This window comes from Cornus florida, unplaced genomic scaffold, assembly GCF_030987335.1.
Source record: "Cornus florida cultivar Cherokee Brave unplaced genomic scaffold, ASM3098733v1 CherokeeBrave_3.0.0_Hap2_Chr02, whole genome shotgun sequence".
NCBI classification, from domain to species: domain Eukaryota; kingdom Viridiplantae; phylum Streptophyta; class Magnoliopsida; order Cornales; family Cornaceae; genus Cornus; species Cornus florida.
Window position 1 is genome coordinate 100,056,547 of NW_026775572.1, and position 72,089 is coordinate 100,128,635.

The 72,089-nt window shown below is 37.7% G+C and overlaps 2 protein-coding genes and 1 pseudogene across 4 annotated transcripts; all 3 read right to left on the reverse strand.

The window, feature by feature from the left end:
* Positions 1–8,213: 8,213 nt before the first annotated feature.
* On the reverse strand, positions 8,214–32,416 carry LOC132295499 (protein NRT1/ PTR FAMILY 8.3-like). Of its 3 annotated transcripts, none has more exons than XM_059793787.1 (5): positions 32,223–32,416; positions 24,540–24,645; positions 24,232–24,449; positions 22,410–22,966; positions 8,214–9,265 (listed from the first exon to the last, which is right to left on the reverse strand). In XM_059793787.1, the coding sequence occupies exons 1-5, from the start codon at positions 32,271–32,273 to the stop codon at positions 8,443–8,445; spliced, it is 1,755 nt and encodes a 584-aa protein (XP_059649770.1). In that variant the 5' UTR covers positions 32,274–32,416; the 3' UTR covers positions 8,214–8,442. The 3 variants fall into 3 exon arrangements, with proteins under 3 accessions (XP_059649770.1, XP_059649771.1, XP_059649772.1); XM_059793788.1 differs by lacking the exon at positions 32,223–32,416 and adding an exon at positions 32,025–32,051; XM_059793789.1 differs by lacking the exon at positions 32,223–32,416 and adding an exon at positions 24,880–24,980.
* LOC132295500 (uncharacterized) lies at positions 28,224–32,018 on the reverse strand. The gene is made up of 2 exons (XM_059793790.1): positions 28,634–32,018; positions 28,224–28,365 (listed from the first exon to the last, which is right to left on the reverse strand). Exon 1 carries the CDS (start codon positions 29,724–29,726, stop codon positions 28,731–28,733), a length of 996 nt encoding a protein of 331 aa, XP_059649773.1. The 5' UTR covers positions 29,727–32,018; the 3' UTR covers positions 28,224–28,365; positions 28,634–28,730.
* A 26,324-nt stretch (positions 32,417–58,740) lies between the features above and the next one.
* Positions 58,741–58,839, reverse strand: LOC132297787 (small nucleolar RNA R71; annotated as a pseudogene).
* Between the last annotated feature and the right edge of the window lie 13,250 nt (positions 58,840–72,089).

A 72,089-nucleotide genomic window follows, 5' to 3' on the forward strand; every position in this document is an offset into this window, starting at 1 on the left:
TAGTGGGCCTGACCCACTTATTATTTTTCAGGTATTGGATGTTTGGGGTCTTAGAGCTTGTTCAAGCTGAGCAGAGACGATCTTTCATTCTACCGACGACGTAGGACTTCTTTCTAGATATTCGATTTGGGCTTTTGTCTTTAGTTATTTATTGTTCGTTCGGTTCGGATTTTTATTAGGGGTCCATTGGAGATGGATTCCCGAGTTGTAAACTTATGAAGTTTGGATTGTCAGAGTTTAAATATTTATATTTAAGGATTTTTAATTTAGTATTCCTTCAGCTTATTATTATTTCTTAAATTCATTTTGTATTATGTGTTCGATTAAACATTAATTGTCTGATATCCCTCAGATCTGTGCTCGACTTGATCACTCGTGGCTCTAGAATCGAGGGGTATCACAGGTTTTGAGATTAGGTTTTACTAGGGCTTTGTTTGGTTAAGTGAAAACAACTAGAAAAGAAAGAAAGAGAAATTTTTTTTTTTTTTTTTTTTTTTTTTTTTTTTTTTTTTTTTTTGAGTTTGGATAGATAGAAAGAGAAATCTAATGGAAAATTTAGTTCCCGAATTGAGTATTTTTCTTCAAAAAAAATTCGTCAAAAATTTTTTATTTTCATGGGAAAGAAGCGCCTATTTATTTGCGGTTCCTATTTTACCTAGTAACTTAATTGCGCAAAGTTCTCTCCAAAACAAATTCATTTATGAGCTAAGTTCTCTCCGAAACAACTTTTATTCTAAGGTAAGTTCGCAACGCAAATTATACAATTATATATACAGAATATCAATGATAATTTGTGTAAAATTGCTCAAAATAGATCTATTATTATTAACTTTTATTCTATTATTATGTGTTCGATTAAATATTAATTGTCTGATATCCCTTGGATCTGTGCTCGACTTGATCACTCGTGGCTCTAGAATCGAGGAGTATCACAGGTTTTGAGATTAGGTTTTACTGGGGCTTTGTTTGGTTAAGTGAAAACAACTAGAAAAGAAAGAAAGAGAAAATTTTTATTTTTATTTTTATTTTTTTTTTGAGTTTGGATAGATAGAAAAAGAAATCTAATGGAAAATTTAGTTTCCCGAATTGAGTATTTTTCTTCAAAAAAATTTCGTCAAAAATTTTTTATTTTCATGGGAAAGAAGCGCCTATTTATTTGCGGTTCCTATTTTACCTAGTAACTTAATTACGCAGAGTTCTCTCCAAAACAAATTCATTTATGAGTTAAGTTCTCTCCGAAACAACTTTTATTCTAAGGTAAGTTCGCAACGCAAATTATACAATTATATATACAGAATATCAATGATAATTTGTGTAAAATTGCTCAAAATAGATCTGGCTTCTAAATAGAATTTTTTAATTTTTTAAATTGTCTGTTCAATGTTGCAATTCTAGCCACTCATAATCCGTACATATATATATATATATATATATATATATATATATATATATATATATCTCCTAAACAGTAGTATTGCTTCTTCATCTCTAATTTTTTATTTTTTTAATTTGTTTATCTTAAACTAATAATTAGTTTTACTTAATAAAATATTATGAAGCCTTATTCTAAATATAAATAATAGAAATGAATATAAATAATTATATATTTGAATCAAATAATCCATCATTTTACTACATAAGGGTAGTTTTGGTATACATAATCACTTTCTTTTCACTTTCATGTTATCCAAATTAACAAACTAATATTTTTCTATAATTTTCTTGGATAAATTTTCATGCTAACCAAATGAATGTTAGAAAATCTCTTTTCTTTTCATTTACTTCACTTTTTCTTTCACTTTTCTTTTCTTTTCTTTTCTTGCTTATTTTCATCTAACCAAACAATGCCTTAAGTCCCATAATTTTGTATCGATTTTGAGATTAGTCCCTTTTTAAAAAAAAATATTAGAGATCGGCACTATTTTAGATATTTCTGTTAGTCTAATATATGTTAACATTAAAAGTTTTTTAAAAATAAAATTCCAAAACTAACCCTAATTTTTTTCACCAAACTACCCTAGAGGGGATGATCCAAACCCCTAAACCTCTCTCTCTTAAAGAAATTGCCCACCTCGTGAAGAAATTGCCCCTCTTAAAGATGAAAGTGTCAATTCTTTACTTCATATACTCGTGATATGTTTGGTGATTGTTTTTTCAATTAATTCTATGACTTTAGGGAAGACAAAATAAATTTGAATTTTTTCTTCGTTTTTTTTTTTGGGACCATGAGATCTTAATTGTGCTAATTTCTTTCCCTTTCTTTTTTTGGGATATAAAATACATGTACCAAAATTAAGGATTGAGAAGGGAAAACAAAGACATTGTCAGTATTTTGTTGAATAAGATTGTGTGTGGAACAAAGATTTAGACTTCAAAAAAAAAAAAATTCGAGAAAATCTACTCCATTGATTCATTGAAATCTAAGAACAATATTTTTTTTTTCGAAAATTAAATCTAAGAACGATATTCATAAAATTAACTTTACATGTTGGGGTGGAAGGGCAAGAGTTCTTCATATTTTTCTCACAACTAAATCAAGTAGCGGTGGGAATAAGAAGAGAAGGGAGAGATGCTATTTTACTGAAAAATAAAAGCACTAAAGAAATAGGAAGAAAAAAAATAGACAGACTCTTAAATATGTGACTAGGTTAATTTAGCAAAACGGTAAATAGAAAATTGGTTGCTCCTCTTGCATCCAAATGACCTGAAGGACTCCCCCAACAAATAACCGAAGGACTCCCCCAACAAATAATGGCTCCAAATGCGTAAAGCAAAAACCACAAATGCCAACTCCAAATCGTGTGTCGGATAATTAAGCTCATGAGGCTTAAGCTTACAAGATCCATACGAAATTAGTCGCTCCTCTTATATCAAAACACACCCAAGACCTTCCAAAGAAGTATATGTACAAACAAGATACTCTATCCCGCTCTGTGGAGTAGATAGAACTGGTGCAGAAGTCAACTTGCTATTTGACTCTTGCGTCCATGATTATTTTCTTAAATTTTATATTTTTGATCAACTCTGATTTATCGATCAACTATGATCAATTGTGTTTTGTGGTCCAAAGGGAAAAACGGAAAGCTTAGGCTTAAGGGGGGTAAAAAAAGAATAGGAGAACCATTTGTAACTGTTTTAAACCCTCCTTAGATGATGCACTTTGTAAACCAAACAAATATATATATTGATGATGCACAATTCGAATGATGTAGTCTATTGTGACAACAATAGTGCCCAGCTTGGAGCCATAAATTCAATTAGGCACCTGAATGTTTAAGGAAGTCGTAGAACAGTCCCCTAATAATTCTTATTGATTCATACCCCGAAAAATGGAAAAAGTGAAAGGAAAAAAATAATGTCACAGAGCATACCAAGTAAAAATAAAAATAAAAATAGGTTTGGGTCACAAGTATTTGTTGAGATGATAAATCATTGACTTCCGATCAATTGTGATTTTCTTAAATCTTATATTTTCCATCAACCGTGAGAAGGTCAAGTTATTTAGATTTTATTTCTTTTAATAAAGTTATACATTTTTGTATTTTTACTCTAATTATATTTAATAATAATTACAAGATTTAATAGTTTCCTAAATTATTATAAATAAAAGATATTCGTTACTATTGATAATAGAATCAGTCTTAGAGTTATACTATATGTTTGTTTATAAAGTTGGAAATTGTTTAGAATTGTTTTTTTTTTAATTTAATATTGTAGGAGGACTAATACAATATAATCGGGTAATTACCGGAGTCGTGTACCTGTTTCGAGTCCCACTATCTTAATTTGTCAATAAATAAATAAATATGCATATTGTTCATTACATAATTACGATAATAATCATGCTACCAGAACCTAAAAAGCATTAACAATACTAAATTAAGCCATCATGGCTCTGATACCAAATAATAGAATGATCAATGATCGATGTATGATTAATAGTAATTACAATAATAAGAACTATGAATAATGTAAACAGACTTAAACAGACTTACAGAAAACCTTCTTTATTGAACTTCCAAGCTAGTACAGAGAAATATTACAAAAGAGAGAAAAGGAAATTGAAAGATACATTGGAGGGAACCTTGCCCTCTATTTATACATAAAATGGACTTGAAATTAATATTTTGAAGTCCGCATAGTGCATGGGATCGTGTGCTGGAATAATGCAGTCGGTCGGCCCACCACTAAGTGTTGTCTCCTTATCTGATGGAAAGTAGACATCTGATGAAGGACATACTGCAGAACCAAAGACTTTTGGGAAAAGTTCTTTGTCTTCTTCTGTCGGCAGGATAAGAGGAATCTTTACTTTTTGGGTGGATTCATCTTGTCCATCAAGTGACTGGTGAGAGAGTCCCAATAGTCTGCTACTGTAGGCTCATCTTCAGAAATAAGATCTTCATTGGGATCTTGTGCATAACCGGCTAGACAGGAAAACTGATTACCGTCTTGACTGGTCTGGCTAGAGACTGACACCATGGATGCATCATCTCGTACTGTAGGAGTGGAGGAATCAAAGGATTTAACAAATTTGGTCCTCATAAAATCCATGCATTTAACCATTAAATCAGCTTCGGTAATTAATGGTTGTTGTTTTCTGATCATATCTTTAACAAGTTCAAATGGGTTAAAGATTTCGGGTTCTGGAATAGTTAACTTTGGAATCTTATCCATGTATTCCATTGTTTTCTTTCTGATCTGATGGAGGAGGGCTTGGATAGGATCTTGAGTCATGCCTGACCACCATCTGTAATAAAAGATCCTCTGGAGGACCGGTAACTTGTCAGTGGTATAACCACATTAGAAATCCCATTTCCAAATCCAAGGGATTCCAAATTCAGTAAAGAACAATAGGGTGGATTTCCCTACAGGAATATTATCCTGTCCCCGTAATTGAGGATGAAATTGTTGCCATGGCAAGTATAATTGTCTGATTGATTCGGGCAACATATCCAGATCAGGGCCAAATATAGCCCACCAGGGTATAACCCAGTTTGGGAAATCAGCCTTAACTGATTGAGGGCATATCTTGAGGAACCAAGAATGCTTATGCTTCGGATTTTGATAAAAGAACGAATATGTCCAAGCTGAGATATAATCCCAATAATTGTAACTGTGACCATAGGATATTTTCCTTGGCAAATTTGGATTTAATCCCCAGTCACTAGGCCGTATAAGCCTCTTAAAGATAGCTTTACTATAAGTAATCTTTGGAATTCGGAAATTGCTTCGTGTGGTTGATCTCCACAGAGGAAGTTTCAGTAAGAATGGCTTCATAGATATATCTATGGCGACCATCCGGTGCAGCATATTGTTGAGTTTGGAAATATCTGGATTTTACTTCCCAAGGATCTGGCATCCATTGCTCATCTTGAGAATCCAGTACCAATACTGTTTGAATATACCTTTGATTAGGTATCCATGGAGTTTCTTGTTCAAGAACCTCTTTTATGGTTGGTTTCTATTGTTTTTGCTGGGTACTGCTGCTTCCTTTAGAAGGTGTGTTGAGCAGATCAGCAACATGCTCCAAATATGGAAATTGATCATCAGTGAGTGGTATAACCACTTTGGCCTTAGCCTTGTTTTTGCCACGAGCCTTTGGAGTATTACCCCGGCCCTGCCCATGGGGGGGCGGATTCATGAACCCTGCAAAAATTCACGAGTTAGAAAATCAGGTAAAGAATTAGAACTGCCTTGCCAACCAGCAAATATCTGTTTGGAGACTAAATTCTTTACATCTTTTTCCAGTACTTGTTTAGCAGCACTACAATCAATGCGTAACAAGAATTTCTGATTGATTAAATCATCTTGGAATTTATAAATGCATTAAATAAATAAATAAATAAAAACTTTTCCTATTTAAATTTGGATACAATGTCCTTCAATTAAGCGAAAAAAATAAATAAATAAATAAATAAATAAATAAATAAATTTCCTAGTTAAATTTGGGTTAGTAGATTTGAGTCTTCAGTTCTCCCTATAATTATAATAATAAATAAATAAAGTGAGTGTTTTGCAGTGCAAGAGACTGATTTCATTCTTCATAGAGTTTCCAGATAAAGAATCGCAAAGCCTATTGACCTTTTGCGGGGTATGTGTCGCAACTCTTTTTCTTTTTGTTTTTTTCCTTAATATATATATATATATATATATATATATAACATTCATATATATGGTGCGATGATATGTAAACACATATTTGCTATATTCGGGAGTAGGTGGTTTGGATTTAAAATTTAAAAAAAAAAAAAAAAAAATTTAATTAATTAAAACTTTAAACTAAATTTTTTTCAATCCTAAATTCAAAATATCAAATTCAATCATGATAAAGAAGCTTTTGGGAATTTCTTTTTTTGAGCAGGCATGGGTGACGATAAAGAAGCTAAGAAGTCGAATTCCTCCAGCATTGGGGAAATATGTTGTGTCTCGTTTGGTTGCTGTGTTTTTTTCACTCTCACTATGTCTTTGCTGCCAGTCGTGGAAGACATCCAACGCTTGAATCACGAAACTAAAGCTCATATCATATGCTTCGCAGTTGTTAGAATGCTGTGCTTCATTTTCGCAGCCTTAACAACCTGTGTTTTACCCATCTTTCGAAAAAAAAACTTGTGCATCAATTGTTTGCGTGTTTCAACTCCTTGTAAACGTGAAGACCAGTTGGGAGCACTCGAAGACCAGTTGGGAGCTCTAATCACGGATGTGGATGGAGATTGATAGCAATGCAAGGAAACAAGAGTTGAACGAGTTTTATCAAGATCACGATAAGGTTAAATTCGTGGCGATCATGGTTTCGACGATTACTGATGTGATGTTAATTGCAGTGGTAGTTGCTGTGAGAGGTATCAAACATTCAAGCAGTACACCGTCAACTTTTGCGGTCATCTGTGCAGTTTCTAAAGTTGTCATCTTCGTTTCCTGGGCACTCTTAACTGTGGTACATTGTTGCAAAATGCTTCTATTGAGAGACTAGAAGCAAGGTCCAGATCCTCCAGAATGTATATAAGTGTTTTGAGCATGATTTATATATACATATACATATACATAGAAGGTTAAAATTATAAAACTCTAGCTACTTTCAAATTTTGATCATAAAATCTCAGCCTGTTTCAGAAAACTCCTATACTTTTAAAAAGTTATCACATTACCCCAATATTCGCATCCGATCCGTTAACCAGGCTATGAAATGTTAAACTAGTTTTACGATCAAAATTTAAAATTAGTGGGGCTTTTATGATTTTAATCCATATATATATATATATATATAGGCACTGCATTGTTGCAAAATGCTTCTATTGAAAGACCATAAGCTAGGTCCAGATCCTCCAGAATGTATCTGAGCTCATTTCTATCATTAATTGTGAATCATTCATTATAAAAGTGTTTTGAGGATGATTTATATATGTAAGCATTATATAAGAGAGTCATTATTGATGATAAGGTGTGGAATGAATGACCCTTAATATCTATAATCTAGTTTGGCATACGTGGTTGTTCAATATAATATAGTGGCCCTTAATATCTATGATTTAGTTTGGCATACATGGTGGTTCAATATAATATGGTGGGGGTATTTTTTTCTAAGTATTTTTTATTTGGGCTTTGCCCCGATTACGTCTTTGCACGCTCCTTCCACAAGTCAGGCAAAGCTCGGGTTTTTACTTGTAGGCATAGCCCCATCGAATCTGATACTTCATGATACATCAAGTGTAACAAAACGCAAGTGGACTTACCACTCAAGTCAACCCTTAGGGTTTAAGTATCTATTCTTTTCTCTAGCACAATTGGACCATCCTGGACTTGAACAAAAGACTTGGCATGGTAAAACTCATCACACAAATTGGGAAAAAATTATTAATTCCTTTTTGACAAAAATTCATCCAATCTCGAAAAAAAAAATTAGTCTACTGAGTATTAGATGATCAATAGATTCCAAACATGTCAGACTAGTTAAATAGAACTAACAAAGTATTATTAAATCAACCAAGCCAAAATGCAAATGCCTTGCAACTCAGCTGGATAAGAGTCTCCCGTGGAACTTAAAGTGCCTAGCTCGAACTTCTGCACCTACTAACATCTAACACTTCTTGCTTTGCCCCAAAAAAAAAACCAGACTTCCAACACCATCACTAGTGCAGTCTATAAACATAGACTGCGGCAACTACAGACCATCTTGCAAATGGCTTCCACTTTCAATTAAATCCTAGATAATCACATTTTTATGAAAAATTTACATTATAAAGAGAATGAAATTCGGTGACGTTCAAATATAAAAGCACAATGGTTTAAAGTGTTTAATTCAATCCACTTATAATACAAACGTTTTCGTGAAACTGAACTAAAACACCGAAATTGCAAAAGCACAAACTGACCGTATTCCCACCATGAATACTGGGACCTTGCCAGAGATGGACACAGACAGTACCGGCATCTTCATATGTAGACTTAAGACGCCTTCTTCTGTTTGTACATTTTGGCAAAGAAGACGTACACCACCATGTTCAAGAAGCTGAGTCCAGCTAAAAGCCAGAAGTAATAATCAAGATGACCCTCATTCAAGTTATCGGTTATCCACCCAGTCTTTCCCCCTGCTGTTGTTATAGCTGTTACTAGAGTCAGAATAAATGAACTCAAATAATTCCCCAAGGAAGTTGTCAGAAGTGACAACGCGCTACACAAGCTACGCATGGCATCTGGTGATTGGTCATAGAAGAACTCAAGCTGTCCAATGAACGTAAAAACTTCTGCTGCCCCCAACAAGAAATATTGGGGTACTTGCCAGAAGATATTAAGTGGCACAGCAACATCTTCATCAACCAAACCAAGGTCATTTGCAATCTGCAGTCGCCAGATCTCCACCAAAGCAGCAGCTGACATGCATAAGATCGAAAGAAAGAGGCCAATTCCCATTCGCTGCAACTCTGAGAAGCCCCTCTCTTTACCAGTAAACTTCCTTGCAAATGGGACAAGGATCCTATCATAGACCGGGACCCAGAAAATAACACTGATGACATCAAAGGTTGAAAGAGAAGCTGCAGGAATGGTGAAGGAACCAATAGTTGTATCCATCATCATCCCTTGCTCCACAAACATTGTAGACATTTGGGCATAAACAGCAGAAAAAATTATTCCAGTAGCCCAGATCGGGAACATGCGGATCAAGATTTTCAGTTCCTCCACTTGCGTTACAGTGCAAAGCCTCCAAGGATTGGAGAAGTCCCCAGTTTTGGTCTCAGTAACTGAGACTATAGCAGCTTTATCAAGGCACCTGCAGCAAAAATAAAATTAAATGGACAAACAATAATAATCTGATTTATATTATTTTACTAAAAGAGACAAGGTCTTTGCAGGTCCTTTTTTTTTTTTTTTTTTTGGTGCGGGGAGGGGACAAGCAGATCAACTATTTGGCAATGAAATATCATCGTTGCATCTGTGACAAAATTCTATGATGATATATATAATTTGTCAAAATTTGCTATGTAGATAAGCAAGAACCTTACATGTACTACTAGTTTTACATGCAAATCAGATCATTCACATCATTAAAAGCATATAATAACATGTAAAATAAAGTAAGACAATCACACGTTGAACACGCAATTTTTAAGCAGAAACCTCTTGGGAAAAATCATGGGGACCTAATCCAAGCAGATCAAATCCACTACAAGAAAGAAGTATAACAATGAGGTTGACCAGTTTTTCAAACCCTAGAAAACACCTACTTACCTCTTGACAGACTCATGCCACAGACTCTGCACTCAAGTCTCCAGGCTGCTACTCCCTCACGAGATCTGCTTCTCCACAAGCAATTGATCTCCATGTCTAGCCGTCCAAGCTTCCATGAATTCCCCGTTAGCAGAACAAAATCAATGACCATCACCTCCTGAATATATTCTCACCATCTAATGCAATGATGAATTGTGGTTGACATACACACCATCTAATGCAATGATGAACTATGAAACAAAGAAAATATAGCAAAGAATTGATAGACTGCACTCATATGCTGTGTTGTCGTCATTGTCTTCATCCTTGTCTTTATCCCATATGGATGGGGTCGGCCACATGAATATTCTTTTTCCATTCTTTCCTATTGTTGAAAGATATAAAAAGTTGAAGAGAGAAATTAAACATGAAGAACACAAGAATATAACGTGATTCAACCACTAGGGCTTACATCCACGACACACAAAGGGCTACATCTCTTTTATTCCATTCTCTCTTAATTTTGTTAACAATAACAACCTCTATTTATAGGTGAATTGGGGAAGACTTGTAATAAGGGAATTACACAGAAAGCCAAATATAAATATGGCAAAAACTTATTGCCCAAGTATAGCAATATTAAAATTCTATCAAGGAGTGATTTAAGCCCTTAAATCACTCCTATAATTATTCTCCAACACCCCTTCCCAAGTTGGTACATTGAGATTTAACTCAAGTGTCCAACTTGAAATTAAATATGAAGTTGTCGAGAGTCTGAGATGCGTAAATCTGAGATGAGTTGATCCGAGATGAGACGAGTTGATCAAAAGAACCACGACGAGTTGATCCGAAGATCCAAGACGAGTATAGAGTAGGGTTTGATAAACCTGCTCTGATACCATGTTGAAATATATAAAAAGTTGAAGAGAGAAATAAAACATGAAGAATACAAGAATATAACGTGGTTCAACCACTAGGGCTTACATCTATGACACACAAAACCCAAAGGGCTACATCTCTTTTATTCCATTCTCTCTTAATTTTGTTTACAATAACCACCTCTATTTATAGGTGAATTGGGGAAGACTTGTAATAAGGGAATTACACAAAAAGTCAAATATAAATATGGCAACAACTTGTTGCCCGAGTATAGCAACATTAACATTCTATCAAGGAGTGATTTAAGCCCTTAAATCACTCCTATAATTATTCTCCCACACCTATTATACACCATGTCGTCTCTTAAATTTAAGTTTTTAAAATCATTTTTAATTACTTCATCCCACGTAAACATTGGTTGGCCTCTTTGTCGCTTATCTTCTAAACAAACAACCATTCTGTAGAACTTAGAAGTTTTTTTTTTTTAAACCTTGACAAGAAACACACACAAACACTTGCCCCTTTTGGGGACTTGAACCTCGGCCTTCTACTTTGAAAGGCGAGGAAGTACTACTAGGCTACAACCTTTTTGTAAAACTTAGAATGTTTTCCAAACACATATGATCTTTATATAGTACTTAGAAGCCTATAGAGATTAGGTTTATAAAAAATAATATAAAAAAAGAAAGATTCAGTTTGATTTGGAAACTGAGTTTTATTTTATAGCTCTCTGTCGATCGATCAACACATGGCTAGTGGCCTTCGATGGATTTGTCAATCATTGAAATATCCTGTCCTTCTAACACTAGGATTTTGATTAAGGAAAATTCAAAAAACATGCTTATGCACTTCAAAAAGGTTGAAAAGTGATACCTGGTTTGTGAGAGGTATCAAACTAAAATTAGAACTCCAAGTTTGACATATAATGTAGTTCATGGATTTAAGTGTCAAAATTGTCCTCCTCTTTTTTTTCAATAAATAAAAGTATATTAGAGAGCATTCAAAAGGAGAACGCATCCCGAAAGCTATACAAGGGCCGAAGTCAAAGAGAGGCTCCTAGGGACCCAAAGAACCCAAAAAAACGACAATTTCATCTAAACATATACAATTTCTCCCCATCACTAAGATAAAAAGAGATCAAACAACAGAAAATTCCAGTACCCCAATGGAGGATTCCTTCCCATCAAAAGATGTTATGTTCCGCTCCTTCCAAATGCACCCCCAAACACAAAGGGGTGTCGCCCTCCAAAAATCATGGGCTTGGCCCCCCACATTATAGCCTCTCCAGACGTCAATCAAATCCCTTAAAGACCGAGGCATAACCCAAAGGACGCCGAACAAACCAAAAATAAGCCTCCAGCAGTCATGAGCCACAGGGCAATGCAAAAGAATGTGATCCACAGACTCTCCATCATTTTTACACAAACAACACCGATCTGTCTTCTCTTTCTCAGATTATCCAAGGTCAGAATCTTGCCCCAAATTGCAATCCAAACAAAAAAAGCCACTCTGAGCGGAGCCTTCGAGGGCCAAACCGTCTTCCACGGAAAATTGGAACCATAAAACCCGGTAAGGCAGCGGAACAAGGAATGAACCTCAAACTTCCCCTAAGGAGAAGGCAGCATGCACCCAAACCAACGAATCAGAACCTCTCCCATCCACCTCATGTCTACCGTCAAAATTGTCCATTTGTAATATGACTATCCCAAGATCCAACAAAAACCTCGATTGCCCTCAAAGACAGTTGTGGGAGAAGGGAGACGAGAACAATTCATGGTGAACGAGGTACATGCAATTCTACAAACTCATAAGATAAATTTTCACGTAGAGGCTATTTTAGGGATTTAAGGGATAACGATTAATTTGTTATACTTGCCTCAAAATCAGATGAGTATCTCGCTTGCCCTTACAAAAATTTGGTAGAAGATCAGAGCCATAAAAAGACTCCAGATTTAAGAGTTGTACAGGAAATTAGAAACTTAAGCTCTAAATTCCATGTGGAGTTTATGATTCAAGGGAAAAAACTGACCACATGATCTAAATTCCTAAGAAAACCTAGTGATGTCCATCTTCTATGTTAAAGATTGCACAAGGGACTAAACGGATCTTAATCATTTCATCTATTCTACTAAAAAGGGCCATCACCAAGTGTGATTTCCACTAATCGAGGTGATGGGAGCAGCAAGATGGGTATAAACCTAACCTTTCACATTATTTGCACAAATTGGTTAACTTCAAGCTCAATCATGTATTCTTAAGCGAGTTAACCCGACTTTCTACCTTTGCACATCGAAGGGACCCTTGTTTCATCTTTTTTACACACATCCTTTCGTCCTTCATCACCAGGATGCCCCTTGTTGAGGTGACCAGTTCATTCAAAAAATTCAATCAACATATCTACATCTCCATGCAACTCTTACCACTTCCTTATAAACCTGTTCCATTTTCATCTTTCAGTAGCATACACATCCGATTAACAGGATACCCCAAGGAAAGAGCTCAACTTTTTGATTTGCACATTACCTAAGCTAAGGCTTGCTATCTAAAATGGTATGGAGGTCTTCCTGTCTCTAATGACGCTCACAAGTGTCAGGGTTTCAACTGTATAAGGCCCTCCCCTACTGGTCTTATCTCCAGCCAATTTATCATTGGACCCATCTCTTTAGCAGCCTATCTTAGTTGAAGCTTCATTGGACCCTATCTCCAGCTGGCCAAAACTACAGAACTTCCCTCATTCACTTCAGCTTCACTCTCTTTGTACATTTACAGAATTACAGGACACGACCCACTCAGACCCATTCTAAGCCCTGTTTGAACCTTCCATCCGAGCCCAGTTAGAGCCTTTTCCAAACTTCATAATCAATAGCCCAGCTCTCCCATTCATTTTGTGGGGCCCATAACTCACCTAACACTATACTACTAAAACTCGCATGTGACCTAACCCCAAAATTCTTTAAATTTCAAATCCGGCTAAAATATCGGTTGTTCCTGCCTCTCCTCCTTGATCTACGTGGATCCTCCCAGCTCTTCACACACTTGTTAGGTGTATCAACGTTACATATGAAATGTCCTCCTTTGAGAATTTTGTAACAGTTCCTGCTTGTGGCTGTTGGTTTGCCGCTACATTGCTATTTCTAATATCTCAACTTATGTTACATGGACTCTTCAAAAGGGGTGAGATGCCTATATTGAACACTATGTTACATAATGACATTATTTTAATCTAGAAAGTATATATATATATATATATATATAGTATGAATATTTAACAATACCGTCCTTTTGTTTGGAGAATTGATATGTGATACGTACCTGCACCTAGGGCTGCAAATGAACCGAGCTGTTCATGCTTCATTTAAAATTTACCCATCATCTCATACATGTCTTCTTATCAGCCGTTAGATTTGCCTGATCAAGTTCTATTTATGATGAAAGCTGATCATATGCAGAGCCACAAACAAATCTCGCAACATTCACCTTAATCCTTTCAACGTAACATTGCTTTTTCTTTCTTGCCCGCCAGCGACCGTCTCCAATAGACCTCTGAAATCTGATGAAACCTTAATTATAGGCAGCCGCACGGATCTTGCAACATCACTACTCTAATCCCTTTCAAATTTCAAAACAGCATCCCTTCTTCTCTAGCTCGTCGACGATGGTCTCTAAATTCTAATAGATCTTAGCATCGCAATCCCATTTTAGTGTTGGTGGGATCTGAGGAAGATGATCGGTGGATGGAAGTTAGCACGAGAGAAGCAACAATGTTCTTCCATCTTTGAACACAGAACTGTATAGATCTAAAGTTTTCATTTACCATTTTTTTTTTATTTTTTTTCGGGTGTGGTTTGAAGGCGAGCCCGAGCCAAGCCCAAGCTCGCCGAAATGCTAGCAAGCCAAGCCCAAGCCTTGTTTTACTAGGCTCGCCCGAGCTCGAGCCGAGCCCGAGCAAGGTAAAGCTCGGCTCGGCTCAGTTCATTTGCAGCCCTACCCGCACCCGATGCATGTATTCAAGTCCATGAAACTTGGGAGTCCCGAGTTTCTACTTTTGCGCGTAACATGCAGAACAGGAATATGATGGGTTACTTACTATTCTTAATAAATGGTGATGGCTTGAGTTGATGTTAGATTAGAAGTCAACAAATGAGTTTGCTGTAATGCTGTTGTAACTTTATTCTATTGGCCTTGTTCCCATTGATGCATTGATCCATGCATGTAATTTTATATGAGTACAACAAATGATTTTATTGTTTATTATTGCAGTGTATGATAGATTTTTCACAATGGAGTTTGGTTTCTTGGTGGGACGGAATTGAAGTCAATAATGTGTATCTCTAATTTGTGATGAGTCTAGCTTGTATCTAAACAAAATGTGTAAGAAAATAATGACTTCTGGAATGTAAAATTTCTAAAAGTATTTATGTTGTACACTATTGTATAAGTTGTAACACGTGTACATTTAGTATTGTATGAATTGTCACCTACCCCTCATTACCATATATAGAATTACCATCTATAGGGTTTACTTGTTCTCCACTCACCTACTCCCATAGCTTCTCCTGTATAAACACCATTGTATTATTGTATTACTGACTCAATAACATATACGTTTTCATATATATTCTCTCTCTCTCTCTCTCTCTCTCTCTCTTTCAACATGGTATCAGAGCATAAATCGATCCCTCTTTAAAATTTTTTTTTAGTCTTATTCAGACACCGATCTTGATTCCATTTCAACTTTCTCTCAATCTCTTCTCGGCGATCTCTCCTCGGTGATCTCAGTTCTCGACTCGGCAATCTCTCTCGGATCCTTCCTCGACTCTCTCCTCAATAATTTCTTTCGGTTCATCTCGACTAGATCTTGGTTCTCTTATCTCGACTCCCTCTCGCTACTTTATCTCATTTGTTCGACAACTCTTGTGATGGATACTAAGGAATCCCATCTTCTTGGGTCAATCTCCAGCACCAAACTGGTAAAGCGTGAGCATGAAAATCAGCTCCACCGCAACTATCGTTACTTCAAGTAATACGTGTCTCCATGCTTCATCTTCTACACCTTGGATTATTGATTCAGGGGCATCCGATCACATGACAGGTAACCCATCTCTTCTTTCTGATATTTCTCATGTTTTCTCACCATCAGTTGTTACTATAGAGAATGGTGCCAAATCACCTGTTCATGGAATTGGTACCTACCACACTTCGGGTCTCACTTTTTCATCAGTTTTATACATCCCTCAATTTTCATTCAATTTATTGTCAGTTCGCAAAATCATATTAGATTTAAATTGCTCAGTTACTTTTTCTCCCTACAGCACTACATTCCACCTCCCCTTTAGCTTACCAGTGGCATTACCGCCTTGGACATCCTTCTTCAAATAGTCTTCGAGCCTTGGTCCCTTCTTTAGTTGATTTTTCTAAGTTTAATTGTACTACTTGCGAACTTAGTAAACATCGTCGGCTACTTTTAAGTCTCGTTATGATAATAAAAGTTTAAAACCTTTTGAGTTAGTACGTTCGGATGTTTGGGGACTAGCTCGTACTACTGGTTTATTTGGTGCTCATTATTTTGTGTCATTTATTGATGATTATTCACGTTTAACTTGGGTTTATTCTTAAAGATAGATCTAAAGTATTCTCTGTTTTTCAATCCTTTTATGCTGAAATTCAAAATAGTTTGATGCAAAATTACTTGTTCTTAGAACTAACAATGCTCTTGAATATAAACTTAATATTTTTCAAAAGTTTCTTGAGTCGAGGGGCATTATCAATCAAACATCTTGTGTTGATACCCCTCAACAAAATGAAGTTGTTGAACACAAGAATGGCCCACTCCTAGCTATCGATCGTGCCTTAATAATTCAAATGCATGTTCCAAAACATTTTTGGGCAGATGCAGTTCTGGTTACTGCTTATCTTTTAAACCGCATGCCTTTTAGGGTCCTTCAAGGAAAATCACCCTTCCAAATGATATTTTCTGACAAAAACCCTTTTTCCATTCCTCCAAAGGTGTTTGGGTCTGTCTATTTTGTTCATAATATAAGCCCAGGACGAGACAAACTTGATCCTCGTGCTCACAAATGTATTTTCTTAGGTTATTCTCGCACTCAAAAGGGAAATAAATGTTACAGTCCAACCCTTTGTAAATAATTTGTGTGTACAAATGTAACTTTCTAAGAGGATATTCCTTATTATTCTCAAGAAGGCAGTCGTCTGGAGGACTCTGTTCTTCAAGAGTGTTCTTTCAACACAAATTTTTTATTCTGACATCCCACTAGCTCTTCGTGTCTATACTCGTTGCCGGAAAAGAGTAGTTAATCATGTTCCAACGACTAAAGTAGCAAACCATGCCTTGCCACTTCCACCAGTCGCTTCAACGCCTGGAGATTCTTTTATCTCTCTGGACTCTTATCTTAATCAACCTATTGCTGTTCAGAAAGGTAAATGGTCTTGTACCAATCACCCTATCTCCAATTTTGTATCGTATAATAAATTGTCGTCCTCCTTTCAAGCTTTTTCTTTGTCATTATCCTCTATTGCTCTTCCCAAGACCTACAGAGAGGCACTCTCTCATCCAGGGTGGAGGAAAGCTATAGAAGAAGAAATAAATGCTTTAAAATTGAATCATACTTGGGATCTTGTTCCTAAGCCTGCTGATACTCAGGTTGTTGGTTGTCGTTGGGTTTTTACTGTTAAACAAAAGTCTGATGGTACTATTGACCATCTCAAAGCTCGACTTGTTGCTAAAGGCCACACTCAGACTTAGGCCTTGATTATATTGAGACGTTCTTTCCAGTAGCCAAACTAAATTCTATTCGTGTGATAATCTCTCTTGCAGCTAATCTAAACTAGCCACTTCACTAACTTGATGTTAAAAATGCCTTTATGCACGGTGACCTTACTGAGACAGTCTATATGACTCAACCACCTGGATTTGAGTATAAGGGGGAATGTGTGTATCATCTCAAGAAGTCTATCTATGGCCTCAAACAGTCCCCTCGTGCATGGTATGACCAGAAGCCGAGCTAACCACTCTTTTTTAAGAAAACGAAACGTGGTATTGTGATTCTTGTGGTGTATATAGATGATATCATTATCACCGGCAATGACAAAGATGGGATACAAGTTCTAATCCATCACTTGAGTTCTAACTTCCTTACTAAGCATTTGGGCAAACTTCGGTATTTTCTAGGAATTGAGGTGGCTCGGTCGAAGCAAAGCATTAGTCTTTCTCAGCGAAGTATACTCTTGATCTCTTACAGGATACTCGATATCTTGGTTCGAAACCTGTAGCTACACCCATGGAGACTAATGTAAAGCTTAAGGTGGATGATGGTGACCCACTCAGTGATCTAGAGATGTATCGGAGACTTGTAGGTAAACTTATTTACCTCACAATCCCTCGTCTAGACATCTCCTATGCATTCAGTGTTGTGAGCCAGTTCATGACCAGTCCTCGAGTACCTCACATGGAGGCAGTTATACGCATCTTGAAGTATCTTAAGGGTGCTCTGGGACGTGGTCTGCTTTATCGATCTTCTGGACATCTTCGGATTGAGGGATACACAGATGCATATTAGGACAGTTCTCCTTCTGATTGACGGTCCACCACGAGTTACTGCACCTTCATGGGAGGAAATCTAGTAATTTGGAGGAGTAAGAAACGATCAGTTGTGGCTCATTCCAGTACTGAAGCAGAGTATCATGCCATGGAACACACTGCCTGTGAACTTGCTTGGTTGAAAACTCTTTTACAGGAACTTGGGATTTCAGTCCAGTACCCAATCCTCTCTATTGTGACAATCAGACAGCTATTCATATTGCTAGCAATCCAATCTACCATGAGAGGACTAAACACATTGAAGTAGACTACCATTTCATTCGATCTAAAGTTGACTCGAATGAGACCGTTACACCATTTGGTAGACAGCTGCCAGACATTTTCACTAAGGCGCTTCCCAAAAACTCTATTGATTCCATATGTAGCAAGCTGGGAGTTATTGACATTTACTCTTCAGCTTGAGGGGGAGTGTTGTACAGTATTGTATGAGTTGTCACACGTGAACAGTTAGTATTGTATGAGTTATCACCTACCCCTCATAACAATATATAGAATTACCATGTATAGGGTTTACTTGTTCTCCACTCACCTACTCCTGTAACTTTTCCTATATAAACACCATTGTATTACTGACTCAATAACATATACGTTTTCATATATTCTCTTTCTCTCTCTCTTTCAACAAGTTGGAAATTAGGCTTGAGAGATAGAACTACTCTTCTCAAGGAAATTTCAGTCTAGACACCGTGAAACCAACACAAGAACCTAGCTTGTACCCAAACAAACTTGTACTAAAATCTGGATCATTACCATATAAGAAGTCAAAAATTTATACAGAACCCTATCTATTGCAATAGACCCCTTTTTCTAAAAATAAAATAGTCACCAAACTATCTCGCCGTGTCCTACAAGAGTCTCAAACATGTCCATGTTGTGTTTGAGCTGGGTCCATGCCATGTTCCAGCCGTGTCCAACCAATAAAAAATTATTCAAATTTCCAAACAATGCTAGCAATGTTGTACACGTGTTCGACATGTCCCAAATGTGTTCGACATGGCCACGGCACTCCTATAGCAGTGTTCGTGCTTCTTAGCTTGCAAGAAAAAAAATAATTGAAAAATGACCATAGTATTGCAAAATATGCAAACATATAGGAAGTTAAACACTTAAAGATAGAATTCCATGTTAAATTCTTGGGTGCTTGAAGACCAGTTCAAATACCATGAAATCACCATAAAAACCTAGCTTGTGTCAACAGAAAATTTTAGGGAGCTGAATCGAAGGAGGACCATCATATAGCAATAGGTGCAACTATATATGTACGAAGTTCGTAACATGAATTATTTATTATCCAAGCAATACACATGCTTCATATTATTTTTGAAACTTGGGATCAATTGTACAAAAAAATAGAAAGGTCGATGATGATGTAAGTAGTAGAATTGGAATAGGTTGGACAAAGTGGAGGAACGCTAGTGGGGTTTTGTGCGATAAACAAATACCAAATAAGTTAAAAGGAAAAGTATATATAACAGTCATTAGACCGGTTATTTTATATGGAACAGAATGTTGGGCATTAAAAAAGAAACACGAACAACGCATCCATGTGGCGGAAATGCAGATGTTAAGGTGGATGTTAGGAAAAACTACGAAAGATAAAATTAATAATCAAAGGAATAGGGAGAAATTAGGTGTGGCGCTTATTAGCAAGAAAGTAAGAGAGTAGAGTTAGGTGGTATGGGTATATTCAAGGCCGACCTATAGATGCACCCGAGGAGAGGAACATTAATTTCAAAGAAGGTAAGAGACAAAGGGGGACCTCAACTAACATGGAATGAAGTGATAAGAAATTATTTTTAAAATAATAATAATAATTTGCAACTAAATTCAAAAGGGATTGATCTAGTGCATGAAAGGATAAATAAATTATAGGGTAAAGTACAGAGACACCTCCTCAAGTTTGCTAAAAGGACACACAAGTGAAAATTGGCCTATTTTTGGACAATCACACCCTCTTGCGAAATTTGTCATCCAAACAGAGCCTTAAAACGTGTGAAAAGCCCATTTTACCCTTCACTATTTTAATAAATTTAATTATAAAATATCAAAATACATAAATGACCAAATTACCCTCAGCACCCTTCTTTCCTCTCTCCTCCTTCATCTTCCATTTTTTTCTTTTTTACATATGCACGTATATATATATACACAGATACATACATACATATATATATATATATATATATATATATCCACACACACACAAGGCGGCGATGGGCGACGGCGAGCTGTCGTTCTCGGGTTTGAGGTCACGGTAGACGATGCCCATGGTATGGAGGTGTTCAAGAGCGCAGACGATCTCGGTGTAGGGCGGCGACAAGTTTGCCGTTTTTTACGGCGAGTCTGACGACGAAAACGGATCTGGGGCTCTATGGGTAGATGGAATCGAAGGCGGGCCGCGAATCTGGAGTCGGCCAGTCGTCTATGTAGAGGCGGAGGATGACGATGACGCCGAAGGTGGAGGTGAGTCGGCTCGCTATCGTCGTCGTCACCGCTCGTCGGACGGCAGAGGCGATGGCCACTTCAGCCTCCTCGGCCTTGCAAGTGACGCTCGTTGTGCTCATCTGAACCTTCTAAACCTCGCTTCACTGTTCAATCCGTTGCCACATCGTCATCAGAGCTTGGTCCTCACCAGCAATTTCTGTCTCAGAGTTCGTGTCTACCATTCTGTTTTGACCGTCCTTACTCGTTGATTTTATGATAACCATAGTTGAAAAAATTCATACATTCATGCCCATGTTGAATTTGACAAGAGCAATATGCAGTGTAGTTTCTTGTCTAGTTCATCTCGATTGACAGCAGCCTATACCATACATGTGGTTGTTCTTGTCAAATTCAAACACTAAGAGTTTGAATTCGACAAGAACAAAAACGATCTTCAATTCATTGATGTATTATACTATACATACATGTGGTTGTTCTTGTCAAATTCAAACCCTATTCCTCCTCCATTTGGTAAATACACGATACTGCTTTTTGTTCAATTGATTGATGTATTATATATATACCATACATGTGGTTGTTCTTGTCAAATTCAAACACCTTTCCTCCATTTTTTTTTACTTAACTTTTATCATTTCCATTGTCAATTCACAGTGTTTGATTTTATCCCAAATTGGCGCATGCATTGGTTGATTCATCTATATATATACCTACATACATTCTTTTAGCCCATGTTGTTGAATTTGGATTTTGTCAGAGGTGAAAAAAATTCATGCCCATGTTGTTGAATTTGGATTTTGTGATGATATTCACGGTTGGGTAACAGAGCTGGGTGGGTTGTTCTCCGAAATTGCAGGTATCCAATTGAGCACCTAATCAAAAGACCCAATTTCATGTTGTTTGGATTTTGTAGTGTTGGGTTTTGCTATACAAAAATTTGTGGGTATATATATATGTGTGTAATTTGAACCCCTATATATATGTGTGGCTTTGTGTGGTGGGCTGGTGGCGGTGAAACGGTGGAGGGGAAGAGATTGCTTTTTATTTTTTTATTTTTTTTATGCAAAAATTATTTATGAGGGTAGATTGGTCTAATTTATTGTCAAAGGGTAATTTGGTCAATTTTTAATGTCAGGGGTTTCTTTGTCCATTTTTGAAACTTCAAGGGGTGTCTTCGTCCAAAAAACTAGCAAGTTTCACTTGTGTGTCCTTTTGGCAAACCTAAGAGGGTGTTGCTGTACTTTACCCTAAAATATAAATGAGAGCATTTGAACATCTGATGGTAATCAAATGTTCCATTATGTCTGAAGCAACAAGACGTTCACTGATTATGAGTCCAGATCTCCAGTCAGATAGGTTAGGAATTGAATGGCTATGCCCTAGAAATGATTTGTAGTGGAACCCTAACCGAGACCCATAAGGAAATAGAAATGACCAATCAACTCACTGCTCTCTTGCCTTTTTCCTTTTGAGAGAGAGGTAGGTCAGCCGTCGGAGGTTTCAACAAATCATAATTGAAATGAGCCCTTTGCATTTTGATAATATGATGACTCTAAAAGTCGATCTCATAATTTCAATACTAAAAGTATAGTAGCAACTATATTGATGACTGTACATCACTAACTTGAGTGTGTTTCAAAGCAAATCATAAGTAACATGAAAATCAATTATATATATAAGCTTTTGACATACCAAAGAAAACCGATAATGAATTAAATAAGTGGGTCAGAATGATATAAGTAGTTAAGGCAATAGAGAAGGAAATTACGTCAGTTCATCAGTATGCTCCAGTTTCCGGCTTCCTTCAATTGCTGAGACTTTGTCTGGTGTTTCATATAGGAGAGTACTGTCATTAGGGACCTCCAAAGTCCACTTGCGGAATGATGCAACCAGAACCTGGCACATTCTTGTAATAGGGCTCCCCCCTGGTTTCTGAAATCTATAAAGACCTGTGCCTGAAAAGAAACTTAAGATGGCAATGCCCATAAACAATGCAGGAATGCCAAACCCAAGGCCCCACCCAGCATTTTCTTGAATCCACACAATTAAACTACTTGATACAAGAGCACCAATGTTGATTGAAAAATAAAACCAATTGAAGAATGATCCCTTCTTTACCCTCTCTTTAGGATCTGTGTCATCAAACTGATCTGCCCCAAAGGATGAAACACATGGTTTGATCCCACCAGTTCCTAGTGCAATCAAATATAGTCCCAAGAAGAATACTGCATACTGAGCAGGAGTGGCTGAAGGGCATACTGTATCTACACATTCGGCGGGTTTAAAAACTGGGACAGATGCTGAGAGAGTCAATGTGCACATTCCCTACAAGAAGCAACAAAAATTTGCATATTCAGCAAAGTAATAAAAGAAATTCATAAAAGGCAATCAGTGAAATGTAGAGAAGATAGAATTATTCTCATGCCTCAGCTTAACTGTAATTTAAAAGAGCTACATAAAATCAGAGACATAGGGTCAGAAGTTCCATTCCAGAACACTTAAATTTAGCATTTTGGAGAATTTCTTGTTATTTACTTATGACTTTTTCATTTGAGGGAAACGAGTATGTGAACCACACACACACACAAAAAGCTGAGTTCTTAAAAGAGACAAGTTATAGTGAAAAACAGCTGATCAGTACCATATTTGTTCCAAAAGTTTCCTCTCATTTTCTTATTAGATTTTATTAAATATCCATTTCTTTGATTTTGTTCTTTTAATTTGATCTCGAGTAGGCATGCCTCCATCATACTATACTCTTGGGTAATAAGAGGACAGCTAACTGATTCTAGTGACAATCCACCGTCATAGAGATCAGTTACAAATGATAGATAAAAGTAAAACTAGACGGATCCAGCTAAATCATTCAGCACATGCTATATGAACACCATGGCTAAAGTTCAAAAATAAACAAACAAAATAATCATCAAATCAAGTTGAACTGAAATGAATAAAAGAAAAAATCAAATATCTTCAAATTCTTATAAACTATTCTTAAGTTTCCAACTCTTGAAGTATAGAAGATCAAGATTGGTACTTTGCAATTCCCATACGTTTGTAGCTAAGTATAGAAGGTCACAACTGGTGATTTTCTAAAATACAAAAAATCCTCAATGGATTGATATTTAAAAGAAAATGACTTGAAATTTTATCAAAACTCAATTATTTTTCCGTAAGATCAAAAATCAAAGCCTGGCCCCAGAATCAGCTAAAGCTCATTACTAGGTCAATCACCTTGTAGAACTTAATATTCCAATGGGATACAACAGGTAATATTATGTAATACTAATAATTATACTCCACATCTCTATGAATCTGTTGTTAAAGAACATCTCTAAACAAAACTGCTCGATCACATTGCACATAAGGAAAAAAAAAAAAAAAAAACTTTTGAGCACAAAAACTGAGATGATTTACTGCCTGTCCTCTTTTTACTGTTTACTTTTTATTCTTTTAGGCGATTGATTTACTGCATGTCCATACAAATAAGGATCAACCAACAATAATAAAAGAGGTTAATTATGTATCACTACTCAGTTCTTCATGAAGTAAGTAAATATAAAGGAAATTATCACTTAGATAATAATTACGATGAAATAAATTGTGGAAAAGGCAGCAATTGTCCAATATCTTCCCCAACAAGCATCTGCCAAGACAGCTCCAATAAGGGGTGTAAGGTAGCAAGTCCCTTGCCAAGTGGTAACGTTTCTTGCAGCAGAGACATTTCCTTCGTGTAACGTTTTGGTGAGGTAACTAACAAGATTAGTAGCAATCCCATAGTACGCTAATCGTTCGCAACATTCAGTACCTGTGTTTCAATTCAAAGAACTATTACATAAGAAATGGACTATCAGATACATGAAATAAATTTAAAGAATCATTATTAACTAGTGAATACCAAGAATGAAGGGGCATGCTCTCCAATTTCCAGTGTTGCTCTTCAAAACAGGCTTCCCTTTAATGTCAACCGAACCATCTCCTGTGTATAGTCCATTGTTTTCATTCTGAAAACAAAAGGCGAGGTAAGAGAGAGAACCCAATCATTCAACAATATGAAACTTGCAGAGCAAAAGTCTCACTATGAGAAGAACGCAAGTATAAAATAATTCTAACAAAAATAGAAGATAAATGATTTACTTTAGATGAACCATCAATCTCGCTGTTGATGAAGAGAACAAAATAAAGTAGGTTCTCAAAGAAAACTACACCATGTAAGGTACTTGAGAAAAGAACACTACCATGACTAGGTTCTCAAAGAAAACTGAACTTTGTAAGGTAATATGTGCATTCACAGCAAAACCACCAAGGATGCTAAAGTAAATTATTTGTTTGCTCCCCAAGCTTCCACCCAATTAACTCGAATTGCTAATTCCAAAAATGGACTTCAAAACTAAACGTCCACCCTTAATTCCCTATTACCAACATTGTGATGAAAAGATATCAAATTCTATTCAAATTCATAATTTCCAGAATACAAGAGTATGCTTATAAAGTATGTACAGAAGAATCTATTCTTAGAAGGTACACAAATGTAGGCTAGAATTCTTGGAAATACATAATCAGTGGAAACCAAATAAATACATAAAATCCCTATAATCTCTCCACAAGATCCTCTGTTAACAACTCACGCCAACACCCCTCCTCAAGTTGGTGCATGGATGTCTCCAATGCCCAATTTGTCCAGTGAGTTATAAAACACCTTGCTTGAGACGGCCTTTGTAAGGATATCTGCCAACTGATCTTCTGATTTTACAAAAGGAAATTGAACTATCTTAGCTTCAAGCTTTTCCTTGATAAAATGTCGGTCCACTTCAACATGTTTTGTTCGGTCATGTTGAACTGGGTTTTGTGCAATCTCTATAGCCGCTTTATTATCACAAAATAGATTCATTGCAGAACTGGATGAATAGCCAATTTCTTCCAGTAGCCTCTTTAACCAAAGAAGCTTGCACAGTCCTTTAGCCATGCCTCTAAACTCAGCTTCTGCACTAGATAATGCAACCACCTTCTGTTTCTTGCTTCTCCAAGTAACTAGATTGCCACCCACGAAAGTGAAATATCCTGATGTAGACTTTCTGTCAGTAATACTCCCAGCCCAGTCAGCATCCGTATAACCATCAATGTTTAAATGATTATATTTCCTGAACATGAGTCCTTTTCCTGGGGAAGACTTCAAGTACTGTAAAATTCGAAGCACGGCATTCATGTGATCGTTATTAGGATTATGCATGAATTGAATCATTAAACACACAGCATAGGCAATATCCGGTCGTGTATGAGACAAGTAGATTAGCTTTCCCACAAGTTGTTGGTACCTTTCTCTATTCGTGGGTGTTTGGTTCGAGTGTTCTCCCAATCCATGATTTTGAACCATTGGCGTTTCTGCAGGCTTACAATCAAGCATTCCTGTTTCAGCTAGCAAATCAAGTACGTATTTCCTTTGTGATAGAAATATGCCTTGATTTGACCGAGCTACTTCGATACCCAGAAAGTATTTTAATCCCCCAAGGTTCTTCATTTCAAACTCGGTTGCCAGATGCTTCTGCAAACTAGAGATTTCCTTCTCATCATTTCCTGTAATTATCATATCGTCAACGTAAATTATTAGAGCCGTTACCATCCCTTGTCGATGTTTCAAGAACAGAGTATGATCTGAATTGCTCTGTTTGAAGCCATGCTTCCTCATAGCCAAGCCAAATCGTCCAAACCACGCTTTAGGTGATTGCTTTAGTCCATAAAGTGCCTTCTGTAGTTTGCATACCATTCCAGTTTGTGATGAGGTTGTAAAGCCTGGTGGAATGTCCATGTACACTTCTTTTGCTAGATTCCCATGAAGAAACGCATTTTTTACATCAAACTGATGTAGTGGCCAATCTAAGTTTGCAGCAAGAGACAGCAATACTCTGACCGTATTCAACTTTGCTACTGCTGAAAACGTCTCTTGATAGTCTATACCATATGTCTGAGTATATCCTTTCGCAACAAGTCTCGCCTTGTATCTCTCTACTGACCCATCTGCCTTGTGTTTAATGGAGAACACCCATCTACATCCCACCGTTTTCTTTTCTTTGGGTAGCGACATAAGCTTCCACGTATCATTTTTCTGCAAAGCTGTCATCTCTTCAGTTATTGCTTGGATCCATTTGGGGTTGTTTAAGGCCTCTTGTACTGTACTTGGAACATGCTCAGATATAGCTTATGCACAAAAGCTTTGAGGGATTGTGATAATCTTTGGGTGCAAACATGGTTGGCAATCGGATACTTCTTCTTCTTTTCTCCATGGTCTGGTGAGTATCTATTTGGTGGCTTACCACGGTTGTATCTAAAAGGTAATTTGTAGCCAACAAAATCATCTATAGTATTACTAGGAGAAGAGTTTAGAGATTGTACCTTAGGAGTATTCTCAGGAGAGTGATCGTTTGGTACTAAAGAATGAGGAGTGGGCTACTCTTGCTAAGTGGGTTGCTTTTGTTCACTCCTAGCCTTGGCATCATCATTTTCTTCTCCTTGTCCTATAGAAGCCTCTGGGAGTGGGAGAGTTCCAACCAGATCAGTGTCATCATGCCTTAGTTGAATTTCATCAATTTGATTTACCTCCAAGTTTGTATCTTCAAAGCTTGGCCAGTTCTCCCAATTGTCCACATTCTGTTCCACATAATAGTTCCCCCTGAAGAGAAGAATGGGAACCTTGTTTTGAAAAGAAAGTTTCAGATTCGAGAAAAGTGACATCCATCGTGGTATAAAGACGTCTGGTAGTGGGATCATAGCACCTATAGCCTTTCTTATGTGTTGTGTACCCCAGAAAAACACAACAAACAGCACATACATCAAGCTTTGTTCGCTGGTTTTTATGAAGATGAACATAAGCAAAACAACCAAATATTCGTGGCGGAAGCATCAAGACAGAAGGCAATGACACATGATGAGCAAGAGCTTGTAGTGGAGTTTCAAAGTTCAAGACTCGAGATGGCATTCGATTCAGCAAGTAAACAGCAGTACCAACTGCATCTGCCCAATACCGTCGGGGTGCATGTGCTGCTGTTAAAAGGGCTCGGGCTGTTTCGAGGATATGTCTATTTTTTCGCTCCGCAACACCATTTTGTTGTGGTGTTTGAGAACAAGTGGTTTCATGACAAAGACCATGTGCTTGGAAATATTCTCGTAACTCATTATTGTCATTCTCTCCGCCATTATCAGATCGAAGAATTTGGAGTTTAGTAGAAAATTGTGTCTTGATCATATTATGGAAAGAACGAAAAATTCCAAACACCTCATTCTTATTTTTCATCACATAAAGCCAAGTCATACGTGTGCAATCATCTACAAAGATCACAAACCATCTAACTCCTGAAGAAATTAAGATGGGACCCGGGCCCCAAACATCCGAGTGAATTAACATAAATGGGGTCTCACATTTTTTAAAACTTATTGGATAAGATACACGATGACTCTTGGCTAGAATGCAAGTTTCACACCTAAAATCAGACTCATGTAAATTGGAAAACAAACTTGGAAACAAACGCTTTAAGTAAGAAAACGATGGATGCCCCAGTCGACGATGCCACAACCAAATCTGTCGTTCTTTGTCACCAGTTCGACGCACATTATTTGCCCGGCCGAAGCTTAAATCATCCATGTAGTACAACCCTCCTCTTTTAGTACCACGACCAATAATCTCCTCCTCTTTTAGTACCACGACCAATAATTTCCTTGGTGAGAATATCCTGAAACAAACAGAAACTCGGATACATTAGTGCATAACAATTCAGTTCCTTAGTAGCTTGGCCTATAGATAATAATTTATTCGAAAGAGATGGAACTAATAAAGTATTTGATAGTGAAAAGGGGGGGTTCCAGCCCCTGTAGCTGGGTATGTCACTCCATTAGCATTAGCAACACACGTCCGTTTTTGTTGAGTGGTTTCGACAAAATCTTGTGGATCAAATGTCATGTGATCGGTTGCCCCTGAATCTACAATCCAACCACGATTACCAGGATCATTAAGAGCCACGGATTTGTTTGCAGCAGCAGGAGAGGAGTCCTCTTGTAGTATAAGGGATAGTTGAGATTCAGTGTTCACGAGTGCGACTCAGCCATGAGTCTCGCCTGCACCAGTTTCACGCTTCTTTTTTTTCTTAAGTTCGTGCCACCACTTTGGATATCCATGTAGTTTAAAACAGATGTCTCTGGTATGTTTCATATGCCCACAGTGTGTGCAACCCCCTCCCTCTGCTTGTGACTTTGACTTTGTCCATGTGTTAAGCTTTCCATTGGACAAAATCTGAAGTGAAGGTTGCTGTTGTGATTTTTGTCCACCTTTTGAGAGCATAATAGCACTGGGTGTGGTATCTCCTTTTGTCAACATCACTGCTTGCCTTAGATCTTCCCGGCGAACATGTGCATAGGCCTGCTCTACTGTAGGAAATGGCTGAATTTCTAGCACATCTCCTCGAATCTTGTCAAGACGATCATCTAGTCCATCCAAGAATGTATAAACTCTATCCTCCTGTAAAATGGAATCATACCTCTGTATATCAATTTCACATTGCATCGGATTCGGGCGGCGAAAATCGATTTCTCTCCATAGGCCTTGAAGATTGTTGTAGTACGTCTCGATAGATCCTCCACCTTGTTTGAGCCTAGTCACCTTCCTCTTGAGATCATAAACTTGCGAGGTGTCAGCGCCATCAAAATATGTTGTAGCGATTGCATCCCATACTGCTTTCGCCGTTGGGAATCTATTGTAGTTGCCGATCAGTTTTGGATCCATTGAATTAATCAGCCATCCCTTCACCACTGCATTTTCAGTTCTCCATTTTCTAAAAATAGGATCACTCTCTCTGGGTTGTAGAAGATCCCCATTTATATATCCCAACTTGCCTTTGCCTGAGATGTACATCTCAACAACCTGGGACCAAAGTCCATAATTGGTGTCGTCCAACTTGATGCCAATTGGTGCAGCAACAGATTCGTGACTCAGTGAGGTTGGTGTCTGGTTCAACATTTGTGAAATTCTGGAGGTCAAGTCTGCAAGAATTGGATTCTCGCCTTGGGAACTCTCTATTAAGGGAGTACGTTCTGTCATTGATCTCAATTTTTTTTTTTTTAATCCACAGTCCTAGAATCTACCGTGGATAGCAGGACTCGGCAAAGAGAAGACGAACCGGCTGTAGAGCTCGGCCGTGAGCTCCGGTCGTGGAAGGCGACCGGCGATGGTGCTGCGGTGGCTGGTCGTCCTCAGATCGGCGACTGGTTTGGGTTTTTGGTTGCTGTCCGGCGCGGCGAGGAAGGGCGACGGCGTGACAGATCCGGAGATGGTTCACGTAGTGGACGTTGATGACTACAGCGACATCGACTCGGTCTCGTCGGTGACGAGTGATGACGACGACGAGTCCTGGGGCATCGTTTGTTTCACTCATCGTCGGCGAATCTGGATTTCGCAGCGGCGGAGCTGAGTTTCGCGGCGGCGGATCTAGGCATTCAAATATTTCACGAGGACAGCGGGCTTGCTGGCTCCTTTTCCGGCGGTGGATCCTCGGTGTATGGCAGCGGTAGAATGGAATCTTGCGGGCTGGTAACTGGAGATCCGGTTTCTAAATTTTGTGATTTGCAAAGAGATGGCAAGTTCTGTTGATTACAGAGAGGTGATAGATATCTGGGTTTTGATTTTTTGAGAAAAAAAATATTTTTTTCCGGAACAATGAATCAAATGGTTTTTTTTTTTTTTTTTTTTTTTTTTAACCACGCTCTGATACCAACTGTAACGGGTGGGCGCTTACCCATTTACCCAAAAACTCGAACTGTTAGGTAGTGCTACATACCTACCCATTTATAGATTCTTCTGTACATACTTTATAAGCATACTCTTGTATTCTGGAAATTATGAATTTGAATAGAATTTGATATCTTTTCATCATGGTATCAAAGCTAGACCCAATCCTTGATCCGATGTCACGCCAAGCGCCCGGCCCGGAAGGCGTCAGGGTGAGCCACCCCGGGTAGGCAAGGTGGCCCGACCGTAACGAGGGCGTTGCAAGTTCGGGTGGGGGAGAATGTTACAAAGGAAGACTTGTCCCACATCGGATCCGGATGGGAAGTGACATGGGTATAAATGGGTGGGTATGCAGCACTACCTAACAATTCGAGCTTTTGGGTAAATGAGCAAGCGCCCACCCGTTACAGTCATTGGTTGCCATTTTTATTTATCCCCGTATAAATAACACAGCTAGAACCCCTTACTTATCCAATAAAAAATAAAAAAATACAAATAGCTAGAACCCCTATATCATTTCATTCATGTTAGTTTTAGAAGTTATCACCCCTCCTATGGGACCTCAGATTGCCCACCCGTTACAGTCATTGGTCGCCATTTTTATTTATCCCCGTATAAATAACACAGCTAGAACCCCTTACTTATCCAATAAAAAATAAAAAAATACAAATAGCTAGAACCCCTATATCATTTCATTCATGTTAGTTTTAGAAGTTATCACCCCTCCTATGGGACCTCAGATTTTCGATCATAATGCAGGAAAATCCTAATCCATGAATCAATAAAAGATTAAAATACACTGCAAAATGATCAAAATCCATCAAAATATGGGCTTGCTTGGTTTGTAACTCTGAAAACAGTTCTCAAGAATTTAGAGAACTATAAAAGACAATCCTATGAAAACAGGCATTTTTATAACTGAATTTTCATAAAACAGTTTTCAGAAAACTAAACCACGCAAATTTTTTTTCTAATATATGCATATCCATTAAAAAAAGTAAAATTAGAGGAACCAAACTCAATTAAAGGAAGAAAAATTGACAGAACCCAGAAGAAGTTGCAAGTTATTTATCACTCTAATAAAATGAAGTGAAGTTGAAACATAGCCTGATTCTCCATTTCCAAGTGCTAGCTTACAGATAAAATGTTAAAAAATAAAAAAATAAAAATAAAAATAAAAAAAATAAAGAAAAATTATGACAACTTCATCAACCCCAAGTAAATGAATCTCCTATCATGGGTCACAAAACGAGTGAATGGTATAAGACAATTAAAAGATTCAAATTCAATGTTACAAGTAAATACGAAGTTGAACACATCCTGTAAATTCGAATATTGATCCGATGAAATTAAAAAAAATTAAAAAATCTTTATAACCACTCTAGAATTTCAATTGTGAATTTGAGGGTCTACACATAACACCACAATTCCAAACTAACAAAAAAAAAAAGTTCAAATTCCAATTCAAAATTTCAAGACCCAAAAAACAAAACTGAATTGCCAAGCTGACAAAACCAAAGCAACATATCCTCAAAATCACCAATCTCCCTTTTCCATAATTCCATAAGAACATGATCTGATTAAACTGGTGACATCAATTAAAGAAACGACCTTCATTAATCATTTGGAAACCTAGCGAAAATAGAAAGTCAGAATTGGAACTTGATCCGCATTGAATACATGAATGGTAGGTATAATTACAGCATATACAAGCACAGATAGAGAGGGCTCATCAATATGATATATATATATATATGTGTGTGTGTTTGTGTATGCATAGAGAGATAGACGGAGAGGGTAGAAAGAAACCTGTAAAAGTCCCTCCTCTAAAACCAGTCTCTCCTCTTCCTGAGTTCCCATAAGCCCAAATCACACCAATCTCTCTCTCTCTCTCTCAAACTATTGAATTGGATTCTAAGGATATAAGATGATTAATTGATCAGGTTTGGGGTATCTAGTGACGTAAAAGCTTTTATGACCTCGGAGTCGTTGGGTTTAGTTTCACCGGTAATGTGATTTTCACGGAACTTCAGGATAAGTACTTTGGACTTTTCAATAATAAAAATACAAGTTTAATTCTTCGCACAAAAATAAATAATAAAAAGTAACTGTTCTAACATATAATTTTAAAAATAACTTTAACCTCTTCTATTATTGTATACTTTGACCCAAATATATTTAATGGTTATTATATTTATATTTATTTTAATTTTACAGTTCAACACATGAACAAATAGCATTTTTGTTTTCTAATGGCTTTCTCATTTTTAAGTAAATTTTTAATATGATAATAGCATATAAGACTTAAGTTACATAAAGCGGGGGTAAGACGGAGAGCAAATTCGAGAGCGAGAGTGGCAAAATTAAGTCATAAGCGATGAGAATTTGAGCTAAATCGCTCTGCGCAGACGTGAGTGTTGAAAAAGATTGTGTGATTAGGATAAAATTGTTAAATTCAAAAGAGTTAAATATAATTATTTCAAAATTTAAAAAATAAAAATAAAAAAAATTACAAAGTAAGATACGATGTAGAACATTAAAGCAAGATTGCCTCTTCTTTACCAAAGGAAATCATAATGTCACGGGCCTAGAGATTTGGCGCAGCGGCACGGCCCGTGCGGCACCAAGGCGTTGTTTCGGCTCGCGCAAGCGCCCTGGTCAGCCACCACGACCTGCCCTCCCAAGGATACATGCTGACTGGTTTCGGCCTGCCATGGCCTCGTCAGGGGAACGGCTCCAGCTCCCGACCAGTTTGTGCAGGGATGGCCAACTCCCTTCTTCATAGTCAAGTCCACGACCAGCGACAAGCACCTCGAACTGAACCGAGTCGACCTGCCTGAACTCTGAAGAGGTACCATCCTGTGCTCCTGCACGCCCCTTCCCTGGAACCATTCCCAGTCAAACTCTGCTCTTTGCCAACCAGCATGCGTGTCTTCCATCCTCCAAGCGTCTTAGGAATCACTTCGTGACATTCTCCCCCACCCAAATCCTGCGACGTCCTCGTCGCAGTGCGGCGCTTCACTACTGCGTCCACTCCCTTCCAAAGTCTGCCTCCATGCGGTATGCTCGCCTTCCCACCATCGCTTCCTTGTGCAGCTCCCTGCACTGCACTCGCCCAATGATAGGCCTCGGACCAAGGGGACGTCCACTCCTCAAGGACGTGACTCTTCTCCGTCATGCCGCCTCCGCGACATCCCGAGCAAGCAATGGCCTTCTGCCGACTTGATGCTCGCCCTTCACCATGGTTTGCATCACCCAAGGACTAAGCACGAACTTTGGTGCGCGCGGCCCTCCGGCCCTTCAATGCGCAACTTCAACGGACGCTTCTTCCTAGGGAGATGGAGGCTCTCCCCCCCAACTGCATTGATTCCTCCTCATCGACGCAACTTCAATGCACCGTCTTCATTCTCTGACCCCTCCCGGACCGACAAGGGGGCACCCCACCGTGCTTTACCCCAAGTCCTGCTCTGATACCATTTGTCACGGGCCTAGAGATTTGGCGCAGCGGCACGGCCCGTGCGGCACCAAGGCGTTGCTTCGGCTCGCGCAAGCGCCCTGGTCAGCCACCACGACCTGCCCTCCCAAGGATACATGCTGACTGGTTTCGGCCTGCCATGGCCTCGTCAGGGGAACGGCTCCAGCTCCCGACCAGTTTGTGCAGGGATGGCCAACTCCCTTCTTCATAGTCAAGTCCACGACCAGCGACAAGCACCTCGAACTGAACCGAGTCGACCTGCCTGAACTCTGAAGAGGTACCATCCTGTGCTCCTGCACGCCCCTTCCCTGGAACCATTCCCAGTCAAACTCTGCTCTTTGCCAACCAGCATGCGTGTCTTCCATCCTCCAAGCGTCTTAGGAATCACTTCGTGACAATAAGGACTAGGGAATCAAATATTAAAATGAGAGAAATATATATATACAATAAAGTCCAGTAATCTATTTTTTGGAAAGAAAAATAAAACAATATCTTTATATCACTGCCTTCCAATATTTCAATCAAACTCTTTTTTTTTAAGCAAATAAACTCTAATGTCAACATAGAAAACATGATCAAACATCATAATACAATAATAGGAAAATTTATGTTGCATTTTATTTAGTTTGAATTTTTTTTTAAAAAAATAATAATAGTGAAGTCTTATTTTATTATTTGGATAGACGAATATTTTTTTAAATAAAAAAAGGTCTCTGTTTACCTAAAATGTCCACCTTATATTAAATAATAAAGAGTTTCTCTCCAGTTTATTTTTAGTATAATAAATTAATGATGTTATCATATACTTAATAAACTAATAATAAAATCAACCGGTCAAATTAAAAATAAAAAAGTGGTATTATTTTTCCCTCGTAATTAAACTCCTGCCTGACCTTGATTCCTTGGTTATAGACAAAGGTCAGGCAGAGAGTTTAATTTCCGAAAAAAAAAAAAAAAAAGGTCAGGGAGTTTTAATTACGAGTGTCATGTTCCTTTTCATGTGACGTAGTGCTGAAGCCACTTGGACTGGTTCGTTGGAAATAATTGGAACTCCATCACGTGGGTGACGATGTTGTAACTGATTTTCTCTTGGTGGACTGGTGGGTAGGTTTTGAAGTCGTAAGTTAGCTAATTATAAAATAAAAATAAAAATCAAATCAAGCCAAACCAAACAGCAAGGAAGATATATACTCCCTTTTTTGAGAAATTGGGTATTATGGGTCCCAGTAACACATAAATAAAAAGTTAATTAAAAATGATATAAAGTTAACACATTTATTTGTGTTGCTTTGTAACAGAGGTGTGACTAATTCAGATCATACAATAATTTCTTCTCTTTTTTTTTCAAATTTTTTTGTCATCTTCCTATTTTTGAATGTTCCAAAATTCTTATTTCTTGGTACACAAAAATAGAATGAAATAAGATGTCATTCCAAAAAAAAAAAATTTAAGCCCTCATATTTTAAGTCCAAAAATCACCACCGCAACCTCCACTGCTTTCCACCACCGCCACCTCAACTACCTTCCACCATCGCCACCACCATGCCCACCACCGCCACCTCCATTACATTCCACCACTGTCATTGTCACTACCACATCGTCGTTGTCGTCGTACCCATCACCACTACCCCCACCTTCACTGCCTCCCACCCCCACCTTCACTGCCTCCCATCGCCACCACCACTGCCTCCCCCACAGTCATTACCACCACCACGACCACTACTATTGCCACCTTCCACTTACATGTGATACCCCTCGACTCGGAGACATGGGTTGATCAGGCCCAAGCCCAAACCCGAGAGAATATCAAACAATTAATATATAAACAAGTAGGAATACAAAATGAATTAAAGAATAAATAACAAAGCTGAAGGAATTACTAATATAAAATCCTCAAAATGATAATGAATAAAAATAATCCAACTCTCCAAAACCTCCAAGAGTACAACTCAGGAATCCATCTAGTGGACACCTAAACAAAATCTCAACTGAAACTGAATAACTGAAAATAAAATCACAAACTAAAACATAAAGAAAAGTCCTACATAAACAGATGAATGAGTGATTGTCTCCGATAAGCACGATCAAGCTTTAAGGCTGGAATCGCCCGGTACCTGAAAAAAATACAAGAGTGGGTCAGGCCCACGAACAAGTTCTATTCTAACTGCAATTCATATAGTGACCTGATACGCAGATATGGTGGGTTTTGAGGATGTCGCACTCCGAAAAGTTTATTTAATGTGGCCAAATTTTACATTTAGAAATTGCCACTACTACCTTTCACTAAAAATATAGCTAGGGTGAGTAGGGATCGTCCCAAGGGATTGAGGGTCGCACTAAGTTGAGGAATCAAAATTAGGGTTAGTAGATCGAGTGATCAAAATAGTGGTTGGTTGGTTGAATTAAACTAGATGCAATTTAAATTAAAGTAAACAATAATGCAATAGAGAGAATAAAAGAGAAAGAGATCTTGGAGTTTAGAGATCACCACTAAGCATAGCTTTTCTACACCTTTAATGAATGATTAATGAGGGGAAGAACATGTATTGCAACAAAGTATGTGTGTGTGGTTGTTTCAATAAGCATGGATGACAAATTAAGCATATATTGTCTAAACAACATGGTGGATAACACAACATATCCAATTAAGCCATTAATCCTTTCTTTAAGCTCACAATCCAAACACATCACAAGGTTAGAGATACATGTTACTTGCTTTCATAAGTGTGGAACATCAACAACAAGCATGGATTGTCCTCCCATTTAACAACTACACTACAACTAAGCTAATGATATGAAATTAAGCTAATTAAACTAAGGGAGAAGTATAATCCATCAAGAAATGAGTATGAACCATCAAATAAACCACAAGAACATGACATTAAGCACTATGTCTTGATAATCTCTAGATCTATAGCATCAACACACATAGACATGTATCAATAGCACAAGAATTAGAGACAAACACATGAACATCTATTCTAGCATACATAGACATATGGATAGAATGAAATGATCAATTGGAAGCATTAAACTACATAAATCATTGAAGAAACAAGATCTATATATATATAAGTGTCAAAACATGAATCACAATACAAATCCCCTCAAAATACATAAATCAAGAAGTAGAAAGCATGCTTAGGGCTAACTTTAGCCCCAAAAGGATGTCTAGCCACTCATGGATGATGTCCTCTAACCCTCAAGGGCAAGCTCTATGGAAGAAATCTGCTCCTTGGTTGATGAAGAGTCTCTAATGGTGTCTCTAGCTCCTCTTCTCCTTTTCTTCCTCACTAAGAGTTCTACAATGTATGATATGATATGATGTAAAAAGTAATCCTTATACTTATATAAGTAGGTCAAATGATACCCAAAATAAGCTGGGTCATACAACAAATATTCCCCAATGATTAGATAAAGGACAACTTTTGTGAGCTGAAAATTTAACTTTTTCGCACTAGAGGAAGTTCGATTGATTGAACCTTGGACTTAGATCAATCGAACATGGCTGAGATCTATCGAACTTAGGCTGGATCGATCCTCAATAGTGGCGCCTTTTTGGATAAAAATAAATTTGAGATATTTTGAAGATATGTTTGGGAAAAGGACAAAAGTGGTTGGTAGGGTGGTACAACTAGATAAAATCAATCATTTGGATAAGAACAAGAATGTTCGATCGATCAAAGAAGGAAGTGGATCGATCGAACTTTTAAGATCTTTGAATAGGAACAAACATAGCTCAGATCCATCTTGAAGTGCTGAAATCGTTGAAAGTTGGATCGATCGAACTTTTCTTGAGATCGATCGAAGTTGCTGAAATTCCACCCTTTGCTTCCTTTTTGCTCTACTTTGCTCCTTTCTTTGATTTATCCCAGAATTGCTTCAATTATGCTCTTATTTGGCTGAGTTAGCTTGTTTTGGGGATCAGTACCTGGAAATGGAAATAACATGAAATCAATACAAAACGATAAAATAAGATAGATAAAGGTTCTAAAATGCCTAAGCTTAAGGGGTTTAAATACGCACTTTTCAGCGCTCATCACTATACATCCCAAATATCTCACAATATCTATCTAGTCCATAAATATATATATATATATATATATATATATATATATATATATATATATATATATATATATATATCCACACTAAGGGACATTCACTGGACTACAAAGGGGGTATCAACCTGAATAGAAGGCAACATGCAAAATGCACCTAAGTGAGCATGAGTACCTAAGCCTAACAGGGTACACCTCAACCTATCATAGCCAGCTACACATCCACTACATATACGCACCCTAACCATATTCATATATTTAAAGTCCATCCAAAACCAGAGTATGTCGTTCAATTCTTTGTTAATCTGACATAAGATTTATAATCCAGTTAGTCACTCAACTTATCCAGTTGATCTGACTTAACTACAAACAACAATTAATCCATGTAGTCACCAACTTACTCAGTTGATCTGACCTAATTAAAAGTATAATTCAATTTTTACAATCCATTCCCTTATTCCAATGGGGTAGGTCTTAGCATTCTGAGTTAAACCATCCCTAGTATGCCACCGTCCCATACCGGTGCATACAATCCATAACATCCATATAATTGACAGAATTTAATATAATAATTCAGCAATTAAATTTCAACACATAAATCCAGGTAATTGACGGAATATAATTTAATGATTCCTCAATTAAAATCCAGGTTAACTTCCATGTAATTGACAGAATATATTTTATTAATTAATCAATTAAAATCCAGGGAAACTTCCATGTAATTGACAGAATAAATTTTATTAATTCATCAATTAAAATCCAGGAGAACCATAACAAAATCTAATATGTAAAAGACTCTATTATGCATCCAAAATAAATTTAGAAATTATACTTCAGTCATCTAAGTTGCTAAAATAAGTTTAAGCAACTAAATGCTCTATATCCGTCAACAGTGTGCGACATTGTTTAAACTTCCACACTGTGAAAACCATTAGCATATAGAGATAAGTTATGCCTCCTAGGGTTTCAATATACTCTGAATTAATATATAGAACCCTCATTAATATTCCAAACAGTTCGTAAAACCCAAATTGTCCAAACAGTGCCCAAAACCATTCCAGAATGCGTCAAAACAAGGGAGCCTGCTCTCAAAACTTGAGAGCAGGCTCTGTCCATGCATAGAGACGGCTCCATGCACCTTGGAGCTGGCTCTAGAGGGGTGAAAGCCGACTCTAAACCCCCCAGAGCCGGCTCTGCACTTGAGGGAGCCGGCTCCCTCTTCCATGGGGTCGGTTCTCTCTCTCTTGGAGAGCCCTAATCCGTTTCTGATCCGTTTCTGACCGTCTGCTTCATCTTCGGCCACTTCCAACCCTTCTGTTCTTCATTAATACTGAACCTAAGAGTCTAATTTATACCCAGTAGCATCCCACTCATTTGTTTACAACAGTAAGAACTAATAACAATAATTAAAAAAACCACCGATTCATTATACTTTAAAACAGACAACGAACTCCAACTTGCAAGCACAGTTATAGATTAAATTAAAACATCTACAGTCGATTAATTTAACATAAACTAAGCATGCAAGATTCAGTTAACGTTTAATTAAAACCCTAGAGACCATCTAGGTATGACAGAACACAGGCCAAGGGGAGAGAGACAGAATAGAACTTGCCTGTGTGGTTTTGGAATCAAAACCTTGTCGCCGTCTTCCTAAGCTTTCCGATAACGTCCGTTTACTATCAACTCAACCTCCTACTACTTAGCTTTCCTCCTAGGTCCGACCTTTAAGCCACAACAGAAACCCTCACCGAACTTGCTCTGTTTTCTCACAAGTCTCTGTTATGTCGCTCTGCCTTCACTGTGCCGTGAATAGGGTTCTAAAACCCTAGGCAGACGTATGACATATATATTTATAGGTAATTACAAAACCTAAGTCCAATTAAAACCCTAAACTGAACCCTAGTCAGCCCATACGTGATTTCTAAAAAAATAAAACCTAATTTTAACATTATAACTTATAACCCTAATTGAATCCAATTAATTAAATTAATAAACCATTTAACCAATTAAAACAAGTAATTCCAATAAAGAAAATAAAAATACAATTCATTCAATTAAATAACCAATTAACAAAATAATGTAATTAAATACACAATTAAACAATTAAATTAAATAAATAATAAAATAATTAAACAAATAAGCAATTAAACAATTAATCAAACAAAATGCAATAAAACCATAATTAAAATGCCAAGACTATCCTTTTAAAATTAGGGGTATTACATTCTTCCCTCCTAACAAAAGCAATTCCGTCCTCGGAATTCACTCTTACCTTCTTCTAATATTTCAGGAAACTGCAAGCAAATGACATCCTCCCATTCCCAAGTAGACTCAGCGTCATTGTGGTGACTCCACTGAACACGCACCAAAGGGATAACCTTATTATGAAGAATTTGATCTCGAAGGTCGATAATACGACACGGTGGCTCTAAATACGTTGCATCTGGCTGCAACTTAATATCCCCAACATCGATATACTGATACCTATCCTCATCTCGTAGAAATTTTTGCAACATAAAAACATGGAACACATTGTGTACGCGATCCAAATTATCCGAAAGTGCCAACCGATAAGCTATAACGCCAACTCGATCCATAATCATGAATGGACTGACAAACCGCGATGACAACTTCCATTTCTTCCCAAAGCGCATTACTCCTTTCATAGGAGATACTTTGAGTAGAACCTGATCCCCAACCTGAAACTCCCAAGCACGAGTGCAATGATCGGCATAACTCTTCTACTGACTCTGAGCAGTGCATATGCGATCCCTAATAAGTGCAATCTTTTCCAAAGTATCCTTAATGAACTTAGGACCCAAGAATCTACTATCTCCAACCTCCATCCAACAAACAGGAGATCAACATGGTCAGCCATATAATGCCTCAAATGGTGCCATACCAATAGTCTTCTGGAAACTATTGTTATATTCAAACTCCACAAGGGGCAAATAATTCTCCCAGTGGTCCTTGAAATCAAGAACACACGATCGAAGCATATCCTCCATGATCTAATTAACCCTCTCAGTCTGTCCATCAGTCTGAGGATGATAAGCAGTGCTAAGATGTAACTCTGTACCTAAAGCCTGCCGAAAACTCTTCCAAAATCCTGACACAAAGCTCGAATCCCTATATGATATAATAGATAATGGAATGCCATGCAACTTCACAATCTCTGTAATGTAAAGTCTCACCAACTGCTCCGAAGTGAAGTCAGTGCGAATAGGCAAGAAATGAGCTGATTTAGTCAATCTATCCACGATGACCCAAATGGAATTGTGATACTTAAAAGAATTTGGCAATCCCTCCACAAAATCCGTAGAAATGCTCTCCCATTTCCACTCCGGTATTAGTAATGGCTATAGAGCTCTTGGCAGCTTCTAATGATCAATCTTGACCATCTGACAAGTACTACACCAAGAGACAAAAATAGCAATTTTTTTTTCACACCTACCTACCAAAATTGCCGCTTCATATCCTTATACATCTTGTCTCCTCTTGGATGAGCAAAAAACTCAGAATGATGAGTCTAAGTCATCACATCCTTCCTCAAATCGTCAGCAGAAGGTACCAACTGATGAGCGCTGAAAAGTGCGCAATTAAACCCCTTAAGCTTAGGTATTCTAGGACCTTTATCTATCTTACTTTCCTGTTTTAGACTAATTTCATGTTATTACCTTTTTCAGGCACTTATCCCAAAAATAAGTTAATTCAGCCAAATAAGAGCATTAAAGAAGCTAACTCAAGCTGGATGGAAGAAAGGAGCAATGTGGAAGTAGAATGAAGCAAAGTGTGGAAATCGGCAAGTTCGATCGATCTCAACATCACTTCGATCGATCAAAGAAACATTGATCTGGACACTTCAAGATGGATCCAAGCTCTTGTCCTTATCCAAAAGATTCCATAATGTTCGATCGATCCAACCATTCTTTGATCGATCGAACATATTTGATCTTATCCACACTTACCACCCCACCTATCACTTTTATCTCTTTCCCAAAATATCTCAGAGATTTGTCTTTATTCAAAAAGGCGCCGCCAAGGATGGATCGATCTCTGCAGCATTCAATGGATCTCAGCACAGTTCGATCGATTGAACCTCCTCAAGTCCAAAAAAAATAAGTTCCAGCTCATTAAAAACTGGCTCATGTTGCAATCATTGCAAGGACCCTAGTGCACAAATTCAGATCATTGGGTATGACACTTGACCTACCTATATAAGAATTTTAAGCCTCTTTTACATCATATCTGTAACGACCCAGATTTTTATTCAACCCGGTGGATCAGTAATGAACTAAAGATTGACTCGATAACGGATCCAGAAGCTAAAGTAAGAAACAAAACGATGGTCTTCCAAGGCACAAAACGCCTCTAAGACCCTAGGATGACCCTCCATGAGGTCATGGAACTCAAAGAAAGTATGTACGGAAGCAAAAGATAAACCAAAGCTTTACGAGATATAGATCATCTCTCAGACAAAATGTGACATTCCATGAAGTCACGGAACCCAAGGAAATAACCAGAAGCGGAGACTAAGATAAAAAGGTTAAATGGCACCCTATGGTACCGATGACAACTAAGGGAACAAAGTCTAGTTCAATCTAGACCATGTACGCCATTAAATGGCTTGAACAAGATCAACGAGATCAAGTGGGAACGAATGAAACACAGTTAACCTGTCTAAGCAACAAACCAAACAAACTCACAAGGCAGCTCCATTTCCGTCAACCGAAATGGAGCTTCGGCTTGCCGAAGTGAGCCAGGAAAATAGAAGGAATGAGCCTTCAGTTCGGTTGACCGAAGTGACAAACCGGTCGACCGGTTTAAGGCTCGAGATAAAAGATGGTGCTTCGGTCGACCGAAGTAGAGAACCGGTCGACCGAAATGAGCCTCTACAGTGAAAAAGGCTATTGGAATTGGAGTTTTTACTGAACAATTGAAATCCAAAGGGGTTCGGTCGATCGAAACAAGCCACCGGTCGACCGAAACAAGTCGAAAAACTAAGAATCAAGCCAGCTATGCACCAAATGATGAAAGAATTCCTAAGTCTCATTGGAATCCCCCATGGCATGATCAATTTGCATTATAAGCTAATGTGTGATGATGTGAACATACACGCAATTGTAATATGACATTTTAAACATGCTACAATGGCCTATGGCCTTATTACATCACATTTACAAGATTTGACATGCCAAACCTCAAAGTTAGGAAAAATTACATTTTTAAACAAAAGGTGGCGCCAAATGAGTACAAGTGCAAATATGAACATGCTTGGCCCTTGGCCTCATGTTATACATGTTGAATACAATGAAAAGAGTGTACTTATGCACATATTACACAAATGGAATCAAAGAATACAAGTTTGATACATAAGCCTACTAAATGATATTTTATGCTAACACTTGCATGAAATGGAAACTCGAAACTATAAGCCATCCCAATGAACGACAAACATCACGAACCAAGTCTTCGTACTTGAAAAAATCCCCCAGTAACTTCGGGGTGAGTAAACAAGTTTACTTGTAGAGAATGAGCATTCATCGACTCGATTTCTTTAGAGATTTTTAGACTACATAGAACAGTTCAAGATGGTCATACCACCTAACGTCAATGTCAAAATGAGACTCAGGGAGCATCCTAAGCTACCCTAGAGTACTAATAACAAGAATCATGATACATATATATGTATGAAACAAATCAAGATTGGGATAATCCAAGGAACACGGCAAGAATGATGCTGGAATACGAGCTAACAGGGATTACATTATCGATGCAATTAACATGAATGGGATATTTCAATTAACAAGACAAGAGAAATGTGTGAAATCAAGATCACGGCACAATATCTATGCAAGTAAACAAGATTGGAACATTCTAATTAGCAAGACAAGAGTAATACATGAAATCATGAATAATGCATAATATCTATGCAATTTAATATGATTGGAGCATTCCAATTAACACGATAGGAGTAATACATGAAATCAAGAACAAGGCATAATATCTATGCAAGTAAACAAGGATGGGACATTCCATTAAACACGAAAAGAGTTATACGTAAGATCAACAACAAGGCATAATATCTATGCAAGTAAACAAGATTGGAGCATTTCACATACACGAAAAGTTTAAATCTTCAAGGAATAGCAACTTGAAATTTAAAAAGTGAAATCAACCAATGTGAAAAACTCGGATATCGCCCGGATTAAAATCGTACTCTTGAGATCACTTTAGGGCTACTAACCCATGGGTACCTTTCCCCTAGTGCGCGCTATAGTGTAGGAGGACATTTCCCTGTACTAGAACCAAGTCCTAGCCATGTCAATTCTTGATTGATATCATAAGTCCCAAAATTAACAAGTTGTGTAAACCAATGATAGTATCAAAATACAAGGAATGCATTAATCACGTTTCATGCACAACCAAGATTTTAGAGCATACAAGTCATGCCCTAAGTTCATCAACTATAATGGCATGTAAAATGTTAAGAAATCATAGTATGCATCAATATAGATTAGAATCAAGATATTTATAACACATAGAATCCATTGAAGGAAAAATACCACAAGTATAAGACATAATTCAAGTACTTACTAAGCAACACATGAGTAATTAAATCATTCCAAGACAAATGTGCATGTTCATTAAGTACATTAATGAAATCAAGATACAAGAAGTCACGATACTTGATAAAAAGATGAAAGTACGTGAAATACAAGTCCAATTCATAAATTAACACGAGTTCAATATCAAAGCATGATTAACGCGATTGAAGCATATAAGGAAATTTAATCTACTTATGAGATTAAATTAACAAGATTACAATGCAAGTTCAAATATTCTACGAACAAGTTATGTCAAGGATCATGTCAAGGCCAAGTCTAATGTCGAGTTACAAGTTCATTTCATACAATTTACGGCCATGTGAATTAAGTCCCATATAAAGGAAATAATAGAATATAAGTTTCAAAACTTATCCGATTATTTTCAAATTGATACACGTGAAGGAACTTGTCATGGAAATCATGAATGCCAAGTTAGAAACTTAATCTAGACCTAGGAGCCACTGAATTTATTTTAATTAATCCTTTTAATTAAAATCTCTAAGTTTTGAAATTCGTCCAAATGATCTCAATTTAATATATGTTAAGCAACTTGTCAAGACTTGATTTACTAGCACGATACAAGTGATTTCCATACAATGTACGGCCATGAGTATTAAACCTTAATACTAGAAAAATAATAAATGAAAAGTTTCAAAACTTAATCAAATATTCTAGACTTAATATATGTGAAACTATATGACATGCATATCAAGGATATCAAGTCGGAATTCAAATGGAGTGAATAGTACGTATGAAATAAATTAATTAGTCAATTAATTAAATATTCTCTAAATTTTAAAACACCTCCGATTACTCTCAAATTCACCTATGTTTAAGAGCATGCTAGGGCCTAATATAATATGGTAACATACATTGATTTCAAGCTAGTTAAAGCCACATGAATTAATCTTTCACTTAAGATAAATATTAAATAAAAACTTCATTACTTATCCAAAAGCTCTCAATTTAATATATGTCAATGATCATGTCAAGGGGTAATATCCTATCATGCCACATGTTTAAAACAAACTATGGACAACTGGTAAAATCAAATCTTATTCAAGAAAATTAAATAATAAAATCTCAAGACTTTATATTTAAGCATGTAAACAAGTAGTATAAGTATCAATATCATGCTATATAACAAGAAAATAAATTATAACACCTCCTACCTCAATTTTAGATGAAAAACTCAAAGGCCCACTGAAATAAAAGTGCTCTGAATCCGACGATACCGAAGGATTTTGTCGGGGACAACACGATGAATAAGAATCCGAAGGAAGCCCCATGAAAATCACAACTTGACTTCAAACCCAAACTCAAGCAATGGTCAGAAATGGTCAGAAATGAGGGTGAAAGATGCGCGTAGTCAAGACAAGCATTAAACGTTAAGGCACTACGATGTTTCACTCGAGGGAAATGGCTGAAAAATGAAGAAGAAGGGTGGCAGCCCCTTGGCAGCCATGGCTGTCGGCCAAGAGAGGGGAGAGAGAGAAGAAAATCTGATTTTTCTTCTTTAAGTCCCCTATTTATAGAAAAACCCTAAAAGTGCCCAAAAAGGGCCCCGCCGGGTCCGGAAAAGTGGATTTTGAGCAAACATGCTCAAACGGCAAAACTACATGAACGAAAAAGATTCAAAATGAGAAAATATGAACAACGGAAGAAACAACGTCAAAAACTGAGTCCCGAGCAGAGAGATATGCCCCAAACAAGTTTGGCGACAACTAGTGCCACAAACTCTGAAATTGGAGAAAAACGACCAGAACGGAATTCTAAGAGTACACGAGTCGACGAAATGTGAAAATGAATCCCATACAAGGATTCAGGTTCCAGATGAGGTATTTTGCAATAACTTTCGTTAATTGCACAATGACCCCTGCAAAAAGGGTTAACTATAGTAATGACCCAGAATGAAAATATATTTCAAAAATATTTTCTTAGATACCCCTGAAATAAAATATCTTCATAATATATTTACGAAAAACACCCCAAGAAAAGAAAATAATTCCAAAGAACTATGCATCCATGCCCTTGTGGACACCGGGAGTAACTAGAGTACTTTCTTGCAAAAGTAAAGATACGTATTTCGAGGAAACCACTATAGATGAAGACACGTGAAATCAAAAACCAACTCCAAGCATGAAAAGTGAGGTTGTGCCAAAAATTGACAAACAGGGAAAAGACAGAATAGGGAAAAAGACGAAATAGGGAAAAATGACAAAAAGTGAATAGTGTCTGAAAAGTGAAAATGCGGAAATGACTCAGTCCTCAAAGGAAGTTGTCAATTCACACGAAAAAGTCTCAGAAACAAATTCCAAGCACTCGAGATGACACTATATGACAAGAAACAGACTCAGAAAAGAAAATTAAACGAAAAAAATTTATTCGTAAAATTTTAGGAAAAAGGAAAGGGAGGAAAATGACCGGGTCATTACAACCTACCCTCTTTAAAGAAATTTCGTCCCCGAAATTTGGAACATACCGGAACAAGAACAGAGCAAAGACCGAGCAGAAGGTCAAACCAAAGACAGCTCATAAGGAACTGAAGGACAACCTAAGAGATTTCAAGATCAACTGAAGGAACGCAAAACCACGAACCAAGACAACACCTCATATAAATCGGCACGCTAACTCAACGTCAACTACCAAGAGAATCCCAAGACAACGAAACGTTGAAATATGATAAAAAAAGAGAGTGACAAGACAGTACGAACAGTAACCAAAACCCGCCCACACTTACTCGTCAGCAAGGTAGCATGACAATATAAGGCACTAGTCCATAACATGCCCCAAACCAGGTCAACTCTGAGAAACCTATTGATACGGATGACATCAATGTCAAAAATGATCATTACCAAAAGCACCACGGGAACTAGGCATCTGCGAGAGTTGGGGTAGCTAATCCCAAAACTCTGACAATAATGTCATAGGCACTATTACACTTAAGGCCTTAGATCTAGAAGCCACGAAGGAAAAGAAAATGAAACGGTGCCTCCCTGGCCCACGTCTCACTCCACTAGACAAGGATTACGATTCTACGCTCACATGAGCCTTACTCGCATCAACCGTCAGACTAAGATCTCGAAACACCTAACCAAGAAAACAGACTAGCGGGTTCCCGACATGGGTCCTTACAGAATGAAAATTTTCTATCCAAGGAAGAAACTCATGAAACAAGAATGCATCCAAGGGATGCAATAGATCCCAAGAGACAATGTCAAAACTAGACATAAAGGTAAACAGCTAGCATACAACATAGCAACGGATTATCTACTCAAGGTGCCACATAAGTAAACAGACATGTTATCAAATCAAAACATGTTATCAAGAAGCATGTAAGTACATGGTACGACAATACACGTGAATGAAAAACGTAAGGTATGCCGACATGCATCGCATACGGTCATGCTAACATAAGCACGCAGACATGATATCACACTAGAACATGATAGTAACGCAGACCATGTTATTAGGAAACATAAATACACATAAAGCATGATTAACAAATAATAGATGTTTTGAAACACCTGAGCATGTGAACATGCTATCATACAAGACATGTTATCACACAAAACATGTTTTTTAAAAAGCATTTAAACACGTAGAGCATGGCAACACAAGCATGATATGCACCTAAAACCCGTCGTCTAAGGTATTCGAACTCGGACACTCTGATACCACTTGTAACGACCCGAATTTTTATTTAACCCGGTAGATCAGTGATGAACTGAAGATTGACCCGATAACAAATCCAGATGCTGAAGCAAGAAACAAAACGATGGTCTTCCAAGGCACAAAACACCTCTAAGACCCTAGGATGACCCTCCATGAGGTCACGGAACTCAAAGAAAGTATGTGCGGAAGCAAAAGATAAACCAAAGCCTTACAAGATATAGATCATCTCTTAGACACAATGTAACCTTCCATGAAGTCACGGAACCCAAGGAAATAACCAAAAGCGGAGACAATGATAAAAAGGTTAAATGGCACCCTATGGTACCAAGGACAACCAAAGGAACAAAGTCTAGTTCACTCTAGACCATGTACATCATTAAATGGCTTGAACAAGATCAACGAGATCAAGTGGGAACAAACGAAACACAGTTAACCTGTCTAAGCAACAAACCAAATAAACTTACAAGGCAGTTCCATTTCGGTCGACCGAAATGGAGTTTCGGTCTGCCGAAGTGAGCCAGGAAAAGAGAAGGAATGAGCCTTCAGTTCGGTCGACCGAAGTGATGAACCGGTCGACCGGTTTGAGGCTCGAGATAAAAGATGGTGCTTCGGTCGACCGAAGTAGAGAACCGGTCGACCAAAATGAGCCTCTACAGTGAAAAATGCTACTGGAATTGGAGTTTTTACTGAACAATTGAAATCCAAAGGGGTTCGGTCGACCGAAACAAGCCACCGGTCGACCGAAACAGGTCGAAAAATTAAGAATCAGGCTTATGATGCACCAAATGATGAAAGAATTCCTAAGTCTCATTGGAATCCCCCATGGTATGATCAATTTGCATTACAAACTAATGTGTGATGATGTGAACATACACGCAAATGTAATATGGTATTTTAAACATGCTACAATGGCCTATGGCCTTATTACATCACATTTACAAGATTTGACATGCCAAACCTCAAAGTTAGGAAAAATTACATTTTTAAACAAAAGGTGGCGCCAAATGAGTACAAGTGCAAATATGAACATGCTTGGCCCTTGGCCTCATGTTATACATGTTGAATACAATGAAAAGAGTGTATTTATGTACATATTACATAAATGGAATCAAAGAATACAAGTTTGATACATAAGCCTACTAAATGATATTTCATGCTAACACTTGCATGAATTGGAAACTCGAAGCTACAAGCCATCCAAATGAACGACAAACATCACGAACCAAGTCTTCGTACCTGAAAAAATCCCCCAGTAACTTTGGGGTGAGTAAACAAGTTTACTTGTAGAGAATGAGCATGCATCGACTCGATTTCTTTAGAGATTTTTAGACTACATGGAATAGTTCAAGATGGTCATACCACCTAACGTCAATGTCAAAATGAGACTCAGGGAGCACCCTAAGCTACCCTAGAGTACTAATAACAAGAATCATGATACATATACATGTATGAAACATATCAAAATTGGGATAATCCAAGGAACACGGTAAGAAGGATGCTTGAATACGAGCTAACAGGGATTACATTATCGCTGCAATTAACATGATTGGGATATTTCAATTAACAAGACAAGAGAAATGCGTGAAATCAAGATCACGGCATAATATCTATGCAAGTAAACAAGATTGGAACATTCCAATTAGCAAGACAAAAGTAATATATGAAATCATGAATAATGCATAACATCTATGCAATTTAACATGATTGGAGCATTCCAATTAACACGATAAGAGAAATACACGAAATCAAGAACAATGCATAATATCTATGCAATTAAACAAGGATGGGACATTCCATTAAACACGAAAAGAGTTATATATAAGATCAAGAATAAGGCATAATATCTATGTAAGTAAACAAGATTGGAGCATTTCACATACACGAAAAGTTTAAATCTTCAAGGAATAGCAACTTGAAATTTAAAGAGTGAAATCAACCAATGTGGAAAATTCTGATATCACCCGGATTAAAACCATATTCTTGAGATCACTTTAGGGCTACTAATCCATGGGTACCTTTCCCCTAGTGTGCACTATAGTGTAGGAGGACATTCACTCGTACTAGAACCAAGTCTTAGTCATGTCAATTCTTGATTGATATCCCAAGTCCCAAAATTAACAAGTTGTGTAAACCAATGATAGTATCAAAATACAAGAAATGCATTAATCACGTTTCATGCACAACCAAGATTTTGGAACATACAAGTCATGCCCTAAGTTCATCAACTATAATGGCATGTAAAATGTTAAGAAATCATAGTATGCATCAATATAGATTAGAATCAAGATATATATAGCACATATAATCCATTGAAGGAAAAATACCACAAGTATAAGACATGATTCAAGTACTTACTAAGCAACACATGAGTAATTAAATCATTCCAAGACAAATGTGCATGTTCATTAAGTACATTAATGAAATCAAGATACAAGAAGTCACGATGCTTGATAAAAAGATGAAAGTACATGAAATACAAGTCCAATTCATAAATTAACACGAGTTCAATATCAAAGCATGATTAACGCGATTGAAGCATATAAGGAAATTTAATCTACTTATGGGATTAAATTAACAAGATTACAATGCAAGTTCAAATATTCTACGAACAAGTTATGTCAAGGATCATGTCAAGGCCAAGTCTAATGTCGAGTTACAAGTTCATTTCATATAATTTACGGCTATGTGAATTAAGTCCCATATAAAGGAAATAATAGAATATAAGTTTCAAAACTTATCCGATTATTTTCAAATTGATACACATGAAGGAACTTGTCATGGAAATCATGAATGCCAAGTTAGAAACTTAATCTAGACTTAGCGCCACTGAATTTATTTTAATTAATCATTTTAATTAAAATCTCTAAGTTTTGAAATTCGTCCAAATGATCTCAATTTAATATATGTTATGCAACTTGTCAAGACTTGATTTACTAGCACGATACAAGTGATTTCCATACAATGTACAGCCATGAGTATTAAACCTTAATACTAGAAAAATAATAAATAAAAAGTTTCAAAACTTAATCAAATATTTTAGACTTAATATATGTGAAACTATATGACATGCATATCAAAGATATCAAGTCAGAATTCAAATGGAGTGAATAGTATGCGTGGAATAAATTATTTAGTCAATTAATTAAATATTCTCTAGATTTTAAAACACCTCCGATTACTCTCAAATTCACCTATGTTGAAGAGCATGCTAGGGCCTAATATAATATGGTAACACACATTGATTTCAAGCTAGTTAAGGCCACATGAATTAATCTTTCACTTAAGATAAATATTAAATAAAAACTTCATTACTCATCCAAAAGCTCTCAATTTAATATATGTCAATGATCATGTCAAAGGGTAATATCCTATCATACCACATGTTTAAAACAAACTATGGACAATCGGGAAAATCAAATCTCATTCAAGAAAATTAAATAATAAAATCTCAAGATTTTATATTTAAGCATGTAAACAAGTAGTATAAGCATCAATATCATGCTATATAACAAGAAAATAAATTATAACATCCCCTACCTCAATTTGAGATGAAAACCTCTAAGGCCCTCCGAAATAAAAGTGTTCCAAATCCGACGATACCGAAGGGTTTTGTCGGGGATAACACGATGAACAAGAATCCAAAGGAAGCCCCATGAAAATCACAACTTGACTTTAAACCTGAACTCAAGAAATGGTCAGAAATGGGTTCTAATAAGGGTGAAAGATGCGCGTCGTTAAGACAAACATTAAACGTTAAGGCACTACGATGTTTCACTCGAGGGAAATGGCTGGAAAATGAAGAAGAAGGGTGGCAGCCATGGCTGCTGGCCAAGAGAGGGGAGAGAAAGAAGAAAATCTAATTTTTCTTCTTTAAGTCCCTTATTTATAGAAAACTCTAAAAGTGCCCCGAAAGGGCCCCGCTAGATCCGGAAAAGTAGATTTTGAGCAAAGGTGCTCAAACGGTAAAACTCTGTGAACAAAAAAGATTCAAAATGAGAAAATATGAACAACGGAAGAAATGGTATAAAAAACTGAGTCCCGAGCAGAGAGATATGCCCTAAACAAGTTTGGCGACAACTAGTGCCAGAAACTCTGAAACTGGAGAAAAACGACCAGAATGGAATTCTAAGAGTACACGACTCAACGAAATGTGAAAATGAATCACGTATGAGGATTCAGGCTCCAGATGAGGTATTTTTGCAATAACTTTCGTTAATTGCACAATGCCCCCTGTAAAAAGGGTTAACTGCACTAATGACCCAGAATGAAAATATCTTCCAAAAATATTTTCTTAGATACCACTGAAATAAAATATCTTCAAAAGATATTTATGAAAAACACCCCAAGAAAAGAAAATAATTCCAAAGAATTATGCGTCCATGCCCCTATGGATACCGGGAGCAACCAGAATACTTTCTTGCAAAAGTAAAGATACGTATCTTGAGGAAACCACTGAAGTTGAAGACACGTGAAGTCAAAAACCAACTCGGAGCATGAAAAGTTAGGTTGTGCCTAAAATTGACAAACGGGGAAAAAACTGAATAGGGAAAAAGACGAAATAGGGAAAAGGACAAAAAGTGAATAGTGTTCGAAAAGTGAAAATGCGAAAATGACTCGGTCCTCAAAGGAAGTTGTCAATCCGCACGAAAGAGTCTTAGAAACCAATTCCAAGCACTCAAGGCGACACTATATGACAAGAAACAGAACTCAGAAAAGAAAATTAAACGAAAAAAATTTATCTGTAAAATTTTAGGAAAAAAGAAAGGGAGGAAAATGACCGGGTCATTACAATATCTCATCATATCTCATCGTATATCATACATATCTCATATATTGAAGAGACTTAGAAACATTCTTAGGGAGGAAGAAAAGAGAAAATGAGAAGTTAGAGACATATTCTTGGGAGTTCTTCCATTCTTGTAGGGTTTCCATCAAGAAGGAGGTCATTCCTACCATGGAGATAGCCCTTGAGGGTTGGATGACTACTTTAATGAGTGGCTAAACATCTTCTTGGGGCTATAGTTAGCCCTAAACATGTTTTCTAGACTCTAATGCTTTGTATTTTGAGGGGATTTGTGTTGTAATCTTGTCTTGACATTTATTTTATGTATGAATCTTATTTATTCAATGATTTGTGTGGTTTAATACTTCCAATTGATCATTTCATTCTATCCATATGTCTATGTATGCTAGAGTAGATGTTCATGTGTTTATCTCTAGTTTTTGTGTTATTGATGCATGTCTATGTGTGTTGATGCTATAAATCTAGAAATTGCCAAGGCATAGTGCTTAATGGAATACTATTGTGGTTTATTTGATGGTTCATACTCGTGTCTCGATGGATTGTGCCTCTCCCTTAGTTTCTTTAGTTTAATTTTAATGTCTTTAGCGTAGTTGTAGTGTAGTTGTCTTAGTTGTTAGATGGGAGGACAATTCATGCTTGTTGTTTGATGTTCCATACTTATGAATGCGAGTAGTATTATTCTCTAACCAAGTGATGTGTTTAGATTGTGAGCTTAAAGGAAGGATTAATGGCTTGGTTTGATGTATTGTGCTATTCACTAGGATTAACAATATTTGCTTAATTGATCATCCATACTTGTTGAAACAATCAATCACACACTCTCAAATTGCAACACATGTTTCCCCTTATTAATTATAAATTGAATGTCTAGAATGGTGATGTTTAGTGGTGATCTCTAGACCCTAAGACCTCACTTTCTTGTTTTCTCTAAATTTCATTTAATTTGCTTATTCTACATTGAACTTGTTTAGTTTAATTTATAGTCTTGTGATACCCCTCGGATCCGAGACACGGGTTGATCAGGCGCAAGCCCAAACCCGAGGGAATATCAAAACAATTAAAGTATTTTAAAACGAACACAGATGACAAAAAGATTTAGAAATAATTATTAATGCTGAAAGAAATCTAAAATATATAATTCTCAAATAATAAAGATTAAATAATCCAACTCTCCTCAAAAACCTCCAAGAGTACAACTCGGGAATCCATCAGGTGGACCCCTAAATAAAATCCCAACTGAAACTAAAACAACTGGAAATAAAATCTAATTCCAAAACATGGAGTGAAATCCTACGTTGTTAGTAGATTGAACGATCGTCTCTAGTCCGCTGAACAAGCCCTAAGACTGGAACCGTCCGATACCTGAAAAAACTATAAGAGTGGGTCAGGTCCACGAACAAGTTCTAATCTAACTGCAATCCATACAGTGACCAGATATGCAGATATACCCTAGATATCTCAACAATACCTATCTAGTCCACATATATATATATATATATATCCACACTAAGGGACATTCACTGGACTATATAGGGGGTTTCAACCTGAATAGAAGGCAACATGCAAAATATACCAAAGTGGGCATAAGTACCTAAGCCTAACAGGGTATACCTCAACCTATCATAGCCAGCTACGCATCCACTACATATACGCACCCTAACCATTGACTCTGAGACTCAAGCTCATATCGTGGTATCATAATCATATATATAAAGTCCGTTTAAAACCAGAGTATGTCATTCAATTATTTGTTGATCTGACATAAGACTCCTAATCCGGTTAGCCACTTAACTTACTCAATCGATCTGACTTAACCGCGAATAACAATAAACCCAGGTAGTCATTCAATTTACTCAATCGATCTGACTTAACCACAGACAACAATTAATCTAGATAGTCACTCAACTTACTCAGTCGATCTGACTTAAATAAAATTAGGATTCAATAGTTTACAATCATTTCTTTTAATCCAATAGGGTAGGTCTTAACATTTTGAGCTAAACAATCTCTAGTATGCCACCGTCCCATACCGATCGATCTGACTTAACCGCAAATAACAATAAATCCAGGTAGTCATTCAACTTACTCAGTCGATCTGACTTAACCACAAACAACAACTAATCCAGATAGTCAAATGTAATACCCCTAATTTTAAAAGGATAGTCTCGGCATTTTAATTATTATTTTATTACATTTTTGTGTGACTATTTGCTTATTTGTTTAATTGTTTAAATTATTTATTTGATTTAATTATTTAATTATGTATTTAAATTTTATTAATTGATTTCTTGTTTTCTTTAATTGAATGGTTTGATTTAATTATCTTTTGTGTTTTCTTTAATTGGATTCTTTAAGCATGTTAAATCGGTATGGTTGTAAACACTGTAATTTCTTTCAACTCTTGCAAAAAAAACATTGGGATGCTACTGGGATTATATAAGACTCTTAGGTTTAGTATTAAAGAGGAACAGAGGGGTTGGAACAGCCGGAGACGAAGCAGAACGGTCGAAAACGGAGAAAACTGGACTGGAGGCTCTCAGAGGAGGAGAGAGCCGGCTCCATAGAAGTGGGAGCGGGCTCCCACACTCATAGACCCAGCTCCAAGAGTCATGGAGCCAGTTCCATGCACAAAAGAGCCTGCTCCCAAAGTTATGGAGCAGGCTCTCTCAATTTTTCCTTTTCTGAAGTTTTTTTTGACGCACTGTTTTGAGACTGTTGAGGGTTTGAACTATTTTGAATGGTTCCCAGACTTCACAGAGGGATTAAGAAGTTAATTGTGGGTGTTATTAAGACCTCTAATTAATTAAAGTTTACCTCTAAGTTAATGGGATGAACAGTATAAAATTAATGCACTTTCTATGCTGTTAATGGATGGAAGGAAATAAATTGCTGAGATTAATTTTAGCAATTTAATGAGATATAGTATGATTATAAAACTTATTTTAAATGCATGATAGGGTCATTTATTTATTAGTTTTGATCTATGCATGCTCTGGATGTTAATTATTGAAATATTAAACCTTTTCTGCAATTGCATGGATTAACGCTTGGATTTTAATTGCTGAAATATTAGACGCTCCTCTGCAATTACATGGATTATGGTTTTGGATTTTAAATTGTTGTACTATCATTTATGGTCTGTAATTTACATGGTTTTGGACTTTAACTGCTGAATTATTATATTAAATTCTGTCAATTATCTGGATGCTGTAGATTGTATGCACCGGTATGGGACAGTGGCATACTAGGGATGGTTTAGCTCAAAATGCTAAGACCTACCCTATTGGATTAAAGGAAAGGATTGTAAAATATTGAATCCTAATTTTATTCAAGTCAGATCGACTGAATAAGTTGAGTGACTATCTGGATTAATTTTTATTTGTGGTTAAGTCAAATCGACTGAGTAAGTTGAATGACTACTTGGATTTATTGTTATTCGCAGTTAAGTCAGATTGACTGAGTAAGTTGAGTGGCTAACCGGATTAGGAGTCTTATATCAGATCAACAAAGAATTGAATGACATACTCTGGTTTTGAATGGACTTTATATATATGATTATGATACCACGATATAAGCTTGAGTCTCAGAATCGATAGTTAAGGCACGTATATGCAGTGGATGCATAGCTGGCTATGATAGGTTGAGGTATACCCTGTTAGGCTTAGGTACTCATGCCTACTTAGGTGCGTTTTGCATGTTGTCTTCTATTCAGGTTGAAACCCCCTATATAGTCCAGTGAATGTCCCTTAGTATGGATAAATATATATATATATGGACTAGATAGCTATTGTTGAGATATCTAGGATGTATCTGCGTATCGGGTCACTGTATGGATTGCAGTTAGATTAGAACTTGTTCGTGGGCCTGACCCACTCGTATATTTTTTCAGGTATCGGACGATTCTAGTCTTAGGGCTTGTTCAGTGGAGCATAGACGATCGTTCAATCTACTAACGGCGTAGGATTTCACTCCATGTTTTGGATTTGGATTTTATTTCCAATTGTTTTAGTTTCAGTTGGGATTTTATTTAGGGGTCCACCTGATGGTTTCCCGAGTTATACTCTTGGAGGTTTTTTAGGAGAGTTTGATTATTTAATTTTTTTATTTGAGAATTATATATTTTAGAATTCTTTCAGCTTTAATAATTATTTCTTAAATCTTTTTGTCATCTGTGTTCATTTTAAAATACTTTAATTGTTTTGATATTCCCTCGGGTTTGGGCTTGAGCCTGATCAACCTGTGTCTCGGATCCGAGGGGTATCACATGTCTACTCAACCAAACACACCATCTCTTGATCATTCGACCTACTAACCCTATACATTATTTCCATTACAAGTATGCCTAAAAATCCCTTGGGACGATCCCTACTTACCCTAGCTATCTTTTTAGCTAGAGGTAGTAGTGGCATTTATAAATTTAAAACTTGGCCACACTATTTTATTGCAAATTTGGGTGTAACCGACGACAACACAGCAAGTTTTTGGCGCCGTTGCTGGGGATTCAAATTGGCAACGCCGTGTTTTGGAAACAAATAGGAATTAGTACTCTTTTGATCGTGTTTTTACTTTATTTTACTTTTGTTATTTATTGTGTTTGTTCATATTTGATTAGGTGAATTAAGCAAAGGAAGTTGAGCAAAGGAGAATTGAAAGCAAGGAAGCCAAGTGAAGCTAAGCAAAAGCACAAAAAGGAGCTAAAATCTAAAAATTTGCAAAGCATAGCAAGGCTTGAAACTTAAAAGTTTAATTGAAGTTGCTTAAGGACCCTTTGTGAGATTTTTCTAACTCAATCTCTTGTTAAATCGTCGGTCCGCGTGGTGGCAAGTTTTCAATTCTTAGATAAATCATGAGCCCGTGTGGAGGAAATTTAATTTTCTTTGCATGTTGTTCAAGCATGGAAGTATAGGATCAACGTATGTGGAGAATATTTGTTGATTGATTTGTTATAGGGGCGAAGTGATTGTTATTTGCTTGGCTAGTCTATGCATGGTCGTAGGTCATTAAATCTTACTCTTGTCCTTCCTAATTTGCATCTTGAATCGGTTGTTCGTAATCCTAGGGGAAGAGGTAGTTCTCATCACTCCATTTTACCAATGGAGGAATTGAATGATGAACATGTGGAGGACCTTGGTCACATAGACCAATAAGGCATCCTCCACCCTAATGTGCATCATGAAAATAATCAAGTACCATTAGGCATGCCTAGACCATTCATTCCACCACAACAACAAAGCCAAATTCCATTGGGAATTCCTCGGCCAATTTTTGTTCCATAACCTCTTATTATGCAAGGCAATCAAGGTGTCTGAGTAGCACCACCGGTTGTGAATCCTCCCATTACTTTAAGAGACCATTATGTGCCTAATGAATACAATGCACCCACTTGCATTCAATTACCCCCATTTACAGCACATCACTATGAAATTAAACCGTAAACCATTCAAATGTTTCCCATCTATCATGGACTTCCAAGTGAAGAACCTTACAAGCATTTGGATGTGTTTCTTGAAGTGTGTTCCACTATTAAATACACGGACATGCCGGAAGAGGTTTTAAGACTTAAACTTTTTCCTTTCACCCTTAAAGACAAGGCAAAATATTGGTTCAATAATCTTAAGCCTTTTTTGATAACTTCTTGGGCAGAAATGCAACAAGAGTTCTTGAAGAAGTACTATCCGGTTTCTAAGACCAATGCCATGAGAACTTCAATTCATGAATTTTCTCAAGGGGATGGGGAAATGTTTCATGAGGCATGGGAAAGGTTTAATGACTTGCTTAGGAAATGCCCACATCATGACATACCTAGGTGGCAATTAGTTTAATATTTCTTTGAAAGTTTGCCGGATAGTCACAAGGGTATGGTACATGCATCTATGGGTGGTTCTTACCTTGATAAGCATGAGGATGATGTGTGGCAATTGTATGAAAGCATGAGTGAAAATTCAATGCATAGATCTTTATCCTCTAAAAATGGTAGAAATCTAGGTGGAAGGAAGAATGTTGGCTTATATCAAGTTGACAATTCCAATGACATAGCCGCCGAGATGAAATCCTTATCTCAAAGGTTTGATCAATTTTTGATTAACCAAACTTCGGCGAATCAAGTATCTTCTTCCCCTAATCATGTTCATCATCGTGCATCCAATGAATCATGTATGACTTGTTCAAGTGTTTTACATTCTATTTCCAATTGTCTCCATGGACATATGCCAAGTGAAAACCATGAGCAAGTCAATGCTACATTTATCAACCAAGGGAATAATTCCTATGGCACTCATTACAATTCAAGTTGGAGGAACCATCCAAACTTCTCTTGGAAAAGCCAAGGGGAAGGCTCAGACCCTCCCCAAGGTGGTTTTCAAAACAAGTATGTTCCACCTCCAATGCAAGGCCCAGGTTCACAAGGTTTTAGATCATCATCATTTCAATCGCATGGTAATCAATTCTCTAATTCTCATTTTCCAAACCAATTGTCATATTCTCAAGGAAATTCTAAGAGTCCCACTTTTGACAAAAAAGTGTTGACCGCTCTAGGTACTCTAGAGGCGAACACTCAATTGTTTCATTCTCATTCCCAATCCATTTCTAAGCTAGAAACCCAAGTAGGGCAAATAGCTAATACTTTGAATGCTAGAGAGAAAGGGAAGATGCCTTTGAATGCACCACCAAAGCAATAATGTGTTGTGGAGACTCATTCCTCATCGGAAGGTCACACAATCGAACATGTCAATGTGGTGATAACCTTAAGAAGTGGGAGAATTGTGGACAACCAAGTGAGTATATCCAATAAAGAGAGTGAACCGGTGCAACCAAAAGTTGACACCCGTCCCGTTTCACATCATATTCCTCCTTTATTGCATGTGCATGACCCCTTTCTTGAAAAAGTGATGGAAAATGATTTGAACAAAGCTTTGAAAAATTCTTGTGACAGTTTGAAAAATTCTTGTGTTGAAAATTCTTCAAAGAAAAATTCTGAAAAAGCTTTTGAGCCTAAAGCTCCATTTCCGGATGCCTTGAAATGATCCATTTTTCTTGACAAACAAAAGACCAAGACTAATGAAATCATTGATGTGTTTAGGCAAGTGAAGATCAATCTTCCGCTTTTGGATGTAATTAAGCAAATTCCGGCTTATGCCAAATTTTTTAAAGATCTTTGCACCCAAAAGAGGAAGAACAAAAGCCAAGCATTGAGAAAAGTGGTCTTGACCGAGCAAGTGAACTCCATTTTATAACATAACACTCTCCCAAAGTTTAAGGACCCCGATTCACCTACTACTTCTTGCATCATTGGTGACCATGTCATTAATCGAGCTCTTCTAGACTTAGGAGCAAGTGTCAACCTTCTTCCCTATTCAGTGTATGTCAAATTGGGCTTAGGAGACTTGAAACCGACGTCGGTGGTTTTACAACTTGCTGATCGATCCATCCAAAAGCCCCGGGGTATCATTGAGGATGTTTTTATTAAGATTGATAAGTTCTTCTTCCCCGTTGATTTCGTTGTCATAGACACGGAACCAGTTCCAAACCCCAAGAGCCAAATTCCCATTATCCTTGGCCGTCCTTTCTTGGCAACCGCAAATGCCAACACAAATTGTAGGACGGGGATAATGAAAATCTGATTTGGGCATATGAAGGTGAAGTTGAACATCTTTAATCCGACCCCAAATTCCATAGACAAGCATGAAGAAGTGTGTGTTGTTGAAAAATGCATTGCCAATGAATTTAATAAAGTTGAGTCTCTATTTGATATTAAACATTCCCATGGATTACTTACCAAAAAGGATTCAAAGAAAATTGCTTCAAAAGCAAAGTTTGAAAGGGCATAGAAATCCAAGAGTTGTTTTGACCAAGGACCATCAATGTCTTTTGATCCAAATCTAACAAGTTCCTTAAAGAACCATTTGTTGGATGGGGTTTAAAGTGTTTGTCACCCCGTTAAGGAGGGGATGCATAACAAAATATTTGATCCGGGCTAAAAAAGCCCATCGTCTTGCTAGAGACGTTAAAGGCTAGTAAATGCTTCGTAGGGTTTACAACCTTATTCCTACCTCATTTCTATTTTACCTTTCATTTTTTGCGTCGTCTAGATATATTCTGGGTTTATACACATTGCTAGGAACTGTGATTGAGAATGTATGCACTTCCATTCTAAAAATAGGCATTTTACACTTATTCGATCGATCTCAAAGGATGTTCGATCGATCGAACATTCATTCTTGCATCAAACTTGCATATTTTACCTCTTTGTGTATCGAGCAAACTTCAGTTCAGATCAATCTGAGTACTCCAAGATCGATCAAAAATTCCCTCAGATCGATCTTCAGTTCCAACACTTAGAAAATTTTTGAACCCTGCATAAAACAGCTCTCTGTCTGATCGTTCAAACTTGTCTGCAGGTTTTTACCTATTCGATCGATCGAATCATTTTCCAGATCGATCTTGGAGTGATCAATCTGTGTTCTATTATTGACTTTGACTTTGACTTTGACCACATTTTTTATTTTTAATGTTTATTTTATTTTATTTTATTTTCAAAAACCTCAAAAATATTTTATTTTTATTTTTATTTTATTTTAATTCAAAAAAATTTTAATTTCAAATAATTTCAAATATAATATATATATATATATTTTACAAGGGTAGATCAATCTAAGTTCTTTTCAGATCGATCTATGTTCGATCGATCGAAGATATTTCCAGATCGATCGAACATGTCGGAGACAGTTTTTAAAAATAGAAACCCTAGAGTCATTTGATCAATTTGCACATCGATCTTAACCCTCATCATCTCCCACCGCTGCAACCTACCTTCCCAACCTCCAGCGGCCTCCCGAGCTTCGAAACTCTTCATTTTTTGTCTCAGATCTCATCTTTCTCTCGAACCACTTCTCTCGTTCGGTTTAGGTAAGTTTTGGGTTTGATTTTTCCATTTTTAAGCTTCAATCTTTATGTTCTTGAACTTACCATGTTAGATCTGAGCTTCCTTGATGATTTCTTGCCATATTCAAAGCTTTGAGCATGTGTCTATATATGTATATATATGTATATATATATTTGTATATATTTCATTTCCGGTTTGATTTTGGGGATCACGTACTCGTACAAGTGATCAATATTATGTTATTGAGGTGTAGGGGGCCCACAAGCTTGCTTGGGTATCCCCCGTGTCATCCACGTCACAGATCTCTGACTTTTCAAATTTCCCGAAGCAGTTCGATCAATCAAAGTTTTCTCAGATCGATCTGAGAAAGATCGATCGAACTTACTCCTAATTAATCTGAGAGAAATTGATCTCACATTTTCCTGATCAATCGAACTTCACAAATTTGCATATATGCACTTCACACACCATCTATAGTGTTCATGCTACCTTCTTGATGCCCAATGCCTGTGTTTTCCACATTGTATGCATTCCATACTTACACTGTTTAGCATATTTCACTTAGTCACTGTTTACCTGGATGCATTATCCCTTGCATAGATTCATGTCCATTACTCTGAGTTGTCTATGTTACTTGGCAAACATGTTTCTATATATTGTGCTTTAATTCTTTATTATTTGATTGCTAACTTTGCAAAGTGTTTCGTTCTTTTGCAGGCCATGGCACGAATTAAGACAGTCACCCGGCGACGGTATCCGAGGAGGGTACAACAACATGTAGAGGAGCCCACAGAGCCCTCTCATGCTCAGGATCCAGTTCCAGATCCAGCTTCAGAGCAGGCTGAGCAGCCTGAGCACTTACAGGAGTATGTGGAGCCGGCCCCGGCTCAGTCTGACCGCTCAACCTCTTCTGCTTCTACATCTTCATCCCATCCCGATGAGGATAAGTACATATCTTCTCCTTCTCCACCACCGGCACAGCCTAGACAGGTCCAAGACCGACTTATCTAGAAGTTCAGACACATATTCGTATCCCATGAGTTAGTATTTGATATATTTTTCTTCTCCCGGTCAATCTTGACCCAGGCAGCTTTCGATGACATAGAGCGGCACGGCATTCTAGCCATTCTGGCACCCGTTACTTATCCATTGTTCCCGTAGCTTGTTCGGATGTTCTTCCAGAACCTCCAGCTGGCCCCGGGTAATCTGTCAGAGCTGCAAACTACTATTGATGGACATCCCATCCGCATCACCATTGACACTCTGTCTACATCTTCTAGGTGCCCCCATGTCTGCCCTCCAGGACTTGATTATCTATTTTGAAGAGGCCATTTAATGCAGACATGGCTGTTGCCCTTGCTGGCCATTATGCAGCTAGCGAGACTTTCGCCACCAGGACTTATCTGCCCGACGACCTATGGTTCTTCGATTCGGTCTTGTACCGAAATGTATGTATGGCGGGGCATAAGATCCAGCGGCGTTTTGACTTCCTGGCAGCCCTATATGCTTTCTACACCGGGCAGTGGTTCTCCATTTCGGCACTCTACTGGAGTGTTATGATGAAGCTATACACAGACTACATCAACAAGGCAAAACCCAAACGGGCTAAGTACCTTCCATTTACTCATCTTATCACACAAATTCTGTGAGACCAGCGCTACCCTTTTCACCCACAGGAGCGTTCCGAGTCCGAGGTTTGCCACTACGGCAAGAAATACTGGAACAAGAGCTACAATGCTCTTATCAAGAGCCTGAAGGAGGACATTATCCTAGCAGCAGAGGAGATTGCAGAGGCCGAGGAGGCGGCGATGGCAGCAGCAGCAGCAACAGACGCACCGGCGGCTGCAGTACATATGGAGATCGACCTGAAGCAGCAGCCTCCAGCAGAGGAGCTACCACATCACTCTCCCGTCAGGTCGCCATTACATGTCCCGGAGCCTAGTTAGGATGAGCATCATTCTCACAACCCAGTCATACCTGAAGCTCCAGCACAAACACCAGGCTTAGGAGAGCGTATACACACCTTGGAGGACGCCGTTGGCTCTCTTCAGTCCGATGTGGCCTCCTTCAGTACTGATATGACATCCCTCTGATCAGATGTCATGGTTGCACTACGCGATATATCCAGAGATATCCGAGAATCATGCCCCGCTCGCCCTACCTCCTCTGCCTGATCTCTCTATTTCTCTACTTTCATTTATGTATCTGTGATATTACTGTTAGATTGCTACTATTTTGATATTTTTGCGGCCAGACTGTTGGCCCAGATACTGAGATGCGCTGTACATTATTTCTTTTTATATGCATGATATTTTTAGATATCTGAATTTTATATTGATATATCTGTCTGTGATTGACTCCATTTATCAGGTGCATCCCAGTGACTTCAGTGAGAGAGAGTGTTGCCCAAATTTTTTCAGGACCACCTTTATTCCTCTCTCCGCAGTTCATTTCTTATCCCATTTACACTTGCATGTCCACTGTGCACTATTATTATCCATTTTGTTATCTGATGAGTTTTATCCAAGTGCCATCTTTTCAGGATCGCAGTTAATTCCAAGTTTGGGGGGGTTATACCACCCACTTTGGATATTTGCGTCCCGGCTATTCTTTGCCTTAGCTGCACTAGTATACTCTTTCCTTTCTTCTCTTTGCACATTGAGGACACTGTGCCATTTAAGTTTGGGGGTAATTGTGTTAATTGTAGTATTTGCTTTCAATTCAAAATTTTAAGCATGACTTGTGTATTTGAGGGATTTTCTACGATTGGTCCATAACTAGCTATGATTTTGATCTTTTGAGGACTATATTGCTTAAAATTTAAAAATTGCTTGACTTGAGAGTCCAATACTCCTTGTATGCCTTGTGGATGCCATTTAGGAGTAAATTTTTCGAAAGATTGATATCTTGCTTGCACTTGTGGTCCACATCATCCTGATTTTGTGATTGTTTTGAGATTCACTCTAGGATTCTACACTAGCATTCATTTGTGGGGTACATGCTTTGTTGACTATTGAATTGGTTATATCCCAATTGGGCTAGTAGTGCATTGAAAGCTTTCATTTTGACAAAAGTGGATAACAAACCTTTTTCATTCTAGCCTCATCAAGCACTGAACTTCTCGCGCCGAAAGGTGGCGAGCCCAAACTCTAGGTTAATAATTGAACTTGCTTTAAAAAAAATAAAATAAATAAAATAAAAAAAGTTGCAAAAGCAATAAAAAAAGAAGAAGTTGCATAAGTGAGGACTTCTCCTAAAAGGTGAGAAGTGAGAAATGATTAGATGGAGGTTATTTTAATTTGTAGCATAGTTGATTTGAGCTTGTAAGTCCTTAGGGGTGTTTTAACACCTAGTGCCCTAAAGCCGTCTGGTTTGGGAGTTATTGACCTACGACCTCATGAATCGCTAGAAAGCTTAATAGATCAACACATTACACTATGCTTCCATCTTTGATCCTTAGGGATAGAAAAAAAAAAAAAAAAATCGAGTGAAAAGAATACGCGCACCTAGAACAATAAAGTTTTAATAAAAGGTCAACTCTTTGTCTTGATGATCGGTACTAGATTTGTGTACTAGTTTGAGGGTAAGGATGTGATCATTTCTTTAGTTGGCTTAGATAGTAACATATTTGATGCCGGTCCACTCAAAAAGGATTCTAGAGTTGTTTTGATTTGCATGATCATTTTCTTGATGTGTGGAGGACCCTACTTGCTTGCTTGATGTTGAGATTTTGGGAGATTGCTTGGAAATGGTTAAAAAATTGCATACTTGAGGTAGTTTTCTCCTAATGCTTGTTTGCAATATTGGTGCCTCTTTTGTGAGAATGAGCTTAATGTTTGTGGGTATCATTTCTGGAAACCCTCACGAGACTTTACTCGTCCACTAGGGGTAATCTAGGGGTTTAAAAGGCTTGTTGGATACGCTAAATGCAATCGTGTTCCCTACGAAAGTGGCGTTATTATTTCATTATTTTTTAGTTCATACTTGTATAATCGTTCATTTCATTCCTTTACTTCGTAGTTCATTGCTAGGGACTAGTAATATTTAAGTTTGGGGGTGTGATGAGCGCTGAAAAGTGCGCAATTAAACCCCTTAAGCTTAGGTATTCTAGGACCTTTATCTATTTTACTTTCCTGTTTTAGACTAATTTCATGTTATTGCCCTTTTCAGGCATTTATCCCAAAAATAAGTTAATTAAGCCAAATAAGAGCATTAAAGAAGCTAACTCAAGCTGGATGGAAGAAAGGAGCAAAGTGGAAGTAGAATGAAGCAAAGTGTGGAAATCAGCAAGTTCGATCGATCTCAATATCACTTCGATCGATCGAAGAAACATCGATCTGGACACTTCAAGATGGATCCAAGCTCTTATCCTTATCCAAAAGATTCCACAATGTTCGATCGATCCAACCATTCTTCGATCGATCGAACATATTTGATCTTATCCACACCTACCACCCCACCTACCACTTTTGTCTATTTCCCAAAATATCCCAAAATATCTCAGATATTTATCTTTATTCAAAAAGGCGTCGCCAAGGATGGATCGATCTCTGCAGCATTCGATGGATCTCAGCACAGTTCGATCGATCTCAGCATAATTCGATCGATCGAACCTTATCAAGTTCGAAAAAAATAAGTTCCAGCTCATTAAAAGTTGGCTCATGGTGCAATCATTGCAAGGACCCTAGTGCACGAATCCAAACCATTGGGTGTGACACTTGACCTACCTATATAAGGATTTTGAGTCTCTTTTACATCATATCTCATCATATCTCATACATATCTCATATATTGAAAAGACTTAGAAACATTCTTAGGGAGGAAGAAAAGAGAAGAGGAGAAGCTAGAGACATACTCTTGGTAGTTCTTCCATTCTTCTAGGGTTTCCATCAAGAAGGAGGTCATTCCTACCATGTAGATAGCCTTTGAGGGTTGGATGACTACTTCAATGAGTGGCTAAACATCTTCTTGGGGCTAGAGTTAGCCCTAAACATGCTTTCTAAACTCTAATGTTTTGTATTTTGAGGGGATTTGTGTTGTAATCTTGCATTGACATTTATTTTATATATGAATCTTGTTTATTCAATAATTTGTGTGGTTTAATACTTCCAATTGATCATTTCATTCTATCCATATGTCTATGTATGCTAGAATAGATGTTCATATATTTATCTCTAATTTTTGTGTTATTGATGCATGTCTATGTGTGTTGATGCTATGGATCTAGAGATTGTCAAGGCATAGTGCTTAATGGAATACTATTGTGGTTTATTTGATGATTCATACTCATGTCTTGATGGATTGTGATTCTCCTTTAGTTTCTTTAGTTTAATTTTCATGCCCTTAGCTTAGTTGTAGTGTAGTTGCCTTAGTTGTTAGATGGGAGGACAATCCATGCTTATTGTTTGATGTTCCATGCTTATGAATGCAAGTAGTATTATTCTCTAACCACGTGATGTGTTTGGATTGTGAGATTAAAGGAAGGATTAATGGCTTAGTTTGATGCATTGTGCTATTCACTAGGTTACTTAGACAATATATGCTTAATTGGTCGTCCATACTAGTTGAAACAATCAATCACACACTCTCAAATTGCAACACATGTTTCCCCTCATTAATTATACATTGAATGTCTAGAATGGTGATGTTTAGTGGTGATCTCTAGACCCCAAGACCTCACTCTCTTGTTTTCTCTAAATTTCATTTAATTTGCTTATTCTACATTGAACTTGTCTAGTTTAATTTGTAGTCTACTCAACCAAACATACCATCTCTTGATCATTCGACCTTCTAACCCTATACATTGTTTCCATTACAAATACGCCTAAAAATCCCTTGAGACGATCCCTACTCACCCTAGCTATCTTTTTAGTTAGAGGTAGTAGTGGCATTTATAAATTTAAAACTTGGCCACACTATTTTAATGCAAATTTGGGTGCAACTGACAACAACACACCACCACTAAATGGCCCTTGTACCTCAAACCTCCATTAGTCTCAACATAGTAAAATGGGACCTCCCCAGAAGCTATCTCTGCAACTTTATCAATGCACTGCTGATCCGTGAGTTGTGCTTTCAAAACCTTGTGAATAATAGAAGGTGTAACTACCATACAAGCCATGAAAGCATCCGACAACTCATCCATTGTCTTCAAAGCATTCCACTCAGTAGTGAATAGAGCAAAAAGACTAGCAATAGGTCGGCGAATGAGTGCATCTGCCACCACATTCGCTTTCCCTGGATGGTACTGTATAGAGATATGATAGTCTTTCACAAACTTTAACAATTGGCGCTGTCTCATATTCAGCTCCCGTTGAGTAAACAAATACTGTAGACTCTTGTGATCACTAAATAATCTAAAGGATTATCCCAACAAATAATGCCTCCAAATGCGTAAAGCAAAGACCATAGCTGCCAATTCCAAATCATGTGTTGGATAATTAAGCTTATGAGGCTTAAGCTTACGAGATCCATATGAAATCGATCGCTCATCTTACATCAAAACACATCCAAGACCTTGCAAAAAAGCATCTATGTGGACAAGATACTCAATCCCGCTCTGTGGAGTAAACAGAACCGGTGCAGAAGTCAACCTAGTCTTTAGCTCATTAAAAGCTTTCTAACAGTGTTCATCCCTCACAAACCGTACACCCTTTTTGGTCAGATGAATGAGTGGTCCCGCTATCTTTGAGAACCCCTGGATGAACCTACGATAATATCCTTCCAATCCGAGAAAACTCCGAATCTCGGTAGGTGAAGTAGGTTGTTCCCACTCAACCACTGCTGAAACTTTGACTGGATCTACCGCAATTCCCCTTTCTGACACCACGTGACCCAGAAACTTCACTTCCCGCTGCCAAAATTCATATTTCTCGAACTTGGCATATAACTAGTGTTCACGAAGCATCTGGAACACGATGCGAAGATGTCTAGTATGATCCTCCTCTGACTTAGAATAAATCAAAATGTCATTAATGAAGACAATGACAAACTGATCTAAATAAGCCCTGAAAACTCTATTCATTAAGTCTATGAAACTGTTGGTGCGTTAGTCAGTCCGAAAGGCATGACACGAAACTCATAAGACCCATATCTAGTGAGAAATGCTGTCCCCGGAACATCTTACTCCCTCACCCGAAGTTAATGATATCCAGAATGCAAATCAATCTTCGAGAAGTATGTAGCTCCCTTCAATTGATCAAAAAGATCATCAATCCTGGGCAAAGGGTACTTGTTATGAATAGTAACCTTATTCAACTCCCTGTAATCTATGCACAGGCAAAGTGAACCGTCCTTCTTCTTCACAAATAACACTGGTGCTCCCTAGGGTGAAGTACTCTTACGAATAAAACCCTGGCTGAGTAATTGTTGAATCTGATCCCTCAACTCTAGCATTTGCACTTGTGCCATCATGTAGGGTGCCCTAGTAATAGGCGTAGTGCCTGGAGCCAAGTCAATCACAAAGTCTATCTCTCGACTAGGTGGCAACCCTGGAATCTCTTGAAATACATCCAGAAAATCTTGTACAATTGGTATGCTATCCACAGATACAGTAGTCCCTTCCTCTGTTTCCTCCTCCATATAAAACAAATATGTGCTAGTAACCTTGTTAGAATGTGGCATAGCGACGACGTACATATCCTGACTAGGTATGGTGAAAACAACAGACCTATCATAACAATTAACTTGGGCATGGTAGTGAGATAACCAATCCATCCCAAGTATCACGTCATAAGTGTGCATGTCCAGGAATAATAGATTGGCTAGAAATCTGAGTCTACCAATATCTAGTGTCATATGCCCATCACTCTCATATAAAATGGCTGTATTGCCTAAAGGTGTAGAAATACCCTGAGGTCTATTGCATACCCGCATCGTCATCCCAGATAAAACAATAAAAAATTGAGATACAAATGAGTGTGTAGCACCTGTATCAATAAAACATGTCCCTGTGAACCATAAATAAGAAACATACCCTCCACTGCCCGAGGTGCCTGAACATCCTGTGGCATGGGGTTGTACACCCTGCCATAATGCAACTATTGCAGTGCTTATCCCTGAGGCTATGGCAATGCTGGTAAAGCCGGATATGTCTATCCCTGAATCCGTGGAACCTGTGGAGCGGGTAAAGGTACCGGTGCCCTCTGTCCCTACTGCACATGCTGTCCCTGTCTCTGTCCTGCTTTAGGACACTGCCTCGAAGTATGACCATGCTCTCCACAAGTGTGGCAACTACCCTAGAAAGTGCCAAATGACCTCCTCTGTCGGTTAGCTTGTGGCTGACCCTGTCCTGCCTGTGGTCCCCCATTCTGCTGCCTCTGAATAGGTGCCTTATTCCTGTGAGCATCTGAACCACCCTTATGCTTCTTCCAAGACTATTGTCCCTGGAATTTGCCCTTATCATTCTGTCGGTGTCCATTGCCATTTCCTTTCTCAGCTGACTGATTAGCAGAGTCTCTATCACCCCGCTTCTCACCCCGTGCTTGTCTGAAGTCCACGGTCAACTAATACTGTTGTAGAGCGGCGTCCACCACTTGTGCATAAGTAGTGTAGGCTGGACTACCTGTACTAGCTCGCTTAATAGACTACATCAGTCCCTTAACGAAACTATTGCGCTTCTTCTCTTCTGTATCCAACTTCTCTGGAGCAAAAAGGGATAAGCACGTGAACTGCTGCTCATACTCTGTCACTGTCATATTTTCCTAATCTAGATTGAGGAACTCTGTCTTCATAGCTGCCCTGACTGCATAAAGAAAGTACTTCTCATCAAAACGTGCACTGAACTGATTATAAGTCAATGGCATCCTCTTCTTTGTGGTGGTAACTGACTCCCACCACTGTAGTGCATCTCCAACTAGCTTGAAGGTAGCAAGCATCTGCTTCTGAACCTCCGTGCACTGTACCAGATGAAGATGTCGCTCAATATCCTTCTTCTATTGATGAGCTGCTTTCACATTGGTGGAGCTTGTGAACTCAGGTGGGCTCCCCTTTGTAAAAGAACTCCTAACCTTCTCCTAAGAATCAGTCGGAACAACCGGTGCTAGTATCGGTACCTACTAAAACTGTGGTTGATTCCGAAGTGCAGCTGTTACCCCTGCTTCTATAGCCCGAGCAATGAGGTTATTGATATGAGGAGGATACTCTGGATCTCCTCGATCCTGAACCTGCTGAACCTCCTCCTGCTATTCCTAAAACTAACCATCATCATCCTGAAACCCAGGCATTTGTTGTTCTTCCTCCATTTGCTAACGTCGCAGGCGTTCTTGTTGCCTACGTGCTGCTCTCCTTTGTTGACTGTTTCCTTGTATGTTCTGTCCTTTTCTAGCGTTAACCATGCTGTTAACACAAAAAGACAGACATCAGTACGATTTAAACGGACCGTAAACGAATACAATGAATCATAAACTTAAGCTCTAATAAAGAGAAAACGCTACGCGGAAGTCTTAACACGAAATACCCTAGAGACACTTGAACCTGATACCAACTGTGATACCCCTCGACTCCGAGACATGGGTTGATCGGGCCCAAGCCCAAACCCGAGAGAATATCAAACAATTAATATATAAACAAGCAGGAATACAAAATGAATTAAAGAATAAATAACAAAGCTAAAGGAATTACTAATATAAAATCCTCAAAATGATAATGAATAAAAATAATCCAACTCTCCAAAACCTCCAAGAGTACAACTCGGGAATCCATCTAGTGGACACCTAAACAAAATCCCAACTGAAACTGAATAACTGAAAATAAAATACCAAACTAAAACATAGAGAGAAGTCCTACATAAACAGATGAATGAGTGACTGTCTCCAATAAGCACGATCAAGCTATAAGGCTGGAACCGTCCGGTACCTGAAAAAAATACAAGAGTGGGTCAGGCTCACGAACAAGTTCTATTATAACTGCAATCCATACAGTGACCCGATACGCAGATACATCCTAGATATCTTACAATATCTATCTAGGCCATATATATATATATATATATATATATATATATATATATCCACATTAAAGGACATTCACTGGACTACAAAGGGGGTCTCAACCTAAATAGAAGGCAACATGCTAAACGCACCTGAGTGGGCATGAGTACCTAAGCCTAACAGGGTACACCTCAACCTATCATAGCTAGCTACACATCCACTGCATATACGCGCCCTAAC

What these genes read in the sequence shown, in the direction of transcription:
- LOC132295499 (XM_059793787.1), bottom strand. Translation starts at nt 32,273, where the DNA reads ATGGGAACTCAGGAAGAGGAGAGACTGGTTTTAGAGGAGGGACTTTTA. An exon ending in TAGAGGAGGGACTTTTACAG is followed by an intron (nt 24,646 to 32,222) that starts GTTTCTTTCTAC and finishes TTTTGTTTTCAG; the next exon opens with AATGAAAACAATGGACTATA. An exon ending in TTTCCACAATTTATTTCATC is followed by an intron (nt 22,967 to 24,231) that starts GTAATTATTATC and finishes TGCTTCTTGTAG; the next exon opens with GGAATGTGCACATTGACTCT.
- LOC132295500 (XM_059793790.1), bottom strand. Translation starts at nt 29,726, where the DNA reads ATGACAGAACGTACTCCCTTAATAGAGAGTTCCCAAGGCGAGAATCCA.